At 38.6% G+C, this 69,099-nt stretch overlaps 1 protein-coding gene across 1 annotated transcript; it reads right to left on the minus strand.

The window, feature by feature from the left end:
- Positions 1–7,482: 7,482 nt before the first annotated feature.
- SIPA1 (signal-induced proliferation-associated 1) lies at positions 7,483–26,009 on the minus strand. Its single transcript, XM_053448754.1, has 15 exons — positions 25,814–26,009; positions 22,264–23,517; positions 21,992–22,116; positions 21,628–21,816; positions 19,902–20,076; positions 18,229–18,332; positions 17,151–17,948; positions 15,018–15,292; positions 14,768–14,938; positions 12,434–12,503; positions 11,413–11,536; positions 11,020–11,112; positions 9,090–9,150; positions 8,936–9,002; positions 7,483–8,413 (listed from the first exon to the last, which is right to left on the minus strand). Exons 2-15 carry the CDS (start codon positions 22,997–22,999, stop codon positions 8,237–8,239), a joined length of 3,165 nt encoding a protein of 1,054 aa, XP_053304729.1. The 5' UTR covers positions 23,000–23,517; positions 25,814–26,009; the 3' UTR covers positions 7,483–8,236.
- Between the last annotated feature and the right edge of the window lie 43,090 nt (positions 26,010–69,099).

A 69,099-nucleotide genomic window follows, 5' to 3' on the forward strand; every position in this document is an offset into this window, starting at 1 on the left:
ATTGGTAGGCAGGAAACCCAATTCTTCCCGGTTTCTGCCATGGTCTTTTTTAATTTATTCTTTATTGTTCCATTGTTTCTTTCTACCAACCCTGCTGACTGAGGATGATAGGCGCAATGATTCTTTAATTGTATACCAAATACTTGTGCAAATCTGGAGATTAGTTGATTGACAAAATGAGGCCCATTGTCACTATATATTCTTTCTGGTATTCCATATCTAGGAATGATTTATTTTATCATGACCTTAGCTACTGTATCTGCATCTGCGTGGGCTGTTAGGAATATTTCTATCCATTTAGTTAATACATCAACAATAACTAGACAATATTTTACATTTATTTAGTTCAATATAATCCATGCAAATATATTAAAACAGATACTCTGGGTTGGGGAACTTCCCAATAGCAAATTTGAGATTTCCCTGTGGATTATATCGAGCACAGATAAGACAATTAGCACATAAAACATTTTTTTAGAGTAATTTTGGAACACCTTATCTATAATGACTACCATCCCTCCTGTTGAGACATGGCTCAGCCCATGACTCAATAAGGCTGCATAGCGAAATAATGACTTCGGCAATATTGGTTTGTTGTTAATATAAAAAAATTTGTTACGTAGAGTCGCTTATTTAGACTGCCAATATCGTTTTTCAGACATAGGGGTAGCCTGTTGCATATCATACAAAACCTGGTGATCAATTTGTATTTCATTAGTGATTATGGAATCTATGTTCAAGGCATAATAGTAACGATCATGCCGTCCTTGATAGTTATTTCTTCTTTCCACTGTAACATCAAACTTGTCTCCCACGGGTGCAATGTGCACTCCTAACTTTTTAATTAGATCTCTTCCCATGAGATTTACGGGACATACCTCAGATAATATTACACTGGCGGTAATTATGTTTCCAGACTCTGGATGTTGTATTTGAAAGGGAACAGATAAGCTTTCGGTATGTGTCCTCCCTTTTACTCCCTTTATATAAATTTAACCAGTCCCTTTCTGTATGCCAGTGCAGGTGGGATAATTCAATAGGGTTCGCGAAGCCCCTGAATCTACCAAAAACATTACACATTTGTTATTTACAATTAAATCAATTCCAGGCAAATTTGACAATAACAACACATCATGAACACTACAGAAATCTAATGTTTCTTTTTCTTGTATTAGTCATTGCTCTGGGGAGTTCTGCTTTCTCTTGTCTGGTTCGGGACACTCTTTTACTTAATAACCTTCCTTTCCACAATTTTAACATCCATGTGACCATCTATCATCTCTACCTCTTCTACCTCGGTACGACCGTCTGCTCTTGCCATAACTTCAAAATTTCTCACTTTTTCTTCACCATTTAATTGATAACTGTTACAGAGCCCTCATATATCCTCCCCAAACTGTCAAAAATCCTCTTTTGGACTTTTTACATATTCAGTAGTTTTTTAATATCTTTCTCTGTTTATATTCTATGCACCTACATGGTTAACGGATATATTTGACCTTGACTACTCCTTAAGGAGGCGCGTTACTTATATTGTTACTTTAAACATATTAATTTGAATATAAAATAAAACAAGAAGATATATATCGTAAAAATTACAGACAGGTATACAGGATATCTTATTATTTTAAAAATAAAATGTGTTAATTATAAATTCTAGCATTTAAAATATTAACCCTTATTTAAATTAATTCTGAAAGAAGCATCTGAATAAAAGCATTAGAATAAAAAGATAAAAAAGCTCTTCTAATGTCGACTCTACATATAATTTATGATCGATCACAGATAACAGACAAGACATACATTTCACAGATTCTAGAACCAGCTGGAAACATGGTATAGAATTTGGAATGTTATAATTTAGTCACTACGTAGTTTCTTTTAAATCCACACGTTCACTGGGATGGTCCAACCATCCGAAACCTGAGGGATCCGCCCTCTATTTTAAATGCACTATACCTGAACAATGTGAATTTATGCCTAAACATTTTCTAGATTGAGTTTATACATAAACTGTTTGTCTCCTTTCAGTGGTTTCTTCTTTATCCACAAGAAAACACTCTCATCCTTTTGTTTCTTTCCCTTACTGTGGGATTTCCCCATGATACAATCTCACCGCAAAACAGAAAACAAGGAAAATCTTTTGGTATTTATAAGATACCACGTCTGGACAGGGTTAACAGATAGTTCTTGGTATTTATAAGATACCGCTTCTCGACAGAGTGAAATAAAGAGCCCTTGGTATTTATAAGATACCGTTCCTAGACAGTAAAGGCAGGAAAATCACTCTCGCAGCGAAGTTGTTCACTTGCAATCCCAGCACTTGATCACAGAGAGCTTCTCACAAATGCCGGGGGGCGTATTAACAACAACCTTATTAACTGTTCGTTCGCCGTAAAGGACTCCTGAACAGTCATTCACACAGATAGATTCATTCGGACAAGATTTGTGACATGGGTTGGTATAGCTGTCCCTGGACCATAAGAGCTTTTCTCTTTAAGGTCTTGTGATACTCATTCACAATAATACAAGCCGCAACCAACATCAACAGTATTATCACAATTACAAACAACAATTCGTTATCACAAAAATAATGACTAACTACCTGTGCACATTTCTTCTGATCAGCCTCAGTACTCCAAGTACTATTCTCATTATCGAATGCATACGCAGTTATTTATTTCAGTAGTCCCTGACAGACTTTGACCTCCTTTAATATTTCCCAGAAATATTTTTCTTACTCACATTTCTGAAGAGAAGACCGTACTAAATCTTCGGGAGGACGCTGCCGGTTTCAGGGACGATGTCGCGAAGTGCCTCTAATTAACAGCAATCTTAGCTGGAGGACTTTTATTACCTCAGATGCAGATTCTTGAGGTGCGGTTCCTCAGGACCGTCGTCCCCGTCTCCGGTCAGGACCTCCTCACACGGGGCACCAAAATGTTGGTTGAATTAATGGTCGAATTCTCCTCAGAAAAAGTTATTTCCTTTAATAGATTATGCGCATAATCGAGACAAGGCACACAACACACAAAAGTCGAAGCGTTGTCTAATTACATATTTGGATTACATGGTTTATATAACTTCTTATACTTCTTATCTGCTTCTAATAGCATGCATCATTCTGATTGGTTACTTTTCAAGCAGGTTACGCCTCTTAGTAGATATGTTGGCGCAACTCGTGATATATCATAGACTAGACATTTTCTACTGTCTTTGTCAGCAATAATATTTATGATAACATAAGCATTTTTCTAACAAACAGCCTCACAGTTTTCAAGGAACACATCCATCTTGCTGCCTAGATGGGAGAACACTGGGATTACCTGGGCCAGGCTGGCAGTGTTTGAGCTTAAATTTTCAGTGGCATCCCTGAATGGTTTAAGGACTGCCACTAGCTGGGTGATCACTGTCCAATCCTCCCTATTCAGTGGAGATGTAATCCCAATATTATGCTCTGAGGCAATCTCTAAAGTGGAGTTCCACCGCGTACTGACATCCTGTCATAGGCAGTGTACGGGAAGACCTGGGGAAAGTGCCCAGCGATCTTTCTGCAGCAGGTGCGGGCTGGCGGAAGGAGCGGCGGCGGCAACTCTGGACGCGCGCCGGGCCCTTCCCGTGGATCGCCCCAACTGCGGTGCGCGCCTCTCTCCCGGCCCCCTGCCCCCGCCTGCTACATTAGTTCCTTCTGACATTGCTGCCTTCACTACAAGATGGATGATGTGGGCACAGCGCACACCAACAATATGACCATCTCGCAGCGCTTTCACCATATTGGCATGCAGAATATTTTGGGAAGTGTGCTTTTCATCCATCACTTCTGCATGGAAAAGGAATGATCGGTAGCCTGCTCCAGCAGCTTCCTTAGGCACAGCGGGCAGCCACCAGTGTATTGTCAAAGAAAGAGAGGCATGCTGCCCACTAAGTGCACTCCACAAATCTGTTGTGAAATGAACAGACTGACCAGCAGCCTTGGAAAGCTCCTCTTTCACTGCTGAAACACAGGACCGATACAATGAGGGGACAATGTTCCTACTGAAAGTTGAACGTGACGGAACTGTATATTGTGGAGCCACAGCCGCCATCAATTGTTTGAAAGGCTCCCCTTCAATCATGGAGAAGGATGCCCCTCCAACAGCAATGAACTGACCAATAAGTCACGTTACTTTATTGGCCTGCTGTTTGGACATTGACCTCTTGGAGTGGAATGCCACAAATTATTCCAGGGTGGGATGGACATGCAGTGCTCCAACCTGCCTTGGTCTTTGGCTGCCAGCACTAGCTGCTGCTGTTATTGGCTCAGAAGCAGCTGTTGGGGTTTTTCCACTCTCTCTGGAGATGGTACTAGTTGTTGTTGTAGTACCACGGCCACCAGCTATGCTGCCTGCACTACGTTTTACTTCTGCATCTTTCCCCAATAGCACAGCGTTGTATGGAGTACTGAGGTGATGCTACATGCTAGCACTGGTAAAATGGCCAGACACTTTCCCTCTGCTTATTAGCTTCCCACTTTCTATACTGCCCTTCTTCAACATTTTCAAAGTGCTCCCAAATTGGGGCACGCAAAGCCTTGGAGTGTGCCTTGGATGAACAGCGGCAAAACTAGTGGTGGTGGCACTGGTGGTACTACCAGTACTGGCCATAGTGGGACTGCTAATTGTTTTAACTCTACCAGATTTGGTAGGTTTTGCTGCTGGTGGTGGTGATGATCGTAGCGGAGAAGGTGGAGGCTCAGGGGAAAATTGTGCACTAGTCATTTGTACACTGCTCCCTGAGGAATCTGATTCCTGACCACTCATCTCCTCTACTTACTCTGGCTCATAATCAAGTTCTTCATTAGCCAGATCAAATGGAATTCCTGCTAGGCTGGAGCTAAGACTGATATCGTGACTAGTAGTAGTGCGAGCAGGAAGAACAGCCTCTGCACTTGGCCTCTCAGTCTCAGGCTCCTCTGGTACCTCGCTAGGTGGAGTTCCACTATGTGTAGCCCTCTCTCTGTCTATTGTAAGGACTTGGTGGCTTGCTAGAGGTACTAGGAGGACATGGCGTGGCGGTACCGGTGGGAACAGTAGGCGGAGCACTAGTGGTGGTAGAGGTGGTGGTTTTCCCTATGAAGGAATGAGATTGCTTTGGTCTGGGAAAACCTTCTGAGTTTTGCTGCTAATTTGGCTCTGCTTGGTACCTTGCATGCTGCTTGTGGATGGGGAAGATGCTGCTTCGGGCAAAAGGCACTTCTTTTTACTCACTGGGCTAGTAGAAGTACTAGTTGTGCTACCTTTTAACTTTGAACGTGCTTCTTGTGCTTTAGGCTTTCCATAAAAAAACAGAGCAGGGGTCCTCAAACTGCGGCCCTCCAGCTGCTGCAGGACTACATCTCCCATAATGCTCCTTCAACTAAGGGGCTGGCTGAGGAGTATGGGAGATGTAGTCCTGCAGCAGCTGGAGGGCCGCAGTTTGAGGACCCCTGCCATAGAGCTTGTGGGCCTAGCAGCACTACTACTGCCTGCTTTTGGTGCCTTTCCTTTACTTGATGATCCTTCAAGCAATGCTTCCCCAAATGATAAGCTTGGCCGACTAGACTGACGCAAAGGCTGTATCTAGCTAAAATGAATTATATAATTATATAATATTATATTACTGATTTTAGATTAGACACTAGTAGATTCTTCGTGGTTGTGAGTCTTCGCCTTCGCCTACGTTTTGCCGGCACTGTATTCTGTTCTACGTTCCTTTGGAACGAACAAAAAAACAGACTCTTCGTGCTCGTTTTCATGTTCGCCCGAAGACGAATGCACAAGTCTAAAATCTGGTCATTCTGCCTCCATCTCCTCTTTGGAACATCTTTGAAGCTGGTTAACTCCCCATCAAACCATATATTTATGGTATGGAAGAACCTGACTGGCCCACACAGAGCCCTGACCTCAACCCCATCGAATACCTGATGAATTGAAACGGAGATTGGTCAGACAGGTCAGACCTTCTCGTCCAACATCAGTGTCTGACCTCACAAATTCTCTACTGGATGAAGGGGAAAAAAATAACCACAGAAACATTCCAGAATCTTGTGGAAACCTTCCCAGAAGAGTGGAAGCTGTTATAGCTGCAAAGGGGTGACCAACTACGTATAAATATCTATGTACTTACAATGCAACGTCATAAAAATCCCTGTTGGTGTAAAGGTCAGGCGTCTCAATACTTTAGTCAATATAGTGTATTTTAGTAGGATTTCCTTAAATACAACGTTCACATCTTTTGGTTTATATACTTGGATACTCAGGAAAATCCTCCTTTACACATTAAATCTGAAACAATGTATTCCGAGTCTTCTGAGTTCTTTAAATTCTCGTAGCCATGACTTCATAACTTTGTCCATCTCTGGTTCTTGTTCAGACAATTCTTTAATATACATTATGCAGTCTGTGGCTCACAAGCGTCTGGCATGGTTTGTTCACACAATTTGCAAACTAAGTATATATGATTAGCAAACTTCTTTTGATAGGATCTGTCTTACTGGTTAGACATTCTGATGAATATATTATTTTAATCGATCAGCATAAACACCTGGATAGGCAGATAAACATAATTCATCTAAAGCCTACCTAAATATTGCATACAGAGTGCAACCAGTCTGCTGTTCCTTTAAGAATCGTTAAGAAACTAACACCTTTGACTTAAAATGCCTAATGGAAATAAAGCTTCACTTATTGTTTTTCTGTGATTGGAAGAAGAAGGAATAGGCGTTTTGTCCTCATGGATGACTTAGAACTGAAACCCTCACAGAGGAAATATCAGTCAGTCCTCATAGAGGAGTTAATATTATAAAGCCCTCATGGAGGCTGCAGCATACAGGGTTTATCCAGAAAACACCCTCATGGAGGGTACAGCATGAAGATGTCTTTAGGATTGCATAATTAAAGGGAAACATTTACAGTTTATTTTAGTGGGTCTTCTTGTTCTCAAATACCAGCAAAAAGAAAAGAGGATAACAAGCAAAATTAATTAAGCTATACCTGTGGAGGAAGGGATTTTACCATATCAATGACTGCTGCAATTTGATGCACAGGAAGACTAGATTATAGCAGGGCATGATCAGAAAAATGGAACTTGGTGACAGGAAGTGGGCTTTACACAAGGCAGATATGGCATGAGGGGGGTAGACAAGCTCTCTTTCTCTAACCTCACACAGCACCCGTAAAATAGAACTCTAGACAGATGCCTAGTTTGCATTTTGACAAATCCTGCTGCTCTGTTTATCTCCAGTTCATTGCTATAAAACAGGTACTTTGCAGAAAACAGCTTTTGCAGATACAAAAGGCAAAAAAAAACAAAAACATAAAATGTGTTCTTCATGGAACCCCTTCTTGGTGCTTTGACCAAGTATATCCAAATAACCAGTAAAGTATACCTCCTTATCCTCCACACACAGCCTTTCTGTTAACCACATGTTTTTACCCTTTATATAACTTGATGTATACATTGTGATTTTGTGTTAAATGAAGATTTTTTTATTTGCACTTCCACAAATATAAAAATGGTAGATACCCCTTTACTACCCCAAATATACCCCTTTACTACCCCAAGTATACATTCACAATGGCAGACATTTTAAAATGATCACCGGAAGACATTCATATGTACATACAGTTTCACCCCTTGGCATAGTTTCTTTAAACAACCCCCCACAGAGCAATACCCCATTAATCTATCCCTTGCAGTGCAAAATTACTTAATTACACAGTGTCACCCCTTTCACAGTTTTTATTTTAACCTCTCCTTAACTTATTTATGGGCACTGGATTGCTGTCTCCATTCAAACACTAATTGTTTTGTCTTTGAATACTGTTTGAATCAAGTGCATCTCTTGTCATCATCATGGACTACTCACTCTCAGTGCTTAACGACAATCCTTATTCTAGCTTAACTTTGGCATTTCCACCACAAACATACTTGATCCTTTCCTTGCTTCATGCACATGTTATTTCAGCTTTCTAACCCTTATCCATTCCTCAGGTTATCCTAGATAAGTATGGTTTCTCATCACAGAGTATTCTTACATTTATTAATCCAGTTTTAATAAAATCTTGTCCCCTCCTATTTGAGTTTACCATCTCATTTTGCCCAGGTAGCTATCTCTATACTTTTAATACTTATAGTAGACCTGTCTACTTTCATTGGTTTTTGAGATGAGTGATTGTTTTCCTTAATGATTATATTCCACCCTTATTACTTTTCCCCTTCAATCTTTGATTCCTTCTTTGCCGTCACTGGCTAATCCACCACAGCTGTTGTCTCCAGCTTTAAGTATCTTGGCTCCAGCCCCACTACCACGGGGCATTGATCCCGTGAATGCCTCTTCTTGGGTCCTCTTCAAGCTCAGCACCTCTGCTTGAAGTTGTGCCCTGCCTTCCTGCTCCTATCCAAGGGAAAATGAGCACACAGAAATTATCCAATTGCAAGTTTATCTGTAAAAATAACAAAGGCTGCCCTTTTCTCCTTATGTTTTATTATGTAGTCATATTATTCTCTCGTCAAGACTTTCTAGATACAGTACATAAATAGTGATGGAGGGAAAAGATTCAATTGGTCCATGTAGTCTGCTTTTTTAAATCACATTTTCGGAATCAATTCTTTAGGATAGTTTTATTCACACCCAAGCTGTCTTGAATTAATTTACTATATTTTCCTGTAATAATTCCAGAATTTTCTCACACTGTCTGCCGACAACTTAAGTAATGCCCCTTATGTCTGGCACACCTTGTTTTATTACGCATTGGACTCTTGAAATAGTTGCATACTTCCTCTTGTAAATTTAAGGTTTCGAACATTCTATTTTAACTTTATTTCAACCAAATTGCAACCATAAGGGCCTACTCATTTTGCATCCCACCTTCACCATTTCTCCCTTCCTTAATTTTTATTGGCTCATACATCTCACCTTCTTCAAATCCTCTTGAAGTTTTTTTAGCTTCAACTCAAGCTCTGTGACTTTGTCCGTAAGGTTTCTGCAAAGAGAAGTTCAAATAATTTTCATTGCAAAGACAATCACTCTAAAGTCTGATTACTTTACTTAACAGTTAGGAACCCCTTACCCTGATTGTGTTGGGAGGGAACTGTTACCCCCTAAATCAGTTCTCACCTCTGACACTTGACCTTTGGAGACAGAAATTAAAAACTGTATTAAAATATGTACAGTTGCATGATCTATGATGGACTTGATAATCAGTGTTTGTAATGCAGGTTCTAATGTACTGTACTATCCTCTATCATATTGTAATGATATTGGTCTTCTTTTGTTTGCAGTGATTTTTTTAGTAAACCGGCAATTTGGGGTTTTTATTATTAGCTAGCCCTTTAACAAGGACTGAAGATGAGGATTCAAGATTAATGGTTAACATTGCTGGATATACAGTAAATAGGTTACATCATTGGGATCCAATTCCATCAGCAGCCAATAAAATCAGAGAGGTGCATATTAAAATGGATCCCTGCTATTGGCATGCCATTCTCTTTTAATCTTGCCAAAAGCCTAAACTATCAGAAACTGTCATGAATCATCTCTGCAGAATGATAAATAGTTTTTTTTTTTCAATCAAACCACACATATCTTTTCACATTGGGAATTAGAAATACTGTACACTATATGGACAAATATATTAGGGCACCCGACCATTACACCTACAGCTTCCACTCTTCTGAGAAGGCTTTCCGCAAGATTTTGGAGTGTTTCTGTGGGCATTGTTTGCCCATTCATCCAGTCGAGCATTTGTGATGTCAGGCACTGATGTTGGACGAGAAGGCTTTGCTCGCAATTTCCATTCCACTTCATTCTAAAGGTGTTTGATGAAGTTGAGGTTAGGGCTCTGTGCGGGCCACCCCAAACTCATTCAACCTTGTCTTTATGGACCTTGCTGTGTGCATTGGGGCATAGTCATGCGGAATAGAAAAGGGCCTTCCCGACACTGCTCCCACAAAGTTGGAAGCATGGCATAGTCCAAAGTGTCTTGGTCCTCTAAAATTCCCACAGAAACACTCCAAAATTTTGTGGAAGGCCTTCCCAGAATAATGGAAGTTGATATAGCTGCAAAGGGGGGCCAGATACATATTAATATCTATAATGCAATGACATAAAAGTCCCAAGTGGTGAAATGGTCAGGTGTCCTAATACTTTTGTCCATATATGGTATGTAAATCTGGGTAGGGCAGCAGATTCTTGGGTATACTGAAAAGCTCAACTTATGGCAGAACAAAGAGGTTCAAATGAATTGCTAGACCTGTTGATCTCAAAAGAAGCAGAAAATATACCTAAAATTCAAGTAGGAGAACTTATGGGAAGTAGTTTCATTTCAGGTTGCGGTAAAGAAACAGCCTCTTAAATGGCTAACAAAGACCCTTAATTTTAAAAGGGCTAAATTTTAAAATGGTAAAAAGGTCTCTGCAATAGGCAAACTGGGATGACATCATCAGTGACAAATCCAATGAAGAAATACAGACTGCATTTAAAGAACTTTGAAATATAAATAAGTCAGAAACAATTTAAAAGGAAATATATGTGGGTCAATGTAGTTTAATACTAGTGTAAGGGGAGGGGGGTAGATAAAATAGGGGATTTACATTTTTTCAGTCAGTTTGCACAACTCAGCCATTAAGCACCAGAACTGCATGATAGACAGGTGTAGTAGCTGGTGGGACACAAGCTATTAAAAATTGTGCAAGCCTGGCAATTTACCCAAACTTAAACAGTCTACTAAGAATTGTTTTGTTATTTTTAAAATGCTTGAATGCAAATCGGAGTGCATTTTATTGCATGTATATCACTTCAGGCATTATTTAGTTACCGCAGTTACAAAATAGTTTGTTCTCATTTAACTGATGTGCAGTCTAATGGGAGGTATCTACCACCATCTCGGTGAAGTAGAAGATTAGATGAGAACATTTTTAAGAAGAGATTAAGTTACTGCCTATTTGTTTCACATCGGCAGCAAGGCTGTTTACTGGTTCCCACAGGTCTATCCTGGTCACCTTCTTTAGACATGGCTTCCAGTATGCTGTTACATGCTAGAGTGAGGTCCGAAATACTCTGCCATTCATCTTCAATAGATGTCTGTGTCAGCACTGAAAAGGAGATAAGTAACGATGAGAGACAGCAGAACTATCAAAAACACCGGAAACAGGATACGTATTACCTCAAACAAGAAAGTCTATGTACATCTACAATCAGTCTTGAAAATGAAAAATATAAAAATATCTTATAGATATGTAATTTCAAAGAGGCAATATGTATACACCTGAGTCAAATAACCCTTACTTGAGGGAGAGCCTATACATAAGCCGCAGATGATAAATTCTTTCATATAAAGAAAGTGACAAAGAAAGCACAAAATTGAGATACTGTGAAATGATGTACGAAATTACTTGTATTTGCAATGCTCTTAGTGGATTCCTGAGAAGAGGCCATAGGTGAAGGAGTTTCCTCCTGATTGAGGTCAGCTGTTTCAAACACGTTTCCCTGAGGCTGGCAAACAGGGCCGTCTACAATCTAAATGATAAAAAAAAGGTCTAAGAGCAATGTTCTTGAAAGGCAGAACTTAATACAGTATTCTACAGTACTGTGACAGTAGATTAGGAACCCCATCCTTCATCCATGCACTAACTATTTTTCTTATCAACATTGCATCAACGATGGTCAGATAATGGAACTCCCTTGAGCAGTGGTTAATAAGACACACATCTGCAGGCTACAAGCTTAAAGAAGAAATACTAATTCATTCCTTTATCTCGTAGCTGAAGGGACTTATATATGCATTGCATTATAAGAACTTAATAACTGTGTAGCAGATGTATAGTGTATTGTTTTACTACATGGTGTAAACTCAGAAAGGCTTGAAGTTGAAGTTACAGTTTTGAAAATGTGTGTACACAGCTGATAACATAGTAACAAATATATATAACATTGATTATTATTAGTAACTTCTTTCACATATGTTAAAAAGGCCCATCTGAGTGCCAGGAATTGCAACTGGACGCTAAAAAACATCCAGCTTTGCATGTCACTTGGAATCTTCGGGTCACTCTTGATTACTTCAGTAAAGCATTTTATTATCCATCAAAGTAGTTTTTGTACTGTATAAATGTGTTTTGTGTCTTCTTAGCTGTAGGTGATATGATTACAACTGGTCATACGATTCCCATGAACAGTAACAGTGGATCAACACATATGCATCTTATACCAAAAAGACAAGCTTATAAAGTGACCCACACTGGATATTCTAGTGGCGGTTGAGGGGATGTTGATTAATCCTTTGTGATTTTTTTCAAGGTATATATTTATCGAATAACATTTTACAGGACTAAGTTGCACTAAAGTTGAGTTAAATGGCCAATGCTCTGCAAAGGCTCTATCCAGGAGAAACATATGACAATCTGTGATTCATACCAGTTCATCCCATGCAGGGTCTGGCTGAGGAATGATATCAGGGGGTGCCAAATCAGCATTATTATTATACCTGACAAAATAAGAAATCATGTTTATAGGGTTGGATAAATCATGTATTTAACTTAAGTTACAATATGAGTAAGACAGTAACAAGTGGGATGGTAGAAGATCTGAAATAAGAATGAAATACAGTATATTGGTAGGAAGAAGTGAGTGAGACGAGAAAGCAAGCCATTTGTAAGACCATATGTGAATTGGGTTACAGTGGTGAAAATGGAAGAAATATAGAAAGATACTGGTGAAAGCGAAAATAAATGCCATTTAAAAAAACAGTTGCTGGAAGATCAATCAATGTTCAGGTGACAAATAAAGGTTATTTATATATATATATATATATATATATATATATATATATATATGACACTAAGGTGTTTTCACCAAACTGGGGGTATGTAGAACATTGTACCTGCCTCACTTCGCTATGCAGGGTAAACACTGCTGTTAACTAAGTTAGCTCTGCATAATACACAGTTAATGTTAGGATATATATATATATATATATATATATATATATACTCATTGGTCACTTTATTAGGTGCACCTGATGTCAGAGGTCAGAGGAGAATGGGCAGACTGGTTCGAGATGTCAGAAAGTCAACAGTAACCTCATAGCCAAGGTATGCAGAATACAATCTCTGAATGCACAACACTTCGAACCTTGAATCAGATGGGCTACAGCAGCAGAAGACCACACCGGGTGCCACTCCAGTCACCGGGTGCCACAATTGAGGCTACAATTCGCCCAGGCTCACCAAAATTGGACAATGGAAGACTGGAAGAATGTTGCCTGGTCTGATGAGTCTCGATTCCATCTGCGACATTCAGATGGCAGGGTCAGACTTTGGCATAAACAACATGAAGGCATAGATCCCTTCTGCCTTGTATCAACAGTTCAGGCTGGTGGTGAAATGGTGTGGGGGAGATTTTCTTGGCACACTTTGGACCCCTTAGTATCAATTGAGCATCGTTTAAACACAACAGCCTACCTGAGTATCGTTGCTGACCATGTCCATTCCTTTATGACCACAGTGTACCCATCTTCTGATGGCTACTTCCAGGAGGATAATGCACCATGTCATAAAGCTCACATAATCAATCTGGTTTCTAGAACATGACAATGAGTTCACTGAACTCCAAAGGCCTCCGCAGTCATATTATCTCAATCCAATAGAGCGCCTTTGGGACGTGGTGGAACGGGAGATTCACATCATGGATGTGCAGCCGACAAATCTGCAGCAACTGTGTGATGCCATCATGTCCATATGGACCAAAAATCTCTGAGGAATGTTTTCAGCACCTTGTAGTATGCAACGAAGAATTAAGGCAGTTCTGAAGGCAAAATGGGGGTCCAACCCCGTACTAGCAAGGTGTACCTAATAAAGTGGCCAGTGAGTATATATATATATATATATATATATATATATATATATATCCAAAACATAAACATTTTTAAATATATGTCCCCTGCTAGGTTTAAAACAGAAGATTTAGAGACAGTTACAGGATAGGACAGTATTATCTCAAAAGATAAAACTAGCCTATGAATCACTTTCCTGTTCTAAACTTACAGTTACTTTCTTAACGTGAATGGGGAGGAAAATAATTCAGCTCATTTGACAAGGAGTTAAGATGGCTGCTCAATTTTGGCACTCAAAGTGGTTATATACTGTGTATATAACAGTCATGTGTCACTAAACCTTAAGAATAACTTATAATAATAATAATAAATAACATGTTACAAGCCCCTTTCTCTGGGAAACTTGCACTGTTTGTTTGCAAGACAAGGGTCCAGTCACTTACATACATTCAACGCGCCTACAGTGAGTGACTCCGTTTAAACTATGAATTGTGAAAGTATTTACTAATTTCCTTTTATAGCACATTTCATCATCCTTCATGCTGGAGTTACATTCCTCTTTTCAAGTATTGGGGACTGTACCACCATAGGGTACTCGCATGTTAACAATTATTAGCACCACAAAGTAATAGGTAAGGGTAGTTAGAAGAAGTTGGTCACCTTACAGTTATTGCATGGATTGGACTTTTAGCTCAGAAGATTTCTACCAACTTAGGGCTAAAACAAACACTTGTCACTAAAGGATCATTGATGATCATTGCTATCAAGCTGATCAGCTTACTCTTGTAGACGAATGAACTGTTGGATATGCTAGCCGATATAACTTTGAGAAGAGTAACATTATATGATGTCTGACTTCACAGTAACCATTTTGAATTAGAATACTTTTGTAAATTAACTGTATAACATTGCATTACCTGAACTCTGTTCTCTCTTCCTGCACAGACAAAGTGCGCAGAAGGGTTTGAGCTTGAGATGGAGCTTCAGCTTTCCTCGTTATTCTCTCCTCTTTATCTTCTTCCTCTCCTCCTGAAGCTGTCACAATTCTCTTCTCCTGCAGTGACCTCACATACAACTCAGAATAGCTCCTGGGGGTTCAAAAATAGTAAAACACTGACGCTTAGTGCTTTCTAAATCTAGCATTTAAATTCATATTCGTATTCCCACCTGCGGGGCTTTCCAGATTCGTCTGGAGGCAGGGTGGTCACTGTCACTTTTTTGGCACGCAGAAAGAGTGAACGGACATTGTCAGGGGTAAGGGAGCAGAAAGGTTGGCCGCAAATTGCTACCAGCCTGGCTCCGGGACAAAGGCCCACGGTCTCTGCCATACTGAATCTTTCGACTTCGGTCACAAAGCCCCCTGAGTCCGCACTGAAACCAAGCTGTCCAAGTCCATTCCTTAGTAATGGTATCTCCCTCGTTTCACAGCCACCTGATACGACCTAGGAAGGGAATAAAATAGTGAGGTACATGGCGATCCAATTACAGACTTTACATACCTAAAATGTGAATGTTACTAGTGCTTAAATCCTATTATTTACATTTTCTACAGGAATCTCGCATGGCTCATGTGTATTTTTTTCAGTTTATATATCAAATGTTTACAAGAATTGTACCAATCTGCACATTGAATGTGCCCCACAGGAAATCACTTTGAGGAAAGAGGAGAAGCAGCTGTCTAATGTTCCTTGAACTCATTTGTTTTACCAATATTCAGTTTAGATATTTCCCATAATGCAGGAAAACACTTTACAAATGGAAGTGTAAACCAAATATGTATGTAGCTTTTAGTCAGGAAGCCAATCAAGGCATAAATATAGATACTGAGTTACCTAAGCCGAAGGTCTCCAACCTGCGGCCCTCCAGCTGCTGCAGGACTACATATCCCATGCTCCTCTGCCAGCCCCTTAGCTGAAAGAGCATTATGGGGGACGTAGTCCTGCAGCAGCTGGAGGGCTGCAGGTTGGACAACCCTGACTAAGCTTTAATGACAAGCTTTACAAATACTTTTAAACACTATTTCCCTGCTCTAAAATAACCAAGCTTATTTTGTGAAATATTCCAGTGTAATTGTATCTAACTTAATTAACCCCTTTGTTTTACTGAAAGAAATGAATGCTGGTAAAGCAGCAAAACACAGCACAAACACTGTATCTATGCAGTGATCAATCATACAGTGTAGAGGGGATTGTAGGATTTAGGTGTATGTTGTGGGCTAAAATAAAAAAAACAACTTGTTCCCACATGTTTTTTCCCCTCTGCGAAGGCATATGCCATTTTCACATTTGAACCAGTCGTCGTTAAGTGTGTCTGAACTTTAACCAGAATCTAGTGATGGCTCTTCTGCCTGATGAGCCACCTTAAAAAAAGGGACCATCAGAACCTCCTTGTAGTTCCTGAAATATTGCCTCTACCAGGGATGATTCTGAGGGAACCTCCATCTGAATACACTCCACAGATACCTGCTTTTTACAGTTAGCCCGGGAATCAAGATTTCTCTTTTCTGCATTTTAAGCAGCATTTTGTGGGAGATGACCTGCTGGAAGACATTGCCTCCTATACAACTGTATATGTTCCATATTTAATGCAACTAAATTATACTTTCAAGATTTGGAATAGAGCTTTATAAGCTCTGTGAAGGTGAAAAGGTTGGGTATGCCACCAAAATGAAAAAAGCAATGAGACACTATCTATCATCGTCCTGTCTGTTCCCCTACGCCTGGTCTATCCATAGGGACCTTCAAAAACATGACACAAACTCACTGAAAAGAATGTTAAATGCTTTTTACCACCAAGATGTTTGTGTGAAAGCAGCTGGACAAAACATGCCTACAAGCCCCTACATAAATAATTTGAGATCACAATACTAACTGTACTGAGACATGGTCCCAATAAACTGATCTGTGAAAATTCCAAGTTTGTAAACTGAAATGTGCATGTTACAATTTAGACCCCGTAGTGCTTGATAAGCATGACAAACCTAAGCATTCGGAATATTGCCGGGGTTGTTGCAAAAAGCAAATTGCAGTAGCGGTGATCTGCGGAAGATCTTGGTGTGCAAACAGCTACCTAAAACATGCTGCTAGATAAATTTCCTAGGTTGTATAGTTTCCAAAAATATATGGTTTTACTGGATTAAGTTCAAGGATGTACACATTATATCTGAAGAATGGAATTTTGATGACTTACGGGACTCTACATCTTAAACTATGAATACATGTCTAACACAAAGTATCACAAATACCTAGATTCCCATACTACCAATTCTCCATTGTCCTCTTCCTTTATTTCTTATCTTACCTGCAACCTTTTGACAATGTGATTCACCTCTTCTTCCACTTCTGCATCACTGCCTGCAATTGGACGAAGCTCCAATCTCCCTGCCCGTCCATAGTACAAGTCCAGACCCCCTCCAGAGGAGTATGTCCACCCCAATACATCACGACACGAACAATGGAAGCACACTGCTCCCTCCTGCTCTTTTCTTCTATCTACCAACACCAGCATTTCAGATGATACTCCAAGCAAATAGAGGCCATCAGGAATGAAAGAGCTCAGGGCTCTCACAGTCCACACAAGGGCACCAGGGCTGTGGAATTCTGGAGGTATGGTGTATGCCCACCGAGGGCCTTTTCCCCCCTTTTCCCCAGGGCCAGTACTGCCGACACGATCCCATTTCTTAGAAAGGCTTAAAAGGGCCAGCTTTGAGGAGCAAGAGTCCAACGTAGCTGTCGTAACATGATCACGAGCTAGATCCTTCAGATATTCTTCTCTGGTCCGTGTTGCCATAGCTAGAAACTTGCCACCACGTTCAGCTGCATTCTCACCATTGATAGCTTTAGAGAGCAAGAAGTCTCTTAGCTCTGGGGAACGACGAAATTGGCTGGGAGGCAGAGGAGGGCCAAAAGGTGGGGTATCAGCTGTACGGCTAACAGCTACACTGTATGAGGTATAAAGAGTGCATGGATTGTAGACCTGCACAACCAAGAAGACATGTTGAAAGTGAGAGCGAATGGTCCGTGGTGTAAAAGGAAGGGCCCCAGGTTCTTGGAAAACAATAGTAACAATGTCATTTCCAATGTGCCTTTTTCGGAGAAGCTGAAGAAAAAAAGAAAACAATTCTACGAATTGGTAAAATAGAGCAAAAGCTTAAAATATGGCATATTTGTTGAATTAACAAAATCATATATAGAAAAACAAAGAACATGTTCTAACTTTTAACATGTATATAGCACAAAAATCAGTATAATGATAGTACATTTAGTGACATTATAATATATGTTCTAATATATGCAACTCGTAGGTATTAGTTTTCCACAGAATGCAATAATTGTACAAGTCTGTATATAAATGCTGAAAAGTAGATGAAGTCCATTACCTGCTGGCTGTTGCTGGCTGTATACGGAAGCATTGTGGAAACATGGAACATAATCTCATAATCTTGGTAACGAGTGTAGAGGGAGTGTGTGCCTGTACTGTCCGCTGTAGAAAGAAATGGTTAATATTACTCTGGAAGTGTATATAAATTGGTGGACTGATATAATAAAGTAAAGGTGAGGTGAGAAATAAACAGCATGTATACAGCCAGAGTCAGTATGTCTACAGTATCGTAGTACAGGATTCAGTGTGTATGTGTCCATACTTTTAGCGTGTGTATAGTGTTAGCTCGTGTGTGCATGTGAATAAGAGTGTGGTGCTAGTGTGTATGGGGTTGTTTATGTTACAGTATTGCATTAGCACAAGTGAATTTGTCACCATTAATGTATTAGTGTATTTTGTTAGCATGTGTGTGTGTTACTGTAGTGTGCTTGTGAGCATAAATATATGTTAGTGCATGACAAAGCCAGGTTGGGTAATATATGAAAATAAAATCATGATTGAGGAAGAAAAAAAAATGCTGGCTCCTAACTTTTTCGACTTTTCCTAAATGCAAAGCAAATTTGTTGACCCCTGGTTTAAAGGATAATACGTCATAGTCCAAACATATTTGTTAAAAATAGGGGTTGCCAATTTGAATTGTAAAATATGGGACACAATGGGAACTACTGAAAAAAACCATTACCATTTTTTTTATACAAACTTTTTGTGTATATGTGGATATTTCCACTTTGGATGAATTAGATAATTTTCCTGATTTCTGGTTTGCTTTTGGAATGCTGGCTATTGGAGAGCAGTGCAACACAACAAGATCTTTGGGATCTACAGCAACCTGTCTTGCAGCTAGTGGAAAACTAAACCTATCTAATGAATTCTACAAATAATTTATTATATTTATTTAATTTCCTGAAGGAGAAATTTTGTTTTCCCCTCCAGTCACATTAATCTGATGAAGACAAATGATTAAGAAGTAGGGCTCTGCAAGTTTCCTTTCCTAACGTCATCAGTGTCAGATGGACCACCAAAGACCCTAGTGGGGTCTATACAGACCCTGCATGGTCTCTGTTATACAGAGAGTTCCCTTTTGCATATGTAATCAATGCAATGTAAAAGAAACCCCTATTCTGGGTTTTATATCCCTTCCAATCCACCAGCACTAACTGAGAGCACTATTACATTTAGCTGCTGACAGAAGGGAGACCAAGCTGTCATACAGACGGCCTTTCTGAAAGCACACAGATGCACACTGTAAGATAGGCAAATAAAAAAAATAAGTTAGAGCCTTCTTAGCCTATTACTGACCGGAAATGTTCTGTTCCATTTTCATAATAAATAGCTTTTTCTACAAAGAACTAGTATTTCACTAATCTATTTTTCTTAGCACATATAGAGATAAAAAGGCAGTGTATTATGCATTTGTTTTTATTTTTCAAAAATATTGTGATTTACTAATGATTTTGAAAAAGTAATTAAATCATTACATGCCACTGAACGGGAACAACGGGAAATACTGTATTTAAATGCAAGAGAGAACTGGAAATTGGGCACCCAAAATTTTTTTATGTAAATATAATTTAAACCTAAACAAAATGAAAGAAGAACAAATCAATCATGAGAAACAGATAAAAACAAATAGTATACTGGTACAAGTGACTACTGAAAAACCATCCTTACTCTTGTTGTCCAACTGAGCTCGATATTTGTCAAATCCTTTGAGTTGGACTTCATCCCCAAGCAGACTTAAGAACTCCTGGAAAGCTGGTCCAGCTGTCTCGTTGTTATACATTTCTTCTTCTGAGCCCTGTCCAGCTCGGCAATACAGGATGCCAATCTTTCTCTGGAAATTGAGCTGTTGCCAAAATGAAACATTATTGATGATGTTATGATGTTTGTTACTCTCAGGTTTATGTAAGATTTCCCTAACTATCTTTTAGATGTTAAGAGTATCAACTATACCGTATTGGCTCAATTATAGGCCGCACCCCAAAAGTTTGGTGCTATTTAAAAGAAAAATGTATTTTTAAAGAAAAAAAAAACACATTAGTGGAATGGTAAAACAGTATTTTATCTAATGGACAGGAATACATGTATTTTAACATTTTTGGTATAGATTTTGCAGATTTTTGGAAAACCAATAGCTATTTTAAGGTTCCCCCCTTAATTCATAATGCACTTTACTTATAGATATTCCCCTCTGCTCCCCTGATATGCCACTCTGCCCTGCCAGATATGCTTTATGCCTCCTAGAAATGCCCCTCTGCCCCCTAGAAAAGCCACTCTGCCCCCTAGAAAAGCCACTCTGCCCCCCCTGACGTTCACCAGCCGGTGAACGTCTGCGTGATGCACATAGACAACCTCCGCCGCTGGCACTTCCACTGTGGCTTCGCACAGACGTCCACTGGCTGCCAGAGAGGAGGATCCAGGCCCCCTGCAGCGCTGCGGGGGATCTGGATACTAACCCTGCTGCTTACCCGCAGCAGGGCTAAATGAAAAAGAAAAAAAGAAACACTGCATGTCCCAGGCGTCGGGCGATACGAATTGCGCATCCCTGCACTAAAACCCGATTATAAGCCATACCCCCACTTTAAAGACTTAAAGTGGAGGGAAAAAATGTGGCCAACATTCGGGCAAATACGGTGTATATATATATATAGATCCATAATAAGCACGCCCTCACGGGACTTGTAATCCAAAATAATCAGATAATTTATTACTATAGTCAGAAGCACATTGACTCCTTATCATATCTTGTGTTAAATAAAAGAACAGCTCAGAATCACTCAGACACTAAGACATGACTCTTAGTGTGCTGTTTGAGCAGGAAGAGTCACCCAAATCATCATATGACTACCTGCAAATGGCTTTTAAGTCTGCAGATAAGCTTTGTTTTTTTCGAAGGGGCTTCCCTTTTAAGATCCAGCTCTGTCTTTATAGACCTATAAGCAGAGTATCTTTTTGCCATGTTGGCCCTTGTTTACTGCGTTATCTAACTTAAATACTTATTTAAAGCTTTTTTGGTTCATTCTACTTGAATTAATTATCATTCTATTTGCTAAAACAATATATCTGGAACACGATCTACATCTTTCATTCTATATGTAACTAAACCAAACATCACTGCAAATAAAATGAACACACATCAGTAATGGCAGACGGCAGGACTAAACACAGCAGAATGAGACAATTCTTTTTATACTGAAAGTGCACAATTATCTCAAACACTATAAAAACAACAATTTAGCAGATGTCAAACCTATATATCCTGTTGGAAATTATGACCATTAGCCATAATTCATGTATGCTAAAGTATATCAGGGTAATATGCTGCACATACTGAGTTTTTAAGCACCCATATTTTCAATATATAATGTATATAAAGTACCCATTTTTGTTTGCTTACCCCCTGTTCATCCAATTTAAGCAAAGTGTCTGGCACTTTGGGAGAGTTGGATGCCAAACGCAGACATTGAAGGTTAACCTCTGGAACAACATGTTCCAGGAGCTTTTTGGGTGATATGGCTCGAGAGGAATTTGTACGGATGGATGACGGGAATGCTTCTTCTAGGATAGATCCACGAAGGGTTTTCAGCTTGAAATACAGAACAGGGAGATTAACATGAACAATACGAGAAATTAATAGCAAAACAGATTATTCACTTGACAAAGTAAGGTTGGTGATGGTCATTAAGACAGCTCTTACAAAAGAAACTGTAAGTAGAATGAAAAATCATGATATTTGTCACAATCACGTAGTTACAATTTACCTCAGTAGTACGAAAAATAATTCTGTAGTTGTAATGGATATTTTGAGCCCCCTCTCTGTCATCTCTGCGTAAGCTTATAGCTATGGGTCCCAATCGTTCATCAACCCCAAAAAAGTTCTGATGTTCTGAGAAAAAAAGGAGAAGAAAAGCAAATATTGGACATATAAACACTAAGTATAAAATAGAAATAGCAGCATGTGAGATGTGATAAAGAGAAAAAAAGGGATCAGCGGTCTTCAAAAGAGAGAAAAACTAGAAACAGTCTATAATACCTTTGCCATAAAAATATTTCCGATAATACAATGCTCCAAGATCCTGATACTCCACAAAGTAGCTGCTATCCCTCATTCTCTCCCTCGCTTCTTCCAATACAGATACTGCTGCATTGGGTCCCCTCACAGGACTGTTATGTGAGCTGTGAAGAGGCAAAGTAACACAGAAGTCCCAGCCTGGGTCTTTCAAGCTGTCAGTATTCTCTCCCCCAACCTCATTCCGAAAATAGGGACAACTGAGGAGAAGCTCATTATCCTTCCCATCTCCGGGGTCTGATGGTTCCTCTGGTGAAGACAGTGATCTTCTCGGTGATGAAGTACATGCTCTGATCTGAGAGGCTGCAGATGCCCCACTCCTAATATTCCTTCGGTTTTCTGAGTCTCCTTTCCGGAAAGGATCAAACAGTATACTTTGGACATCATAGTGAGCAAAACTCTTTGGCCGAGGTGCTACTGGGCCTATATCTAGGGGCTTTTCCTTGGCCTCCTGGGCCGGTGGCCCCTGGCTCACACCAGCCAGCCCCAACAGTAGGAATGGATCCTTAAAGCGTGGCGCAGATGGGCTGCTGGTCCCCTTTTCCCTGGGATCTGGATCTGATTCCGAAAGAGAGCGCGTCCCTCCGTTTTGTCTGCTGCTCCCTTTGCCTATTAAGAATTTGGAGTCATTTGGATTTTTGTTAGAGGATCGGGTAGGAGGGTGGTGCAATTTACGCACAAAGAGATCATCGGACTGCATCTCATGAGAAGGGACTCATTGATGATGTTTCAAAGCTGTGGTCTTTATTGTACTTTTTTCCAAAGTCTCCTGTTGTGTCCAGTAGGCAATATTTGCTCTATACAATATAATATTCCTTCTTTTTTTCTATTATATTACACTATTTTTTTTTTGAACTTTTACCTACTTAACTTGCCCTGAGTGTGTCCATGTCAATTAACTGCCTACTATTGACTGACTGTCCTTCACTGCCTGCTTGTCAGTGTAATCGTTTACTGCTAAACTATAGATTAATTAGCTCATTTCTTCTTTCATTGACTATATGGCTATGATTTCTGTAGACAGCAATTTTGCTTTTGTTTTTCGACAATTGTCTCACATAAACACCTTTCTTCATTACATCCTCTATTATATTTCTCGGTGTAATAGATCCATTTCAGGCTGGTATTACGCCACATGATCCATGGGACAAAAAAAACATCTACCCCATGAAAGTAAAAAGTGCAGTTTTTGAATCCCAGATTCTTCCAAAAAAAAGTCTTCTACTCTGTAAGAAATGGAGACAGGATGAGACGCGTTAACAAGTAGTTATGAAGCATGACTCTGTCACTATAAACTTTTGTGTACAAGGTGGTTGCTTTAAAGTGGGTTGAGCAATGCCATGGCACTAAAATTGTTCATAATCATTTATCTGCAAAACAAAAAAGAGTTAAGGCAATTGTGTTTAGAAGGAAACTTAAAAAACAGAGATACCAGAACTATTCTCAAAACATCTTCACCAGTGGGGGGTTTTGTAGAGAAAGAAATATGGACATCCTCAAGCAATCTCATGGGAGTAGCTAACTGATGATCAATAGATGGGCTCCGAAAGGTAAGGACTTTATTTCCGCCCCTCTTTCAGTACTAAGAGGGCAGTTGTTTTTAGTATCCACTCTTGTGAAACCTAAAGGGTGGTTAAATGGGCCTCAACCCCTGTACTCATACGAAGAGGAATTTAGGCTTTTAAACCCCCTCAACCAAGTGGGCAGGATGTGAGGAGTATTTTAATCCCCCTATCCCATTGGAAACATTAAGAGAGTTAGGGGTAGGCACTGCTTGGAGTCCGTGCCTCCAATAGGGTTTTTTTTATTATTATTATTTTCAACTCCTTCATCCTTGAGATAAGGGGATCAAACAAGGGTTGTATATACAGCAATAGACTCACCACCAGTTGGATTTTATTACCAACCGACCGCATACAAGGTGTGTGTGTGTGGGGGGGGTTCAATAGCCCCCAGCTTGATAAAGGTCCCTTCCTTACATGTATTTACAATTCTATGAAACATGGAAAGCTTGGTGAAAAAAAGCGACGGAAATTAACATTATGCCAGAGACTGTTGACCAAATGGTGCATGAAAGGTGTCCAAAATCTCCTAGTGAAATACCTTGGGTTGCCTTATCTCCAAAAAGGTATTTTGAGCTGGTGGGCTGCTTAACAGTCCCAAATCCGACATATGCGTCCCAAAATAAAATTTGAAAATGTCAAGTTTGGAAAAGGGAACAGGCATGTTCCACTTTATGCCCCGTAACTTCCAAAAAAACCATACAAAATCCTTGCATGTTGTTTTCTTTCAAATTCAAGACGCATATTTTAATATATTTTGTTGTATTTTGGTCAACTCAACTGGTTTGGGTTTGGGGACCATTTTCATAGTAAAATATTATTTTTAATGTATTATTCATACTAAATGTTGGACAATACATCTAGGAATTGCATAAAAAAAGCTTTATCTGTCCTTGAAGAAACAATTTATAATTTGTGTGGATACATAGAAAATTGAAAAGGAGAATCATGGTTAAGAAAATAGGGCACAAAACTCAGTGAAGAATGGGTTAAAAGTGGCTAACTACTGGATGAATTATAGGTCCTCTTTTTTCACAATCTAATCTGAAAATGGATACTACAGTGCTAGAAGATTTTTTAGATACGGTTACAGTAGATGTTTCTATTTTTCCAAATTGCACCAATTTATATGGGGTTGTATGATAAATTTAGGTATGAATTCTTTGCAAAACTGATTTCATTTGATTGGGAGAATGGTCAGAAAAATAAGATGCGATTTACCATTGATAAAATTAAAAAAAATGCATTTGTACAGCAAAACATGCATCTTGAAGATTAACCAAACACTGATGACTAGATACTGGTACATCAGCACATAATGACAAGTATTTAGATTATTATTATTATTTGAAAGCAATAATGGGCCAAAACTACAATGCCTTCCAATTTTTAATGACTGGGCTTCAACCTAGTAACATCATAATAGTACTGTAGGTTAATAAAAGATACTGCTGTTGATCCAAAAGGCACAAAAACAGTAATTTTCAATTGAGCCTTAAAAAAGGGTAAAAATTCCTTCTTGGCTCACTGGAACAAGCAATAATCATATGTTTTTAGCTTATGTTCCTGTACATTCCTCTTTATTAAAAAATAAAATAAAAATCATCCAAGCTATATTCAATACAATGTCACAGCCACTGTGGGTAGTGAATTTCACATCTTTATTTTTCTAACCGTAAATAACCCTTTTTGCTGTGTTAATGAACAGGTCATCGAACAGTGGTTTTTATTATCCCTTATGTACTTGAATAATATCCTAAGACATCTTTTTTTTCTAGTTTAAACAAATGTAACTTCCTAGTTCTTTATTACTGTATTCTTTTCCCCTTTTTAATTTTGTAACTGTACCTAATGTCTTTTTTAGGAAGGGGTGCCTAGCCTGCAATTTTTATTGAAGATGGCCACCATTGGTGACGAGCTAGGTAAACATCAGTTCTAATTCTTCTCTTTACTAAGGGAACTTTCCATGACAGCAAACCATTAGAATTGACAACCCAGATGTTCCACTTCTCTCTGCTTGCATATGTTATTGTCTTTACAACCCATTGTACCGTGAAGCAATATTTGCCTTTATGAAAATAAAATATTATGATAATAAACTATTGGTATAGTATTCTATAGCCCACATTTTTAGGTAGTATTAATGCTCATGTTTAGCTTGGTGCAGCTTAAAAGAAATTTTACTATAAAATAATTCCTTTTGTGCATCATAAAACATCTTAGCTTTTTATTGCGTGAAAAGCTACAGCATTATGTTACCGTATTTGCTCAATTATAAGACGACCCCCCAAAATCTGAATATTAATTTAGGAAAAAAAGAAAAAGCCTGAATATAAGACGACCCTATAGGAAAAACAGTTTTACCAGTAAATGTTAATTCGTGTAAACTATGTGAACAATTGTTTGTTAATAAAAGCTATGATTGAGAAGAATATTTTGTTTTTATTTCCTTTTTTTACAACCTGCCCCCCCAGTTATGCACATCTGCCCCAGAAATGCCTTATACCCCCTATATGCCACTGTGCCCCATGATATGCCTTTTAACCCTCTAAATGCCACTGTGCCCCATGATACGCCTTTTAACCCTCTATATGCCACTGTGCCCCATGATATGCCTTTTGACCCCATATGTGCCACTCTGCCTCCAAAATTGCCTTATACCACTATATGCCACTCTGGCATTTAGGGGGTTAAAAGGCATATTATGGGCAGTGGCATATAGGGAGGTATAAGGCATTTCAGGAGGCAGAGTGGCATTAAGGGGGTTAAAGGCATTTCACACAGCACTCTGCCTCCAGAAATGCCTTATGCCCCCCGTTTAACACTCCCTCCCCCTCCCTCCTCCAAACTTACCGGTGCTTCTGAGTCCCCGATGCTTACACGCTGCCCGGACTCAGAAGCAGCGGTAAGTTGGGGGGGCATAACACAGGAGGATCCAGGTCCTCTGCATAAGAGTCCCCGGTGCTTAGTCCGGGCAGCGTGTAGAGCTTTACGCGATTCACGTAGACAACTTCCGCTGCAGCAGAAGTTGTCTACGCGAATTGCGTAGAGCTCTAGACGCTGCCCAGACTAAGCACCGGGGACTCAGATGCACCGGTAAGTTGGGGGGGCATAACACAGGAGGATCCAGGTCCCCTGCATCGCTGTGGGGGATCTGGATCTTAGTCTCATAGTCAGACCTATTTGAGGTCTGATTATAAGATGACCCCGATTATAAGACGAGGGGTATTTTTCAGAGCATTTGCTCTGGGAAAAAAACCTTGTCTTACAATCGAGCAGATACGGTATTTACAGCGTCAATATCAATATTCAATTCATTATTTCCTACAGGGTGGATTTGATTTAAATCAAGTCTATTTAAATCCCAACTTAAATCACTAGTCATTAAGACCCGATTTAAATCATGCTTTTTAAATGTAAACATTCATTCTTGCTGGCAGTTATAATCTTTAATATTTGCAACCAGATGAAGATTTTATATTAACAAAAGCATTTACAGAACAATAATAACCTGTCCGATTACTAAAACGGCTATATCAGAACTGACTTCGGTTTAATGGGTTAATCACTCATATTTAGGGAACCACTTAAATTGTTTTATTTAACTAAAAGAATAACACTATATAGAATACATATTCTTGTTTATTCTTTGTTTATTAAAAGAAGTCTTAAACAAAATATCTTTAAAAAAAAAAAAAAGCTGGGTCCAAATGAAAAGCTCTATTACAAGGTAAATAATAATGTATCTTAAATAGAAAACTACGTTTAGATATATTTTTCCTACAAAAGCATTTCATTAAAATAAATTCGATCAAAATAAAAAACCTGACGTTTGATATGTTTTTATCATGCATCAGCTCTGCATTGAATATACCACATATATTTTTATGTAAATGTGGTAATGAATGATGGAGGAGGAAGAAGAAGGAACTAAGAATAGTGGGTTGTTAGCAAGAAACAGACAGCCACAGAGCTACTGCATAATGAGGCATCTTGCCGAAGGGGACTTCATCAGCTCCGATTGTGAGAAACAGAAGAAAACCCAAAGAGGTTGTGGTTCGTGAGACGACGTGGAATTGAAACTTTAAACAGAAAGAGGAAGCAACCAAAATAACGAGACACGCATACCAAGAACAGACATTACAAAAGATTTTTTTGTTTAAAGTGTTTTGCAGAGAAATGAAAGTTAGTTGACAAAAGGCTTGGAGTTTGCCTAACGGTTATGTTCTATACTATGAAAAAAAAGGATAGGAAAATCCAATTTCTTAGTTTTATAAAACATGTTGGCAACCCACCTTGTACATTCTATTCCTATGTGCTATAAAAGACTACATGCTATCTTTTAAATGTAATACATGCCTCCCACTTGTGCTTTTATTCAACATAATAGTCCAAATGTAACTACAAGCAAATTAAACTGAATGTTCACCTATGGTCTTTACCATTTACACGCTTTCAACAAAACTTATTCTATTAAATAGCACACTGCTGGTCTCTTTTATACATTCATGGATCAGTGCCCACTCCATATCCTAATTTGGCTTCAAACTGGCATAAATCCATTGCACAGCAACAAAATTCAGTTTTGTATTGTGTAAAAATGTAAAGCATGTTCGTCAATGGATTGTATATAGTTTGTTCCAACGTAAAAAAATATATATATATCAATATATATACTATGTTCAAGGATGTCTACAAATCGTTGAAGCAACGTTTTTGTAAAACCAAATTCTTTATCCATTGTACTGTGCTAGGAAATATAAATTAATAAATAATAATATATTAAATATTATCACACTTAAGCGCAAAGATGTTTTTAGGGCTAAAATGGGAAACAATATGCAAACACAGAAACAAACTATCTGAAATTGGTGGCGTCTATTGTTACCACAATGGTTATAATTAAATATGACATTTGTTTGAAGATTTTCCCAGGGATTAAGTTATATTGACATTTAAAAATATGTTCATTTATATGACCGTTTGTAAAGTTATTACATTTACCACTGGATGTACAACTGAATGTGGTGCCCTGGTGGTGCTTAATATCCCTTCTGCGAAATAATTTTGGAGTACCTATCATGTAAGAATAGGAGGACGACAGGAGTTAACTGTAAAGGCAGGCAAGTGTTTAAAAACAGGACAGGATATTTATTTATGTCTAATGTTTATTATTTATGTATGCTGTTGTTTTTTTTTTTTTTTTTGTTTTTTTTTTCTTTCTTTTGATTAATGTTTTTTTCTGTTTTCCCTTGCTGTTACGCCACAATTCGCCTGGTTAGCCACAGGCGAAGTCTGTTTTCATTTTCTTTTTTTCGTGTATAAATTTTGAAAAAACCAAATAAATAAAAAAATAAAAAACAGGACAGGACTGTTTTTTATTTTTTGTACCCTTTGTGACAATGGTCTTAACATTTTTACTGCGCTCATGATTAGCTGTAATTTTTCTCTCATTCAGTGTTACACAAGTTACATATTGGGGTTTTTTTCCAGACAAGAAGGGCTTTCTTTAGATAACATTATTTTGATCATCTCTATCTATATATATATAATGAAAAAAACTGCTAAGTAGATTGTAATATTTGTCCTGAATTTAGGAATACCCAATGTTTTTATCTTGTTTTGTTATTTTGTAAAAACGAGTCATTCTGCCCCATGTCCTATTTGGGCATCTTTGAAGTCGGCCAATTCAATTTACCCCATCAAACCAATATGTTTTAAAACTAGTATTTTGAATGCTAGTATTTTAACTTTTAATTCTACCACTAGCCTTTGTTAAACTCTGTGTTTTATGTTTCTTCACACACATTGTATTTCAGGTATGAATTTATAGCCCCTGGTATATGCCACTGTTGTTTGGGGTTAAAAGGCCCCAATTATGGTAGTATTTTTGTGTGTGCATGTATTTTCAGGTATGAATATACAGCCCTGGTATATGCCACAAACACCAAACCCCCCCAATATGTATTCAGAACAGTGATGCGACCCATGCATACATTTGGGAGGTGCGCTTTTTTTTTTTTTTTTTTTTTAATGACATCTGGTCAATCTGTGTCCTATTTGGGACATCTTTGAACCCAGCCAGTTCAATTTACCCCATCAAATCATACATTTCTTGAAAACTAGACACCCCTTAGATATGTCAGTATTTTAACTCTTTCCATGCCAGGATTTTGTGAAGGTACAACTCACATTTTAGGACTTGCTCATAAAAACCTTTATATATATATATCTTTTTTTTTCCTTCATTTTGTTGGTACTGCAAGGGTCTCCTGATATCACTGGAGAATTGTTTTTGCATCTTACCTGATTTTAATTAATTTTATTAAACTATTTTTTCTTAGTTTTTTGCGACAGCGGTCACAGTGCGTTCTGGGGTGGGTTTTCAGAGTCGCGAGAATGTTGCAGGCAGGGGTCTAGACCCTTGTGCACATGTGGGGGAAAGCTCTCCCATCAATTTCAGTGGAGCACTGTCCGACCACTCACTGGCTCTTTCAAGAAATCAGTCGGTGGCAAGAATTATCAAAACATGGAGGGGAAGGCAGTTCCTCTGATTCAAAATCTTACTTTTAAAAGTAGATTAATATTCTGTATCACATCACCACGCTACCAATTATTTAGAAGCTCCCTGGTGCCTAGTATGCTTAAAAAACGTTAAGACCATAACAGAAGTCATACAGCATGTATTAAAATAAAAGATCTACCTTGAGTGATTAGAAGTGTGAAATCTTAACCACAGCATGACTGCAAATGTGTACAACACTGGTTAGATAATATCAGATACGCTTAAGGGCATTTTCATTTTTTATATTTTCTCAAGTCTTGTTTATGGTCTGGTAACAGGATAAATATATTTTAAGTTCAGTTTGACTTATTAGCTATAGCAGATTAGTCATATTAGAGGAATGTCTGAAAGTAGACCATGCCACAACTCAGAAAGGTACCTTATTACAACAATTTATTAATTTATATAGCACTAACACAATCTGCAGTGTTGCACAATAGGTAAACAGGACATACTAAGTAATGCATCACTTAACAAAAGGGGGTTACGGAAGCCAGTGTCCAAGTGAGCCCACCTTAACAATCAATGCATATGAAAGTATTATGTATTAAGTACTTTCATATGCATTGTTTAGAGTTGGAAAAAAATTACTTACTTTAGGGAGAAGCTGCGTGCCACATAAATTTAAATGGGCATCTCAGGTATCATACGCATTAAAGTGTATATTATGGCTGAGTGTGACTTCTTTGTGTTCTGCAAGTTAAATACTAAGTTACTTGTCCCATTGCAAGCATGGACACTAGTACCCCCTTGATCAATATTAAACCATTACTGTTGTGCAGTTAGCATAGTAGACTATAGTTCCAGCAAGTATTTTTATATGAAGGGGTAAGGAATTTCAATATTTTATTAAAATACATTTGACCATTTATTTATAGTTAGGTCCATAAATATTTGGGTGGCACTGGTGACATAAATGTAACTCTGTACACTACCACAATGGATTTGAAATGAAGCAATCAAGATTGTCTTTTGAGTTTGCTTACATCCAAATTGGGTGAATGGTTTTAGGAATTACAGCAATCTTTATACCTAGTCACCCCATTTCCCTAATCGTAAAGAAAATTATTATTCTTAATACCTGGTTGAGCATAATTTGAACTGAATGACTGCCTGAAATGTAGAACCCACGGCATCACCAAACTCTGGGTCTCCTCCCTAGTGATGCTTTGCAGGCAGTAGCCTGGGAATAACCAGAAAGCAAAGCTGAATTTGCAGGCTTCTAAAAAATATGTTTTCAATGGTGACTAGTTATAGTGCCACGCCACATCTTCTTTATTTTGATTTCCTAGCAAAGCTCACCTAAGCAAACAAATATATGCGATAACTGTGTCATGCTGTGTTTGCCATAATAAGCCCTGTAGCCTCTGAAATAGGGTTAAAAATGACAGGGGGAAAGAATGATTGAGAAAAAAGAGGAGGAGAAAGACAGCAAGTGAGACACTTAACAATGGTTAGTATTGAGTAGTGAACAGAGGCCCTACTGTACAAGGAATTTCCCTCCTACCCATAACAGACTACCTACATTTCTACATCACCCCTGACCAGAATACAGAGAAAACAGAGAAGCTTACCACAAGAATTAGAGACAGAGACCCCTGAATGCGTTTTAAGTTCAAAAAAATATATTCATTCTGCACTAAGAGACATACATGACAAAAAGACCTAAAACTGCAACTGAGAAATGTGTTAAAAACGCAAAAAGGCTAAATCTGGTATTTATGGAGAGCGTTTCATTTTAGAGGACATGGGAGATCGGGACTACAGAGACCAGAATCCACTGTAGTTACAGAACCACAGGGACCACAATGCTTTGCGACAAGTCAGAAGGCGCAATACTACAATGGGACAGCATTGGTGATGTCATATGATACTCAAGTAACATCTGTCTCTCTCCATTTGTCTTTATCATGCTCTCCTCTCCCTCCACCATCCCCTCTCTCTCTCTCGTGCACCTCTCTTCCCCTCCTCTCTCTCGCACATCCTTTCCCCCGTTTAGATCTGTCACTTCCTCTGTCTGTTTCTGCTCTGCATGCTCCTTTTCCTCTGTCATGCAAGCGGAAATCACAAAGACAGCGAAAAGAGCAAATATAAAAAGAGGTCAATAAAAAAAACGAGGGAAACGTCACAGAAAGAAGCACACACATACATATCAGATGAATAAAAAAAAAACGTTCAGACGGTTTACATTGCTGGGAATTAAAATGAGTCGCTCTGTAACACGTGTATGACACATCGTGCATGCATATGCAAATGCAATGTCTCCGAAAACAGTCGGGTCCTTTGCTCATCCCTGAGCCCTTAGGCTATTAGCGTCCGTCTACAATGCATGTGGCGTCAAACACCGCACGGCATGCAAAATATATACATTGATAGGCGCAGCTTATGGGTGTCTGGCTATCGTTCACAGTCCCCCATAGACGATACATACATTTACAGTGTTATGAATTCTCAATACTTCCAGCGCAAATAGACATTACCTTATATAGATAATACGTTATATTCGCAGGGTACACTATATAACCCTCATCCACACACAGAGTTAGACAGCTGAAGTGCAGGCAACTGTCACTCACCTCTAATCCTCACGCTTTCTTGGTCTTTCCCTTGTCTTTCTCCTTCAGCCTCCCCCTCTCTCACAGCTGCAGCTTTTTGCTCCTCTCTGTGTGTCAGTGTCCTCCCATCAGCATCTCCTCCTCTGACCTCTCTCTTCCTCCACCCCCCTTCCATTTCCTTGCTCCTTTCCTCCCACCCTCCCCCTGCAGGGTGACACCACCGTGACATAGACAAAAGGGGGTCTGTGACCCTCCCCGCACAGGGTGACAGTGCCACAGGCACATGTTTCACAGGGAGGTTTGTATTTATCCCCCCCCCACCAGCTGAAAAGTAAAGTAGTGACCACAGGTAAAAGCCAGCTTTGTGCCAAGCCATACTGCTCTCACCACCCAGTGTCATTAAGAAGGAACAATTCATATATATCCATCCCTTGGTGTTCTGAAGAAAGAGAACCTATTAACCCTTGCATATCTAATATCCAACGCCATACAACATCTTGGTATAATTTGCTGTTACCCTGTGAAACAACAGCCTGTGTTACTTTACACTTCAGTTTCCAAAGTACGCTCACAATATAGGTGACATGAGGTTACCCTCCCCTACCTTGCTACATATGACATCAGTACCACTGCTAACTAAACATTCCTGTCACTTTAAAATACCCTAAATTTAGATCATTTCTGTTCAACACATGCAGACAAAGAGCGATGACCTCATTGCACTGCTAGTACTTTGAAACAGACAGAAGTCAGCCAGTCTTTCATTTTAACCAAATGGCTAATACAATGGAGCTAATACAGAGAGTGCTCTCCCCCCTCCTACACACATTTATACAATGGTCCGACAGAATGGAGAAATTAATCTCCCCTTTTCCACCCTCAATTATTCATTGTACAAAGTCTATTATAGGAAAGAAATGAGTCTGCTTCTACTCATACATGGTAGCATAGAGATGTATCAGCTGGATGTCTTAATTTCGGCACACAGCAATCCAGAAAATATACTTATTTCAATTACTTTAGTTCCAGGATGAAAACGCAAACACACATCAATTTTTTTTAGTTAAGTATTTTATGAACCTAACTTTAATGTGTATTCATTTCACAAAAAGGGTTGCTAAATTATTTACTATGGTCATAGGCGTGAGCCCTGTGCAGCTTTTGGGTCAGGAAATCATTTTTCTGTAACTACAATGCAAAATTGGCTGTGTCTTCATTACAGTTTTTATTTGCCCCTTGTCGATCAACAAAAACGGGAAACAGGAAGTTCTAAATTCTATGCTCTCATGACTTTTTACTGTCAACAACTGTACAACCTCTTGACAAAATTGTGCAAAATAGATTTTCTATCTTAACGCAACATGACGGAATAATAAAAAACAATATTTTTCCCATCGCCCACGACAGTCCAAAAACTTGAGACTGTCTCTCCAACTAGAGGGTTAAAGAGAATAAGAGCTTTGACTAGTCCTTTTATTGATTGTGGCATAACAGACAACATAATTTGAGTTATGGATGTGTACTTCATCCTGTAGCGTTACATAGGGATACAAGATGTGAGCCAACCTTTGCTAGCATAGTAATAGAAGCAGGTCCTTTGGCCTTCCTGTGGCACTGAATCACATTTAAAGTAATAAAACGCATACAGAAGAGACCTGTCTTTTCTGCATAGTGGTTTAACTGAAGAAAACTAGGCATTTTGTTCCTTTACCTGCAGAAAGACCAATGCATTGCAGTACACATTGATCTTTGACTCTGTTCTACCTATTACAGTGTAACATTCTCACGCAGAAAAAAAAAACACTTTTTTTAACCAAGCTCATTTGCTAAGGTAACATGCGTTACTGCTATGATCATTTACCTAACAAAGATGGTCATGGTCTAGTTATTCTTACCTCCTTGTGTGATTCTCACATATGTCCTTGTACAATGCGAGTGACCACAATTTCCTCTGTTTCTCACCGGCAGCCCACCCCATAAGCCTGTCACTGTCACATCCTGAGAGTGTCAGGAAGCCTGAGACAATGAGGCAGAAACAGAGAGAAAGAAATAACAGGGAGGGGGTGGCAGAAAAAGAGTTTGATCACTAAAAACACTATGCTTTATGGGGTCGGGTGCTCTCTGTATCCAGACATTCTGCTTACCGCCATACCACTTTATGATAACCCAAAATTTGTGCTGTGCATAGTTTGAGGTTCTGACCAAACCTGGGGGTTGAGCAGCACCTCTGCCACACAAGTGCCTCATTAATGGTGTCCAGAGAATGCTTTATATTGCTTGAGTGCCCTCAAGATTGTAAGCTTGCGAGCAGGGCTCTCTCCACCTAATGTATCAATTCTTGTCTTGTCATACCCCTTGAATTTATGTATTGTATTAAGCTCTGCGTAAACTGTTGGTGCTATAGAAATAAAAGATAATAATAATAATAATAATTGAGTGGCAGTGTTTTTGCTGAATTCTTGCTTTGTTTCATGAATTTATTGGTATTTATTATTCTGGCAGCAACCCGAGAATCTGAATTGAATTCATTTAATGCCTCTTAGGTTGTGCCCTCCCCTTTTGTGGATTTTTTGTGCTTGGTGAAAACCTGTCTACTTCAGAAAAACTGCAAAATTTAGAAGTTTACTCTCTCCAGAAAATCCCCTGAGATCTACACATTTCCCACCAAAAGTAACCGCCTAAAAATGTGTGACTCATATATGACCTCTCCATTTGTTAAGGAAGATGCATATATTGTGGGTAAGGTAGTACAGAAAGGAGGAGAACATTGTTCAAGTTAGGGTGTTATCATAGTGTAAAACCTTGCCATTGCCAGTCTGAACACAATAATACAGTGCATCACATCATAGCCACCACACCATAACAGTACTGTATGAGTAAAGGAGCATGGCTCAAAAATATGTCTGGCTGCATATCACTATTCATTCTGGCTGTACGTAGACATTGAGGGTGGATCAGATAAAATATAGTGTGAGCTGAACCCAAATTCAGTATTTTCCTGTGTCTAATGTGGGTCAGCAAGTTCAAAGTTCCATAACAGAAATTCTTCATAAATTCTGCCCATAAATGAAAGATGGAAAAACTGCTGATGTGATTAATAAAATATTTGCATGGAAATAAAAATACAATACTTAACAAAGCACAGTGAAGTCACAGAGGAAATTCTGGAAGCCCACATAATTACCATTCTTAAACTGACTGTGCATTGCCCACATTTCAGACCTACTTATGTCTATATGTCAGATACCAACATTTATGAAAGATCAACTCTATATAACACAATGAGATGTGTTAGCTTATGTTCATCACAAAAGCAGTGTTTTTCAATATGGTTTACCAAATCAGGTATCAGGTCATACAAGCAGTACGGTTAATGCTGATCACTAATGGCAAGGGTACCCCTGTCATCACTAACATTGCTATTTTTTTGGAAAAAGAAAGTACACCCACTTTGAATTCTATGGCTTTACACATCAGGACATAATAACAATCATCTGTTCCTTAGTGGGTTTAAAAATTGGGTAAATACAACCTCAGATGAACAACAACACATGCCATATTACACTGTGTCATGATTTATTCAACAGAAATAAAGCCAACATGGAGAAGCTATGTGTGAAAAACTAAGTATACCCTTACTATTTCCATGGGAACTAAGATGCTAAATAGTAGACCTAGTAGTAGTAGGTTTTGTTAGTAGGTTTTATTAATCAATTGCCCTTGATTATTTGATAATCAGCAATTGTGACCACCTCTATAAAAGCTGGGGTTTTAGCAGTTTGCTGGACTGGAGCATTAAGGTGTGTGTTAACACAATTGTGGAGATATTTGGCCATAATGCACAGTGCCACGTTTTTGTAAAAAACAAACACAGCTTATCAGTACAAACACCTTATACCAGCTGTGAAGTACAGTGGTGGAGGGGTGATGATTTGGGCTTGTTTAACAGCCACAGGACATGGAAACCTTGCAGTCATTGAGTTGACCCTGAAGTCCTCTGTATACCAAATTTGTAGAGTCAAGTGTGAGGCCATCTGTCCAACAGCTAAAGCTCAGTCGACATAGGATCATGCAACAGGACAATGATCCCAAGCTGAAAATAATAGAATTAAGGAGTTTCAAGGCCAGACCTCAACTTGATTGAAATGCTGTGGTGGGACCTTAAAAGAGCTATGCATAAACAAATGCCCACAAACCTAAATGATATGAAGCAACATTGTAAAGAAGAATGGGCCAATATTCCTCCACAATGGTGTGAGAGACTGATAAAGTCGTACAGAAAATCATTACTTCCAAGTTATTGCTGCTAAAGGTGGTTTTACAAGATATATAATCATAAGGTGTACTTTCATACCTGGCTTCTCCATTTTGGCATTATTTTTGTTGAATACATCATGACACGGTGTAATATGTCATGTATTGTAGTTCATCTTAGGTTGTTTTTACCTAATTTTTAGACCTGCTGATGAACAGATGATTGTTGTTATGTCCTGATAACCATAGAATTCACACAACTGTATGTCTTAGGGCCTATAACAGTCACTAACCTCCAGGTGGCCACGGGACTTAACTGCTTCAATCAAGCAGTCTTAGGAATAGACAAAGTAAAAAACTGGAGTGTGCTTCAACAAAGAAGCACACCCAAAAGTCACCAACAAGGGCAACAAAGAAAGACATGCACAGAATAGAATTGTGAAAAGAGAAGTTATAAGAAAATTCAGCTGGCAGGACTAATTATGCTCTTTATCGATAAGAAACATTACTTATTGTTCAAGGCTTTGGATGGCACTTTCAGGTTGACTGTCATACTTTGAATACTATGCATCAAAGGAGACATCAAACTATGACAGAGCTTCCAGAATTTAAATATAAACTGAGAACCTTCTTCAGTCTACTCTGGAACTCCATAGAGACAACTAAACATGTTTATGAAGATCAAGGTCAAGATGCTGAGGGTAATTTAGAAAAGGAGTGAAAAGTTCCCGTTCAAGAAATCTGTCTGCCACAACAACAATTACAATGAATTAGAAGAAGGGAGTAAATAGATAATCAAGTCCATGAAAAGGTGAGTGCATGGTCCATGAACATGTGAGGGCATGAGCTATTTAGTACTGGCATGGGGTACAAAAGCCCTTATGGCAAGCGCAAATGGAACAGAAAAAGGTAAAAGCTTAGACATCTTTTATGAGAGTGGGGTACCAAAACAGGTTTGAAATTTAAAGATATGTTTTCTAACTGTGTTTGTAACTAGCAAACAGAGAGGAATGTCCCCAATGAAGAATGGCAGGACACAGGTTAGAATGGACATGCTAAACATCTAGAAAGTAAAAAACCTTACTTTGGGCCATTTTCATTTCTTGATGGAACTCTTGAACACAATGTGTTGTGGCAGAATGATGGATTGTAGGAGAGAAACATGTGATGCTCAGGATTCACAATGTCTTGAAATTAAGGTCCACCTGGCCTGATGAGATTTTAACCATTTACCTCCTTCCAGGTATTGGAGTTTGAAGCCTCCCTCCCGTCTAACAGACGTCTTCATTCTTCCAAGGCCAATTTAATTGCTAGAAGTTCACAGTGACCAATGTCAATAAAACTGCTTTGAAAAATAGCACCAACCATGGATTTGTTTTACCATTCCTTTGAGAGATTATGACTCCAACAACAAGCTTAGAAGAATTTATTGTGAGGAGAGTTATAGATGAGGGTACATCAATAGTGGAAAAGAGGAAAACCTTTTTCAACAATTTAGAAGCAGCAATCACTTCAGAGGATCAGTTGTAAGGTTTGGCTCCTTTGCGTATAAGGGCTGTGATACAACTACATATTAACATATTACATAAGATTGAAAAAAGACTTAAGTCCATCTAGTTCAACCCTTCTACCTAACCTTCCTGCTCTTGATCCAAAAGAAGGCAAAAAAAACCCCTAATTAAGCTACTTCGAATTCTGCAATCAGGGGGAAAAATCCCTTCTTGTCTCCAAAAGGCAATCCGATTTCTCCTTGGACATTAATATTAATTATGTCATGCCTTTCTAAAAAAAATATCCAAACCCCTCTTGAAGGCATCTAATGTATTTGATAACACCACCTCCCTTAGCAGTTAATTGCATATTTTGTCATCTATGAAATCTCCGCTCTTCCAGTCTGAGAGGGTGACCTCTTGTTCTTTGTACGTTTCTGTTACTGAACAGGTCAATAAAGAGCTCTTTATATTGGCCCTGCATATATTTATATGTTATCATATCCCATCTAAGACGCCGTTTTTACAGTGTATATAATTTTAACTTTTTCAGTCTCCCTTCACAACTAGTATCTTCTAGTCCCCTTATTAATTTTGAAGCCCTCCTTTGCATTTTTTCTAGTTTCACAATGTCCTTTTTAAGGACCAGTGCCCAGAATTGTACCGCATATTCAAGGTGAGGTCTTACCATTGACCTGTAAAGAGGCAAGATGATATCCTCCTCCCGTGAATCAATACCTTGTTTTATGTATGCCAAAACCTTATTGGCCCTTGCAGCTGCTTGCTGGCATTGTGCACTGTTGCCAAGTCTGTTGACTACCATTATTCCTAAATCCTTCTCATTGGTAGTTTTCCCCAAGGATATTCCATTCATACAGTTTGCATTGTTATTATGTTTACCATAATGCATAACTTTGCATTTATCTATGTTGAACCTCATGTGCCACTTGCACGCCCAGTCCCCAACTCTGTCTAAGGACCTTACTTTTTTGTATCCTTTGGGACCAAGACTGTTTTAACACTTTTGCGGTGCTCATGTTTAGATGTAATTTTCTCCTCACCCATTTAGTGAACCCACACAAGTTATATATTGTTTGTTTTTTTCAGGACAAGAAGGGCTTTCTTCAGATACCATTTTTATCATATCTAATTTCTTATAAAAAAAATATGATGAAAAATATATTTGAAAAATCTTTTACTCATCCACAAATGCTAATGAAAAAACCTGCTAAATAGATTCTACTATTTGTCCTGAGTTTAGAAAGACCCAATGTTTTTATGTTTTTTGCTTTTTTTGGGCAATAAGTACAATTAGCATTTTGCTATTTCAAAACCATTTTTTTCCCAAATCTGGTCATTCTGTCCCATGTACTATTTCGGGTATCATTGAAGTCGACCAATGCAATTTACTCCATCAAACCATAAATTTCTGAAAACAAGACACCTCAAGGTATTTCAACCCTTTCCATGCACTAATTCTACTACCACCCTTTGTCAAACTTTGTGGTTGTAATTTATTTTGTGTTTTTTTATCACAAAAAATGTGCTTCAGGTATGGATTTACAGCTCCTGGTATACGTCACTTTCAAACAAGACCACAATACGTGTTCAGCAATATCTCCTGAGTACAGTGATACATGGGTTCGTCGGGTTGTTTGGGAGGTAAAATGCCACATTTTGGAAGTGTGCATTTTTTAACTTGGAACTTTTACATCTGGTCCTACTGCCCCCATGTTTGGGCCATCTTTGAAGCCGGCTAATTGTATTTACCCAGTCAAACCATATATTTTTGAAAACTAGATATCCCAAGGTATTTAAAATGCTCGTATTTTAACCCTTTCCATGCATGAGATTCTCCCACCAGCCTTTGCCAAATTTTGTGGTAGTGTTTTTTTGTATTTTTTTCACACAAATTGTACTTCAGGTATAAATGTATAGCTCCAGGTATACGTCACTATTAAACAACACCCCAATATGTGTTCAGCAACATCTCCCGAGTACAGTGATACCATCCATGCATGGGTTTGTCTGGTGTTTGGGGGCTAAAAGGCCACATTTGGGAAGTGCACTTTTTCCCCCCAATTTGGTCAGTCTGGCCACTCCAATTTACCCCAACAAACCATTCATTTAAAAAAAAAAATTAGACACCCCTTCGGTGTTTGAAATGCTTTTACTTTAACTCTTTCCATGTCAAGTTTTTTGGGAAAATATAGCTCGTCCCAAAAATAACCATTGCAGCTGCCCTTCATTGGTTGATGGCAGAGGAGAACCCTGTTGGCGACCAATAGAGTTGGTACTACAGACCTTTAAAATAATGGTGCCAAAGCTGCTGCGTACAGTTACAGCGTTAACCCCGTATTAACCCCTTTTAAAAAAAACGGCAAAAAGGAACACAAAGAATGTACACGAATATTCAGCGGAACTGAACAGAGGTGCGGGTGAATATTCATGGAATACAAAGATTTTTTTCACTCTGAAGATGAAGACGAACACGAAGAGTTGGCTGGCTCTCGAGTCTGGTTCGTGGGCGTTGTCTACCTTAAAAGTATTTAATTGCTTGAGCACTTTTTCTTGTGTCGGCCAACCCCATGTTTGCTGTAATGGTTCCTTAAAATTAGCAGGGGCTCCGTCATTGGTTTTTCCTTGAAATAAACAGAAGAAAAAAAAGTATTTAAGATGTCAGCTTTCTCTCTGCCCTCACTAACTGCTCTCCTTGGCAATTAGTTTCTCATTTTCCAATTTAGCCACTTTAATCGCCTTTTTACAGGCTTAGTTGGCATATTTGTATATTATTGAAGGTAGTCATCCATTCATGAGTATTAGATTGTAAGCTCCCCAAATGTCTAATTTTGTAAAGACTGTACATTTGTTATTAATAGTTTAAACAATGGTAGTCGATACAAGGTCTAAAGGAGCCACCTTTTAAGCACAAACCCTGTATTCGGGTAAGAAGTGTGAATAAATCCCTTAACCAAGGCTTCCGTAATTTATTTTTCGAAGGTCTGGTTCTTGTGTACAGGCAGCATATAATTAAGCCACTTGGCCCAAAGGCTTGGGGTTGATTATTAAAATGTAACGTACATTGATTCAGAAAGAAATAGAACATCAGCTTGTGTCCCTACCCATGAGAAATTCCATATTGTATAGGATGCAGTAGCTTCAGGAGCAATAATAATTACAGCATGTCAAAGTGGAAGGCACTGGATGGATGCTCTTTAACCCTTTCGTACCGGTGACGTACCTGGTACTTCCTGGTTGGGTGTCACCCACAGACCGGGACGTACCAGGTACGTCATCGATGATGCACGCTCCAGCATCGCTATGGATGCTGGGATCATGAGGGGCGGCTGCTACTGACCGCTGGGTATCCCCAGCCTCAGTAACTATCAGTAACTATCTATCATGAATTGCGTGTTAGATGGCCTCCCACCACCTGAAGCTTAATATCTCCAAGATTGACCATCTGTTTATTCTGCCATCTACTCTATCTACAATTCCTGACATCTCCATTACTGTTGAAATTTCCACAGTCTACACAACAGACCAAGTTTGCTACCTTGGAGTTAGACTTGACTCCTCTTTTTCTCCTACACACCTCATTAAACATCGCTCATCAAATTCTATCTTCAATAGGAACTTTGTCTCAAATCTCTTAACTCCTAATAAATTCACTTTTGGCGTAACACCTGCAACTGTCTAACAACTAGCTTTCCCCTCATCCACCTTTCATTGTTCCAATACATTATTAACACTCCTGCCAGACTAATTTTCTTCTCCCATAACTCTTTATTTACTGTCCCACTGTGTCAGCCCCCCATAGCCTCCAGAAAAAATATAAACCACTGACCCCTACCTATTAAGCCCTTAAAATAACACTGCAACCCCTATATCTTTCTTCTTATTTGCTATGCCGCTCTTTCAGAACCTTGACTACTTATAACGTCAATCACACTGGGGAAGTCTCTGCTAAAAGCTTTGTTTAGGCCTGCCCAATATTTTAATGTGGGTCTTCTAGTGTGTTACAATGAAATCAGTAATCAAGTCTAGTAATAATCCCTATGGAATGAAGTTATAAAAGGAAAAGGGGAGAACATTATGTATAGTGGGAAACTGCAAAAAAATTGCTTTCAAGACCTACATTATTTTTTTCTACAGGAAAGGAACTAAGGAAGGAACTAAGCAGAGAATGCACTGTAAATAACATTGTCAATATTATCCCTGACATTTTTTTTTTCAAAAAAATATTTCACAGTGAATAAAAATACTCTCTTGTGCATAACGACATTTAGTTTGCCTTTTATTGTTCACAGTTCATGATATAACTTAGTGGCTATTGGATGTCAGCAGAGAACTAATGGAAAATCTCACTGGGTAGATCTATAACCTGTGTTGGAGAGCAATATTACATACAATCTTAAATATATTTAAAAGAACATGCTGAATAAGCTGCAGTATTTTACAACAGGACATTAAGGGTGAACCAAGGGTTAGTATATTTTTGCCACCCCCAAGCACCCCAGAATAAGGAAGTGATAGAGCGGCAGTAGCACTAGGGCACTGGGAAGACACTAGCAACAGACCAATCCAACCACAGAGTATAGAGCTAAATTAGTAACAAGGTTATAGAGCTGCTGTAGGCAACGGACAAGCCCTGGCAGAAAGACACATCCAGCCCTCTTCTTATTCACTTTCTTCTGGACCAAAAATACCGTATTTGCTCGATTATAAGACGGCTCTGATTATAAGATGACCCCCAAAATTTTAATATTAATTTGGGGGGGGGCCTGCCCATTAGGAATTTTTTTTTACTAGTAAATATTAATTCACATGTAAACTATTTTTTTTCATATTTAATAAAAACTATGATTGAGAAAAATGTTATGCACATCTGCCCACAGTTATACACATCTGCCCCAGGCTTGCCACTGCCCCCCAGATATGCCCTATACTCCCACTCTGTTTCCCTAATATGCCACTCTACCTCCCAGATATACCTTATACCCCCTATCTGCCACTCTGCCCCTATATGCCACTCTGCACCCCGATATGCCTTATACCCCCTTTATGCAACTCTGCTCCCCAGAAATGCTGTATACCCCCTATATGCCACTCTGCCCCCCCAGACTTATCAATGCATCCCGACACTTGTCCCCCGTGCTTCAAACTCCTGGGTGTCTAGTGTGGGCTGCCGTCGATCGTCTGCACGAGTGGACGGCAGCAAAAAGTGGAGCACATCATAGAAGCCCCGACAGAAGTGCCAGCAGCAGCGGAGGTTGCCAGAGAGGAGGATCCAGGTTCCCTGCAGCGCTGTCTGAGAATGAGTATTTGCTCTGGAAAAAAAAAACTTGTCTTATATTCAAGCAAATATGGTTGATCTTACACTACTTGCCCATTTTTGGGATAGATGGAAGTTGTTAGAATCATTACAGGACTAGCAGTGCTTGCAGTAGTGGTGGCACTGGTGGTAGTGTTATACTGTGCTTCACCATAGAATAGCTTACACACAATTTTGGCACAACCAAGGCACACTCACATGATCCCTCCTTAAAGCCTTCGTAGTAACTAAAATTCTATCTTACTTTGCTGCAGGAGATTTTACGACTACTAAGGCCATAATGTACACTAGTACTGCTACTCCATGGAGCTGGTAGTATTTCTCACTAGGAGCAAGAAGACTTCGGCCTACTTGGGACTGGTGTACCAAATTTAATCTGCTTTGTTTTTGGCCTAAAGGATCTAGAATGATTCACTCTAACACTGGTTTAACCCCTTAAAGGACGTTTTTGAATTTATCTATTTTTTTTCTACCCATCAAGACATTTCTGCGGAGCTCATGTATAGCTGTAACTTTCTTCTCTCTTATTTAGTCTACCCACACAGCAAAAAGAAAATCATCCAAGTAATGTACCATGGATTGTAAACTGGTGATGTCCATAATTACCCATATCTAAAAAGGAGCTAAAAGCCTCAAACCGTCAACAGGAGATACAGCAGCCCATAGGAGGACACTTACTCACATGAAAAGAGCATGAGAGTCTCAGTGGGTTAAAAGGCAGCGCAGTCCCACTGATTTAGCTCCTTGGTAAGCAATATAGTCATGTAAAGTTAGATAAGTTCTTTTAAATAGAATTTGCTTGGTGTGTCCTGGAAAACATGGGTCACCCTATTTCAGCAGTACCTCGAAATTTGAATGTTTATGCATTTTATGGTGTGCTCCCCATTCTTTATATTTGTAGTACCTGCCACAAAGGTGCCTCATTAATGGTGTCCAGGGAAAGCTTTAAATTACATTACAATCTCAGTGGGTTAATAAGCAAGATAGCTATTTAAAATTAGATAGGACTCATTGAAATGGTGGTACTTTGACATAGCGATGAGCTAAGCAGCATATGGCCATATAGTGTGACCAAATCCCCAGTATTTATCAGATCGGTAGCGTACCTAAGGGGGTGCGGTCCGCCCAGGTAAACACTCACTTAGGAGGTCCATGGTGGATCGACCATGCAAATATGCGGCTCAACACAGGTTCCTACTTCCCCTTGGTGGGAAAAGAGCGTTACCTCACAGAGTGTGCGTGTGCCACAGCGGTAAGCTACGGGCAGAATTCTTTCTGTGTACATGTTGTTAATTTCAGCAGCATACCGGAATCTGAATCTGAATGTGAATGTGTTTTATGCTGTGTTCCCCATTCTGTATATCTTTGGAGCCACCCAAGCGACACCCTAATACCCATAAACTGTCCAGATGGACTTGGAAAAGTCTAAATGTTGCTTCTATGTCAATTTTTGCCACCAGAGCCCACCGACCACTCTTCACCACCCAGTGGATCACACTGAATCACACAAGTCTGGGAAAATCCCATCATTCAAAAACTTCCCTTCCTTCTTTCGGACCATGCCCAGGGTGAGACCCTCAAAGTGTCCCAAGGAGGTGAAGGAAAAGGCCCAGCCATCATCCCCAGCAAAACCTCCTTTTCCAGTTTTTCCCTAACCACATCAGGGTGCATCTGGCTGCCAATTATCAGATAAAAAAACTAATCTTTTCACCACTAAACAGAATACAAAAATATGTGAAAAAATCTTTCAAGAGCTTTTCTGCACCTACATCCTTTGAACATCCATACCGTTGAAGCCATGGACACATCTCTTCCAGCATGGTGTTGCCCCCATTACCTGTGGCATTTTTACCATTTTCTGTGTTTTATGTACCCACACAAATTACACATCCTTTTTTCATCCTTTCCAATATGTGTTAATGTCAATTTTGTCACAATGACAATGACATCACTTAGCTCACTTTGTTTAATTTTTATTTTATTATTTTTAGCAATTTTCTTTAAATAAATGACCCCACTGCACTGATCACACTGTGATCACCAAGCAAGTCTCCATAGAGTGTGTGATGGACAAGTCCTGTCCTCTATTATCTGCAGGTTGATATCAGCAGTGACGTCTCCCGCCTGATCAAGTTATTGGACATTCCTTACATAACGGCTTACAGGCGCTGGTGCCATTAGCTGTTACAAGTAGTCGGTCAGTTGTACCATGTGAAAAGACAGCCTGATCTCCCGTGCAGCAGTACGCATACTAACTGGATAATTTCTGGTCTTAAATAATGTTTACCCAAAGTGCAAGGTTTAAACAGCAACATACATGGTGTACAGCATATGGAATAACCTCCTATACCCATTACATTAAAAAATGGATACAATTGATGGATTCATATTGATGATTTATCTGATTACACAATTATCATTAATAAATATGTTGTTTAAGTCCCATTTATCAAGCAGAGTGCCAGCTCAGACCATAGGTTAATTATTTGAATGGCGCACAAAGGCCTTTCCAAGGGTGCTCAAGCCCAAATGGAACACACGCTCCAACTAAGAAACAAGACAGTCAATAAGACGCTGGCACTCCAGAAAAACAAAATAATCAAGCGACATTGTAGTCCAGTATTAAAAATATGTAGTATCAAAATATGAAGCATTACAAATAATAACAAAAACATACCAGCCGCGTCACGTGTTTCCATAAGTCCCGCTTACGGTTAATACCTTTTGATTGTCTGGTAGCCAATTTAAAAAATCCAGAATAATTCCCTATTATTTTACATATTGTTTATTACCTCCTCTTTTAGAACTTACTATCTTTTCTACGGCTTGAAATTCAAAATATTTTTATGACCTTTACAGCAACTCTGAAAATGTTTGACTGTTGAGGTTATGCTGTTGTTCGTGATATCTTTTTAAGATATTTTTACATGTATGGGATCAAGTTTGAGCACTGTAAAATTATTTTAATTATACTAGTTATTTGAGTATATTGTGACCTATAATCTGTACTCAAATTAAATATCTTTGTTTTCTGCTTCTTAGACTCTTGTTTCTCATTTGGTATAGTTTCTCTCATACAATCTTTGTTTTAGATTTTTTTTAAATCATTCCACTAAAATAATAAAAGATGAATAGTACATTTGTAAATGCATTTTGTAAATAGTACAAAAAATGTTTTATCAATAATTCTCTGTTAATATAGTTGTATTAGTTATATTCCCTGTCAACTTTAAATCCAAAAAGCAGATCTCTAGTGGATGATAGCCAGCTGTAAAATTCAAGTTTCGATTATTTATATAAGAATAATCCACAAATAGTTTGGGCTGCTGTTCTGTGCCCTTCCATATAAGCAATATAATCAATGTATCTACTATACAAAATGGAAAGAAGACCTAAATGGATTTTCATCTCCAAAGGCGCCATTTACAATAATTTATAAATAAATTTGCCTACGATGGTGCAAAGCCAGTACCCATAGCTGCACCACGTCTAAAATGTATTCTCAAATACAAAATATTTATGAAACCAAAACAATTATATAGTCTCTGTTATAAATTCCGAGGAATAATCTGAAAATAAAAAAATGGCTTTTATTCCTTCTTTATCTGGAATTCCAAAATATGGAGTAGACTGAAACATTAAAATAGAGTCAATTCATAATTTGGCATATGCTTTGGTGTAATTTAATTGTCTTCAAGCTTCATTTGTATACATTAGCAGATCCATAAACATGATCTTGCCTCCCTTATATAATTGTTTAATAATTATGTCATGATTATCTGATACATATTTATATAGCCAACTGTTCACCTTTTGTGAATTATATTATATATTATATATTTACTTTTTTAAAACTAATTCTTCTAGATTTCTTTCCACATACTGTTGGAACATGTTTTCACATTTACCGCTTATATGAACTGGATTAAATGTGGAAATTTTATACAATGATATACGTGTAACATGTTGGTTTTGCTTCATTACAGGTCCTTGTTCAAGTAATAAACATTCTAAATCATGTAATTACACATTTGTGTAAAGGTGTTAGTCTCTACATTGTATATCCTGGTCAGCTTTGTCTTCAATCACCCCTTGATCCACAGTTCCTTCTTCTGCCTGATTAGCTGCCTAATAAACTTATTAACATCAAAGTATTAAAGTAATCAAAGTTGTTGATTGTCGGAGAAAAAGATTGTCCTCTTGATAACAATGTTAGTACATATTTTGTTAAATTAATTGAGGACAGTTTTAAGACTTTAAGACATTACATCTTTCTGTGTGTTTTCATCCTTGCGCCTACCATTGTGGTATCTTGCTGATAAGTCCTTCGGCTTTTTGACTCATCCCTGTTGTCTTTTTCTTCTTCGAATGTATGACTTCTTTGTGATGTTTTTTTATATTTTCCCCATAGGGGACAATAATGTTTGTGAAGGTGTTAGAGATTTAGATGGACTGCTTTATATTCTGCTTTGAACTATTGAGGGGGAAGACATTGATTTCCTTTGTTGTAGTCTCCTTTTTGTAAAAGGATATCATCATAATCCCTTTTGTCTTGTAGGAACTTTCATTGTATTCTCTCAAAGGTTTCATCCTCCAATTTATGGTTATTACCGGATAACTTTATCTCTAATTCATGAAATTTCACTTGATTGGTATACATACTTAGATGTTATCATGGATGATGTTGTTTAGCTCTTGTAATTTCGCATTGTTGTAATCAACTAGGATATTCATCAATTTCATAGAGCAGTCTCCCAATTCCACCATTTAGTTATTGGTTTGTTTTTGGCCCATTCATTTTGGGGCAACAAATTTTGTCCATTGCCCATTCGGTTCGGCCAAAATTAATTGCCCGGTGCCCATATTCACCCTCATTCACATGCTTGCTCACTCTTTCACACACTCATTCTTGTTCACTCTCTCACAATCTCTAAATGTTTAAATGTCTCTGCCAATTACTTCTGCCGACCACTTCTGTTTCTGCCGACCACTTCTGTATCTTCTATCTTCTCTTATCTATCTTCAGTCTTCAATCTGCCCCAGGGGCTTTCGGTGATGTCCTCTTCCTCAGTTGAAAAATCGGGGAGGACGTCAGGGTTATGTATGTTGAGATGCTGGGTAAGAAAGAAGATACCAGATCGAAGATAGAATGGAGAAGAAAAGGGAGAAGATAGAACATAGAAGTTAAAGATGTGGAAGCAGAAGCAATCAGCAGATGCAGAAGTGGTCGGCAGAGAAGGTAAGGAAACATTTAGAGAGTGTGAGAGAGTGAACGAGAATAGGGGTGTGAGAGAGTATGAATGAATGTGAACTCACAAATTTGCTACATAAGAGTCATTTGCAATTTGTATGAAACTTAATGCACAAGTCTAATTTGTAATTGGTTATAATTCCAAAGAAAAGAAACATGCTCCTCTTCTGGATTAGTATCATCATCACCAAGGCTGCCATTTGTATGACATTTCATATTTTCCTTGTTTTATATAAGGACAAAAACATGTATTTTTTTGTGTGATAAATTATTTGTGATGGATATTTGCCCCAAAGGTTTTGTATATTGTTTTCATTAATTGTAAGTGCGTACACTGTTACTGCTCTTATAGGTATAATCTTTTTCTGGTTATCAATATAACACAAATAATGCCGTTCACTTTATTATACAATCACTTTACCTTTCAATACTGCAGTTCATTCTGTAGTCTGTGCCTTTTAAAAATACACGTCTTTTTTTAGATCAATCTTGGAAATGCAATGAATTCATAACGTTTTTGGATAATCACTTCATGAACTCTAAGTTAAGCAGTCTTTGATCTTATATAGCTTTATGCCTGCCCCATGCATAATTTAAATTCCCTTACCGTTTTAGCCTCTACCACTTCTAATGGACGGATGTTCCAGTTATCTACCACTCTCTCCATAAAGTAAAACGTCCTTAAATTACAACTAAACCTCCGGCCCCCCAGTTTTAGACTATGATTTTTTTGTTCTGTCATTTCTCCCTCCTGCCAGTGTTGGTGGGCAAAGAGAGTTTACTCCATATATGGTGGTCATGCCAGCGATTAATCAGATTTGGACAAAAATACTCAAATTATCATCAATCAAAATACTCATATATTATCTACTCAAGGCACAGAGACATTTAGTAATTCATTTATTTCTAGCTGTTAAACTAGCTATTGCTCGGAGAAGGAAGGGTCTCCCCCGCCCTTCTCTGTAAAAGATTTTCTTAATTTCTGATAATCACAAAAATATGGGTAAGAGATGATGGGTAATCCGGCGAGTGTCTTGTAGATATGGAGTTTATGGCTTCTAAGTGAGGAATACAAAGGATGGCACTCTAGACTAAATGCACAAACAATGTTCCCTTTTTTTAGAAATCTTATGTTGTGCAAATGTTTTTCCTGTTGCAAAAGTATGTGTGCGATGAATGCTTGTGCAAATGTAAACCTAAAATTATTTCAAGATAATTTTGCCATGTTTTAATAAAATGCACATAAAAATGCAATATTTGAAGTTATATATTTTGTTTCGATTTTTTCAGTTTGTTGGTCAATTAAATAAAACATCAAGGAATGTTCCCTCAATGTCCATTAACTTGTTTATATATTTATGTGTAAGGTGTTTAATTCTGTGTGTGTATGTGCAAATGTTGGAGAGGTGTGTGTGGAAATGTTGTGTTGTTGTAGTGTTGGAGTGGCTGTGTATGTATGTATGCATGCATGTGTAAGTGTATGTTGTAAGAGTGTGTGTGTGCATGTAGGTGTAAGGTGGTAGAATGGGTGTGTGCATGTTCATATGTATGGGTGTTAGAGTGGCTGTTTGTGTATCTATGTGTAAGATGTTAGAGTGAACACGTGTTTATGCATCTATGTGTGTATGTTTAGAGCTGCCCCTGACTGTCATCATACCACCACATCATAATTAATTCACAGCTCCCACCACTATCATTACCCTACAACCACCAACATTGCCATCCCCTACCTTCATTACCCCATATCACAATCATTCCCCTCCATCTTAATGCCTCCTAACATAACTTTTCATCATTTCCATACCTACCCACCATTATTTGCCCGTCGTCTTTATACCCTTCCCTTAGCATACCCCTTTCATATTCATACAAAAATATTTATCCCTATATTGAGTCTGGCAGTCAGCAGTGTGGTCTTCCTCTCTGCGTCTGACAGTCAGCGCCACACCAGATATGACATCACAAATGGTGCGGCACTGACTGCCAGACGCACAGAGGAAGGTCGCTTTGCAGACTGCCAGACTCAGAGGCAAATAGGAGAGAATATTTTAGTAGCCTTTTGTGTGGTGGGTGCAAAATGTGAAAAAAGACTTAGATTTAGAAAATCCTCCTGTTTGGGTGCCAATAGTATTCTACCACATGATGGGATACTTAGTGTGATTTCCTCTACAGAAGAAAAGTAAACCTGAGAAAAATGTAAGGATTCAAGATTACACTACAGCAGATGCTGCTTGTTAACTAGCAGTGGTTTTCTGTCACAGTTACACCAGGATTCAAAGTGGTGACCTGTATAGCCACCAGAAGGCTTTCAACCTACCAATCAGGTTGTGATTTATATATTGCTGATCAGACCAGATAAAGTGCTGCCCTACAATATGGATGATGTATAACTGACTAATTGGTTCCCTTCCATGAGTCTTTACATCCCACATACTGTAGGGCAGCACTTTACCTGTGCTGGTTATCAATATGAAAAACATATGCAAGTCCTGGAAAACATGGCCGATGTGGTCAGTCTGAGACAGTCATTGATGGTGGTAAATTGATAGGAGTTATGCTGTACCACTAGTTTGTAAGCTCGCAAAAGCAGGGCAATTTTTAATGACTGACTGGTTGTAAGAGCGCAACAGAATCTGTTGGCGCTATATACATTCATATAATATAATGTCTGGCTTAGTATATACTACATACTGAGCCAGGCACTGATGGTAGTACAACATACCCCCACCACTGTACACTGAACAAGACACTGACAATGCACAGCATCAGTTGCCAGTGCGCATCGCAATTATTAACAGACCTCCGTCTCCCTTGAGTGATAGCCATTATAGGGAGCTCTTTGATCTCGCCAACCGAGCCTGCTCCTCTAGTGGTGGACATTATAGTCCGTCTTTGGAGGGGTGTGCACCCGATGCCGTTAGGCATTATGTGAGAGGTAACTGACCTACTACTTTATGCAGAAGGATGGGGAAAAGCAAATAAAAGCTCTAAATATTATAAAACATGAACAGGCAATATGTAGAGAAGCAGGTACTACTTAGGATACCACTAAGAAATGTAGTATACAGTACCAAGTTGAATTGCAACAATAGAACAATCTTCTGAAGACATCATCCAGGAATGAAAAGTATCCAGCAGGAATAATAGAATAGAATAAAAATAAACAAATATACAATTTTTATTCTATTCTATTATTCCTGCTGGATACTTTTCATTCCTGGATGATATCTTCAGAAGATTGTTCTATTGTTGCAATTCAACTGACAAAAAGAAGACCCCAAGGATCCTTCAGGATCTTTAGTGGAAGGAAGAAGCCAGCAACTTCTACAAAACCAGTGAATTCTAAATAGCACTGCTCAATTTGAAGAAAACTAGTATGAATACCAAAATGGCAGAACTGCCATGGTGAACTCGGTACTTCCTAGGGATACCACATTTTTACTTAGTCATTTCCTGGGTAATGTTAGAATGGTTGCTCTCGGGGGCGTAAACAGGGATGTGCGTTTATAATTACGAAAAAAAAAACATTTTCATATTTTGTTGATCAAAGAAAAAGGATACAGAAAATAAACAAATAAAAGTGAGGAGAGAGTAAAATAATAGAAAACAGAGGAACAAGAGAACAAGGTACATTGAGCAGTCATAGTTTAATCATTTTACTGCAAATTTCCAGCTCCAACTTATAGGTCATTTATTGTACAATAACTTTATAAACATCTAATGCCATACAGGGATGATGCAAACTCTTCCAGTTCCATGAAATAAGTGCCCACGAATGGACATAAAAGTGCATTTCATGTGAGAGTGGTCTCAAATCAGACCAAGGAAAGGGCAAGTTTAGTGATGTATTAAAATCAAGGTCTGCTGCAGTCTGCTACCAAATAACCTTAAAGTGTTTAGCAATTCATGACTTTTCATGAATTGCTAAAATTGCTAAATTCATCATTTTCCGAAACAGTTTCTTCCCAAACTAATTAAGCCTTCTGTCCATATTCATGTGTCCATCCTAAACACTGCTGCCAGACTAATTTTCTTTTCCCAAACCTTTTAAATTTGCTGCCCCACTGTGCTAATCAAGTCATTGGTCCTAAAACCCTCTAGAATTAAATTCATATGCATAGGGTACAAAGCCCTATAGTCAATAATCAGATTTGAAGATGAAAAAAACCCATCGCCCTAAACAAAATTAGGCTACCAGTTAATTGAAAGTGCTTACTAAAATCCTTAGATTATGATATGGCTTGACACGAGCCTCCATCCTTAACAACGCTGCATACCTCTAATGTTATACCAAGGCAATGTATATATACTGTATCTGCATGGATCTATTAGTAATATAAATGATTACTTGGGATATAAGTCTAAAACTCTAGTACTCAATATAATTATGTGCATACAGTACAAAGTCCTAAAGTGAAAAATCGGATTTGAAGATGAAAAAACCCATCAACCTAAAAAACTAGGCTACCAGTTAATTGAAAGTGCTTACTAAGATGCTTAGATTAAGATATGGCTTGACTCAACCCTTCAACTTTACTAACAAACACCTACAACCTGTTTGTGCTTACTCATTAATCATCTAATCTTGCAATGATCCTGTTTTTTGAAGATTGGAATGATTAGCAGAGATAAAAAAAAAGAGTGGAAATATACATAAAGTCAGGAGGCAAAGTATAGTGTGACATACAACAACAACATAGACCTATTGAAGAGACGAGAAGAACAGGAAAGTGTGCAGTGTGCAAAACAATTGGAGATTATGGAGAGGGACAGCATGAAGATATTCAACTCAAGAATCTATCCTGAGATACCCACTGAAGCTCAAACACTGAATGAGGGCAAAGATACGGGTGAGTGGCAGTTTTATACAGAACATTTCTAGAAAATAGTACACAAAAATAATACTTTAGTTACAATTAGCAGTATTTTACAGCAGAATGACTAAGTGATCCTTAAATCAAATAAATGCCTTATGACCAAAATCTGGTCTTATCTATGGAACATGTGTAATATCTGGTTCATGAATGAGCTTCATTTGAAAGGCTATTCTATGTTTAGTGTTTACTTGGGACTTAATAAACTGTACATTTAATCAGCACTGTGGATTTTTTTTAGTTCTGTTGAATTTTGTTGGTATCAAGTTGGATGTAGTCAAATTACCCTACTGCACAAAATAAAATTGGCGTATATTGTACTTTCCTTGTAAGACATTGTTTTGTTTAATGCACTCTAAATTCAGATGTATTTGTGAATTTGTATTTGTTTTTTTCTCATTGTATTAATAGTTATTTTAAGTATATGAATAGTATTGCATTTCATCTGTGCTACTGAGAAACCTAAAATATGGAATTTGAAAAGCCACTAGGTTGTTCACACATATCTAGTGATAGTATGTACAAACTTATTATTGGCAAAATCTTACAGAATTTAAGAGAAAAGCTTTGGCATTGTTGGCATGGTGCAAAACGTAGGCTACAATTGGCACAAGGGTAATGTATAGTAGCTTGACTGATAAAAGGGTGGAACATGACAGTTATTTGTCAAATCTATTCTTTTTTCAGCCTGATGTACAGAACAATGTTCTAAAAGCTTGAAACATGAATCTTTGAGAATCCATACATACAATACTCGCACACATAAATGTAAAGAGAATATTTCAGTAAAAAGTCCAGTTACATTGTGTGTATTTTACCAGCTCCAAAATGAAATTCCTCTAAAAAACTTTAGTTTTTGTTTTCCAAATTTTTCCTGCAGATATCTTGTACACAATGGCGCCTTTTCATTTCATGTGAATAAAAAAAAACCTCTAAAAGGATTATAATCCTGAAGGCTAATTCTGACGTGTGATTTTGAACGTGTTACCGTGATGCTTAGGACTTTTGCTTACCTTATGATGCTTACCTTTTTCTGTGCTTTTCTCATTACATTAATAAAACTATAAAACAATGTATTTCCTTGTATACCGTATTTACTCAAGGTTATATAGTTCTAAAATTCATGGTATCCCATTTAAAAATAAAATCAGGCAAATGTTTCAGTTGATCAAGTGGTAACTGATATCATCATCAATAGGTGCACATTGTATATCGGCAAAAATATGACTAATAATTTCTTCTGATTTTTTGTTCACTTTGTCTCTGTAGAGCGTACAAGCACAAGTCTATGGTGTGGAACAATGCATCTCATAATGGCGGCACTTATCTCTGCTGCTCTGTGGGGTGGAGGCACACATACAGCATTGGTGACAGTGCACAGTGGAGTAAATCCTCTATTGTTGGCCTGGCTTTGTGAAACTGTAGCTGGTCTGTGTTTTCTCCTCTGCAGAATAGTATTGTGGGCACTTGGAAAGAATCCTATCAGGTAATCCTTATTATGCATTTTTAATACACTATGTTAATCAGCATGGAACAAGTTATTGGTTCATCAAATGGTATGCATATATAAGGAATACATTTCATATTTTGCTATCCGTTAAATAATGTACACTGAAACTGGCAGGCATGAGTATAGCCGCATGGTTATCCTCCATGTGTTAATGGGAATAATGAACAGGTAGGATGCTTGACAATTTACCCTTCCCCTGTGTGGTGGGATGGAGTTGTTTAGCTTTCATCCCCATGCGGTCGGGTTTAGTTTCATGAAAAGTCCCCTTAACTCCCCTTCCCTTGCTCACAGGTTTGAGGGAAGAGAATAGAAACTTTCAGCTACCTTGTTAGAGCCACTTCTTTATGTGGGATATTTTGTACCCAAAAACCCTTTTACTTTTAATCTTTAACCATGATTTATGTGTACCCACACAAATTATAGATTGTTTTTTCAAGGGAAGTTCAAGCTTTCTTTTGATACCATTTCCACATGTATAGTCCAATATTTAATATGGATAATACATTAAAATAATATAAATATTTGGAAAAAAATAGCTGGACTGCAACTTAATAGTAACTCAACATTTAGTAAACAAAACTTAGTGTATTTTCTCACATTAACGTCCCTCATTTTAGTAGGCAAGTTATTTAACTTATTTACCAACATCTAGATTGTAAGCTTGCGAGCAGGGCTCTCTCCACCAAATGTATCGGTTTGTCTAAGTCTGTCAATTCTTGTCTTGTCATATCCCTTGAATTTATGTATTGTATTAAGCGCTGCGTAAACTGTTGGCGCTATATAAATAAAAGATAATAATAATAATATCAGGACCTTACCAGGAGGAGGAACTGTGGGTTGGAATGGCCACAAACAACAGTCATCCATAAAAAGAGACCTAGATTAGACTACCAGTACAGGTCAACAAGGGCAGAATGTGGAACCCAGGAGGTGAAGGGCAACCATAAATTGGCATGAAGCGTAAATTAGCAGAGGTTACAGGGCAGACTGCAGCATCAGAGCCAGATAATAATTCAGGAACAAATTCAAACAGGCTAGAGATCAGGAGAGCCAGGTAACAGGAGCACAAGGGTATCCCAAAAGCAAATTCAAGTTAGGCCAGGAGATCGTCAACGGCTGTCAGAGAGCAAAGGGGTTCACCAATGAGAAAAAGTCCAATAAACAGGCTGAGATCACAGGCAAATGGTAACTGGGGCAGGTCAAAGAGCAAAGGGGCTCGCCAATGAGAAAAAGTCCAATAAACAGGCTGAGATCACAGGCAGGCAAACGGTAACTGGGGCAGGTAGCATGAACAGGTAACTGGTAGGTAGGGACGCAGGGCAGAAAAATCATGACTAGATCCCACTGAGTATTTTTTCTATTGCATCTGACCCTGTAATTTTAGAGCATTGTTTACAGTTATGCTAGAGTAATGTAGCTTTGGTTGAAGCATATTTAATATATTTAGGTTTGCAATTACAAAGTTCATGTGATAGTATCTACTCCAATGAAAGCACAGAGCTATGTACCTATACTTATATATAAGTGAATGTGAATAAATGTCTGTAAACTCTAAATCTGTGTATTATAATGACACACTTGGATTAATCTTGCAAATACCCGAAGTTTGAAATTACAATTAGGTTTTATTTTCACAGGATTTTAAAATCTCATAGGATTATCTCATATTAGTAGATACACTTCATTAGATGGTGTTATATATATATATTCTTAATGTCATGACGTAACAATCTAATTATACTCCCTCTCTCTGCTCTTTTTACCTTCCTCATCGCCTGCTCTCTGCTTCAGCTGGAAAACCCTTGGTCTTCACTCTCTCACTCCTCTGTCAATCATAAAAAGAATATTTCCTCTGTGCAGTTTCTCATTGCTAACCTTCTTTCTCTATGTTATGGCCCTGCATAAGCTTTGTGCCCCAGTGGTAGCAACACTGTACTCCTGTAGCAAAGCTTTGTGCTATCTCCTCTCCTGGACTGTTCTAAGGGAACAATTTATGGGGACCAGAGTAGGTAACACAATCAATGTTCTCTGCTTAATCTTTCCTCTGCTCTGTATTACCATGTCAACTTTAGCCCTAGGATACAAAGTATCAGTAAGTGTTTAGTGCAGGCAAAGTATCAAGAGGTACCATGAAAAGACTTGTGTGAGTTGACTTACATTACAGCATTTAGTGATGCTTATATATATATATGTAAGTAAATGGCGTGTATACATGCTATATATATATATATATATATATATATATATATATATACGTGTAAGTAAATAGTGTAAGAGTGAGCATGGGTGAACGTATGGTATTATTGTGTGTGTGTGTGAATGTATGGTGCGCATGTGTGTTAGCATGTGGCGTTAGGGTGTCAGGGGTGAGTTTATGGTTAGTGACACTTGTTAGTGGGGAAAATAGTGGATGAGAGGAGAGTATGTATATATATATATATATACATATATATATATATATTATATGTGTGTGTGGTGTAAGAGAGTGTGTTAATGTGTGTTAGTTATGGGGAGGATGCACGAAAGAAATACTGCACCTGGGCATCTTTAACCCTAGGCTCACCACTGAATACACATACCAGGGAGCAAAAAAAATATGTATACAGTATTTTCATCAGGGAAAAGAATAGCTTTAATTCAGGCCATGAAAGAATTATTATTATACAATTATGGTGGATGTATTAAATTACGTTATTGCATGTGTTGGAGGGATAAAAAGCCTCGGTGGTGAAGCTATATAGTGGAGGGATATTTTCAGAACTCTCTTTTGTTCCCTGCAGGCTTTTGTGATTCTATGGACTAAAATGCTCCTAGATTATAAAATAAAGTCTGGTGCCTAAATTTGAATTGCAATGAATTTTGCATCAGAGAGTGCAATAAGATAGATTTTCCTGACAGTTGTACAGGTTAAGGCTGAATTAATTTGCTGGTTCCTCATTGACAATGTTATTAAGGATTTTAGTGCCTATATATAACATACACCTATTTTATTTTGCTGCTTCCTCCCACCCTTTTGCTATTCCTTGGTTTGCATCACACCTTCTGCAGGTTGTTGGCGTTATTTGCTGCATAGCAGGTGTGGTGATAATGTCATATCATTTGAGAGAAAAATCTTTGAAAGAAGCAGCTCTGGTTGGTTGGACTTTTGCACTTTCTGCTGCGGCCATAAATGCAGTAAAAGAGGTAAGACAGGCTGGCGTTGGGGAAATGGCACATGAAATTGCTATTATCGTGACATGCGTTAATGAATAAATTCTTACCAAATGTGTCAATTTAAAGGCATCACAGGAAGTGGTAGCTGCACTTTTTATTGCTCTGAGTTTTTTTAAAAAAAAGGAAATACATTTTTTGGTAATACTACAGGTATGTTGTGATTTTTTTTCTTACAAAGGCTAAATAACAACGTACAACATTTTCCTTGCTTACCTTGGAAATTTCAGTTCCTGTAGTCCATAGGCAGCACAGTATAGGTTAAGTTCCGTTCCCAGGGACAAGGCAGAAGAGTCCAATTAGCATAATTAATGAGCAATCTATTTAAGGCCCCAAGAACAGACATACACTGAGTTCGTATGCAGCAAAGAAAAATTTATTGGGTGGGATCCTTGTGCTGCCTACGGACTACAGGAACTGAAATTTCCGAGGTAAGCAAGGAAAATTTCGTACGTTCCTGGTCGTCCTACGGCAGCACAGTATGGGATCTAAGTAGCAGAACTTAAAGGGAGGGTCATTAGTAATCTCTCGCCTTTTCGAGCACTTTTTTGCCTAAGGCTGAGCTCTGAGACAAATCCAAACAGTAGTGTTTAGCAAAAGTAGATGGAGATTTCCATGTTGCAGCTCTACAGATCTCCTGCAAAGGCACTTGGCATGCTTCGGCCCATGAAGCGGATGTAGCTCTCGTGGAGTGTGCTTTCAAACCCTGCGGAGGATCCATGCCTTCCTGTGAAAATGAGAAGATTATAGCATTTTTAATCCAATTGGATATGGTCGCTTTTGCGGCCTTTTGACCCATGTTTCTTCCAACAAATTGAAGGAAGAGATTCTCAGATTTTCTAAAAGCTTGAGACCTGTCTAGATAACATAAGACTGCTCTGCTAACGTCCAACGGGAATTATCTGATAACGGAAGAGATGGAAGAATGATTTCTTGGTTGAGATTATCTGGTTTGTTTATTTTGGGAATGAAATCAGGTAGGGTTCTCAAGCATAGAGCGGTTCCCACATCCCTCAGATATGGTTCTTTACAGGAGAGAGATTGTATCTCACTGATCCGTCTGGTGGAGGCAATGGCGACCAAAAAGGCAGTTTTCCATGATAAGAATTTTATGTCAATATCCTGGATTGGTTCTAACGGAGGCAGGGAAATATGTTTGAGGACTGTAGGTAAATCCTATGATGGTATGGGTCTAGATACTGCAGGTGTAATATTCTTCACACCTTTGAGAAATTTCTTTATTTACGGGTGACCTGTGAATTTCCCCATCAGAAAATGGTTAATTGCAGCAAACTGAACACATAAAGCAGAAGCTTTAAGGCCGGCTTGCAGGAAACGAAGAATCATCTGAAGATTGACTTCTTTATCCGGATATGATGCTCAAAACATATCCCAGATTCTGTTATAGGATTTTTTTGTATTCCATTATCCAGAGTGAGTAGCACATTATCTGGAAGACCTTCTTGTCTAAGCGATTCTAAGACACTTTCCATGCCGCTAAGTTTAAGGCCTGAAGATTTTGATGCAGCATTCCTCTTTGTTTGAGGAGGTCTGGAATTTTGGGAAGAATCCAGACATTGTTGTTGGCTAGCTGTGTTGCCAAAGTGAGACATGCCCGTGTTGGCCAATAAGGGAGAATTTAGATGACTTTCGGTTTCTCCCTTTTCACCTTCTCCAAGGTCTTTTGGATCAGTGCTGGTGGAGGAAATGCGTAAACAAATTTCTTCTCCCAACTTATGGCCAGACCATTGAGGTGAAATGGACAATGATCCTTGTTGAGGGAACAGAATAGGTTCAGCTTCCTGTTGTCTCTGGAAGCAAAACGTCTATTTCTGGGTGACTGAACTTCATTATTATCTGTTGAAAAATCTTGGTGTTCAGTGACCACTCTGCTGGGTGTATGACATGACGGCTGAGGGTGTCTGTTTTTATGTTTAAGGTGCCTTTGATATGAACGGCCGAGAGACTCTGGAGATTGGCTTCCGCCCAGTTGAAAATCAACTTGCATTCTTTCATCAACAGTGGAGACTTCCCTTCTTGCTTGTTGAGATAAAATACCGTAGGGAGGTTGTCTGACCTCACTAACACTTCTTTCCCCATCAGACAAGATTTCAATTGGAAAAGAGCTAGTCTGACAGCTCTTAATTCTCTTACGTTTGACGATAACCATCTTTCTGTTGAGGACCAGGAACCTTGTAGCCATTTTTGATAGACGTGGGCACCCCAACCTGTTTGTGAAGCATCGGTTGTTACTACCACTTTTTTTACGTGTAGTAGCGATCTTCCTGTTGCTAGACGTCCTGGTTCTAGCCACCACTTTAGATCTTGACAGACTTGTGTCGGTATATGGAGGAAATGATCCAATGACTGAGGATCTCTGTTCCACTTGTTCAGAATGCAATTTTGAAGAGGTCTCAAATGGGCTTTCGCCCAGGGCACGGCGTCTATAGTTGAGGACAGGCAACCCAGGGTTATCATGGCTTGACGAAAGGACACCTTTGGAGATTGAATTAGGTTGTTGACCTCTTTTCTTGAGTTTCGTGATTCTGTCCGAGGAGAGAGAAATATTCATCTTTCGGGAATTTATCATGAACCCGAGGAATCGACTGTGTAGGGGTGAGTTGTGATTTTTTGAAGTTTATGAGAAAACCGTGTCTTTGAAGGAATTGGATGGTTGTCTGTACATGCTGTGTTAACAGAGCTTCTGATTCCGCTTTGATCCACCAATCGTCTAAATAGGGAACAATGTATATCCCCTGCAATTGGAGTGCTGCTGACAGTACAATAATGATTTTCGTGAACACTCTGGGTGCCGTTGAAATCCCAAATGGATGACACGTGAACTGGAGAAACCAGATTCGTTGATCGACCTGAATGGCTACTCTCAAATATTTCCTGTCGGATCTGTAAGATCTAACGTAGCCATCCAATCTCCTAGACTGAGAATAGGAAACACAGACCTTATATTCTCCATCTTGAAGTGCTTCATATCTATGCATTTGTTCAGATATGTTAGATCGATCACCAATCTCCATCATTGATTTGGTTTTGGGACTGTAAATATTCTTGAGAAAACCCCCGTGTGTGTTTGATCCTGGGGGACCCACTCCAAGGCACCCTTGTGAAGGAATTCCTGTACTAATGGAAGTAATTGGGGATCGTTCATATAGTTCAGGACGAACTTGTCTTTTGGCATTTCTTTCAACTCGATGGAATAGCCGTTCCGAATAATTGAGCGAACCCATCTGTCTTGAGTGGTTCTGTGCCATTCCTGAAAAAAAGTTTAATCGAGGGTTACTTCTGATTTTAGGAGAACCTCTGAACCTTTGTTTGAATTTGTAGTTATCCTTCCTAGGAGGACGAGGAAAATGTGCCCCCTTATCTTCGTTCAGCTCTTTCAAAATTTCTTTAAGCTTTGGCCTGAAAAGCGTTTCAGGAGAAAATGGCAATGAACAGAAATTATTTTTTGAAGAAATATCTCCCGTCCAATTTTTTATCCATAAGGTTCTTCTTATGGAGTTGATGACGGCCATGTTCTTAGAAGAAAAGCGTAACATATCTAGAGGGGCATCACACATCAATTCAGCTGCAGTCTTCATGATTTGAATCTGGATTGGAATTTTTTGAAGAATTTCCTCTCTGGGTACATTATCTTGCAAATCCTTAGACAGCTGGCTTAACCAGATTCTCAATGATCTTGCCACAGGTAATGTTGCCATTGCAGTTTTAGCTACTGCAGTAGCTGCTGAGTATGATTTTTTCGCCAGAGCATCTGCTTTTTTGTCCATGGGATTGGACAGCATAGAAGATTCTTCTAAAGGAAAAACTGACTTTTTAGCCAGTTTAGCCACAGATAGGTCAATCTTTGGAGGAGCGTACCAGGCTTCTGTCGTCTCCGGATCTAGTTTATACAAAGATTTAAACCTATTGCCCACATAGAGCCTTTTATCTGGCTTGTCCCAGTCAGCTTTAAACCACTTATCGACCAACGGATGAGAAGGAAAAAACGTATTATCTGAGACTGGAAAATAGTACTAGCCTTCCTTGGCGATTTACCCTTAATCAAACGATCAGTTTCAAGGACATGTTTTACTGCTTTTATAAGTTTGTTTGTGTTTTCTTTGTGGAACAGAAAATAATCTTCAGGAATATCTGAATCAGACCCATCTGAAGAATCCGAACTGGCGGCTATGTCAGAGGAAGAAGGGAGATTATTTGTAATTCTTTTCTTCTTAGCGGGTGGTAGCATATCACCTATAACTTGAGACATTTTCTCTTGAAACCAGGAAAAAAAATTTGTGGCTTCTGATTGAAAGCCATCTCCTCATAATCCTCTGGTAGAGGTTGATTACAAGACAAACAAAGTCTTCCTAGTTGCCTTCCTTCGTGATGAAGATGAGAGAGACATCTATCAAGAAGGAAATACACCATCAGTAACGATCAAATATCATATATTATTGCCCATAAATCTGCAAAGAAAGGTAAGATATCCATAAACATGCATATGTAAGGAAAACAAATGCTGGGCAAACTGCAGAGACAGCTATGCTACCAGACTCAAACTGTTAATCTCCTGCTAGTGAGTTGATATGAAGAAAAAGGGATGATATCAAGTGGAGGGCAGAATTGCATTGGTGTAGTAGGTTAATTGCATGATTCTACTACATATTTAGTAATAGTCTTTTTCTTTTAGGTACTTTTTCGTCTTCTGATTGGTTGTTTAAGCTTGCAAGACACAGTGATGTTTTGGGGTTTAAGTGGAAGCTGCAATATCCTGTTACTGTGGTGGATTCCCCTTGCTGTGTACCTTCAAGATAAAGTTCAGGAGGCAGAGTACCTAGTTAGTCCTTCCTTGGAATATCTTTGTGGAACATCTGTCCTTTTTTTCTGTAAGTACTTAAGTGTAGTTGAATTTATATATGGTAAATCAAAGAAAAAGGGAGAAAAATCAAAAGAAAATTGTCACTTATACATCCTTTCCGTGTCTCCTTCTGTAAAAGGGTATCCCCTTTGGCAGGGCCGGCCTTAGGGGTGTGCGACCTGGGTTTTTTTTTTTTTTTTTAAACTTTATTTAACATTATTCATGTTAAATAAAGTAAAAAAAAAAAACAAAAACGGACTATTCCGGCGCTCAACATGAAATGCCGGCACCGCGGCAGAGCGAGAAGATGGATGCCTCCCGCTCTCACCGCAGGACTCCGGCAACAAGGTAAGTGAGGGGGGTGTAGTTTGAAGGGGCAGAGGGGGGGGTGTAGTTTGAAGGGACAGAGGGGGGGTGTAGTTTGAAGGAGCAGAGGGGGGGTGTAGTTTGAAGGAGCAGAGGGGGGGTGTAGTTTGAAGGGGCAGAGGGGGGGTGTAGTTTGAAGGGGCAGGGGGGTGTAGTTTGAAGGGGCAGAGGGGGGGTGTAGTTTGAAGGGGCAGGGGGTGTAGTTTAAAGGGGCAGAGGGGGGTGTAGTTTGAAGGGGCAGAGGGGGGGTGTAGTTTGAATGGGCAGAGGGGAGGGGTAGTTTGAGGGGGATAGTTTGAAGGGGCAGAGGGGGGTAGTTTGAAGGAGCAGAGGCGAGGTGTAGTTTGAGGGGGGTAGTTTGAAGGGGCAGAGGGGGGTAGTTTGAAGGGGCAGAGGGGGGGTAGTGAAGGGGGGGTGCCAGAGGAGTAGTCCGCACAGGGCACCACAACGCCTAAGGCCGGCTCTGCCCTTTGGGTCCCAAACCTATTTTTTCCTCTTCTCCCAGGGTGTTGTTTTTCAGGAGCTCAGTATGTTTTCTGTGTATCAGTCCCCTATGATGGGTTATTTAGTCTTTTCTCTTCATCGGGATCACATGTTCTCAATGAAAATATATGGTAAATACCATTTAAAATTAGCCCTACCCAAACTTTGTCTTATAAGAAATTGACTACACTTCAGTGTACCCTTCTAACCTATCCCTCTTTCCACCTACATATGCTAAAGATGTGTACTCTAAATCTAAGAATGATTATATCCAACCTCTAAAGAAATACACCTGGGGATGGAATTTGGTATTTTTAATTAAAAAAAAAATGAAAAATACAAAGAATAAATATAAACCACTTCACTAATATTAAGTTGTTTATTTTTAATATTAAAGTTTGTTTTCACACTATTTCTTAATACCTCTTGTATTTTAAGAGCTTCACAATATACAAAAAAATAACATCCAAAACCACAAAAGCAACCTAGAGAGATAGGGTTGGACGATGCCAAGGTTTGGCTGGCCAGCACAAGGGGACCTGAGTACTGTGTGGTTGGGGAGATTCCCGGGAAGGAAAGGTGGGGAACTGACACTCTCTAGGGGTGGATAAGACACAGTATACCTAGAGTCAAAAGGGACGAAGCTAAGGTTTGTGCCCAAGGGGCCCACATGCAGCCCACATGCAGCCATCCTGTTCTAAAATGAAAATGACAGAATATCTTTCTGGAGACCCTATCTCCAGAAGGATATTCACACATTGTAGAGCGTTCAGAATATGGCTAGGAAATGAAATGCCAGGATTACAAATGCAGGATACAAATTATCAGGAAAGACTAAGGGATCATAATATGTATCGCTTAGAGCAAAGAGAAAAGAGAAAATGTAATAGAAACATTTTAAAACTTGAAGGGATTTTCCAAAATACAGGACACAGGCTTATTTGAAATGAAGACCAATATTAGAACAAAAGTTCATAGTCTAAAACTAGGGTCAGAGGCTTAGATGTAATGTAATAAAGTTTTACTTTACTGAGAGAGAAATAGATAACCCAGTAGACTTAGGAAATTTAAACATGCATGGGATATAATGCTATTTTCCCTATGGGACCAGAACAAGGACTGAAAAATGGGCAGATTATCTGCCATCAAATTCTGTGTTTCTATGTTACTTTTACAGTTAACATTCATTCTTTTTATTATTAGAGAATTAAAATGATTTTGTGGAATATATATATATTCCTTCCTTGCTATAGTAATAATGCTGTTAGAATCATGGGCAAACCCTTCCTGATCTATAAGGTCATTGTCAGTCATAGTGTAAAAGTTGATAACTAGCCAGATTAATATGTATGAATTTAAGGTTTGCATATAAATCAAATTGCAAGGGCACAGGCATGCTCTAACAATAACACTCACAAGCTCTTACACAAAGATTCTCAAGACGTCAGAGCCCCCTACACCACTGTTCAATTGGCAGGTTACAAGTAAGATCTATGATTTCACCAACCATCATATTTAAACCCGTGACTGTCCCACCATACTGTAAAATTAATAGATGTCCATGCTATTGTAGCAGAGACCTCAATCACAGCTCCCATATGTTGAGCCTGCATGATTGCCAGATAGGTAAGGTAGGTAGGTGGTCCTGTCTGGCCCCACCTAGAATGATCACTCACCACTATCTAATAAAGATTTTCTGATTTGATAATCTAAAATACTGGGGAGTATGATATAACTCTTGCATAAAGCATGACATTGGTCATGTGGTTTGCTGGTATATGCTGTCATATAATTAATCTGTGCATGGTTCCATAGAAATGAATTCACCAATATTCTGTATAACTCCATCCAAATTCCATCAGTGTTTCAGCTCCTGGAGAAAACTGGAGGTCACTTCTTTCCTGGGCCTGGAGTCTCATTGGGTGTTTTCTTCAGTGTAGCTGTAGCTATGGGTGAGTTTTGCCATCTTCCATAAATGCATTGTTGTGATGTGCCACTTATGTTGGCACATTTTTACATGTGTGTAAGGTGGATATATTTTTATTGCATAATCATAGCTGTTTTAACTTGTCATAGTTAAAGCGGGAGTAAAGTCTGTGGTTCCTCTTCAGAAACACTACACAGAGCACACAAAACGTGCAACCATATACTCCCTCACACACACTTACACATTCATGCTAAAACGCACACTTACACATATGCTCTCACTATAACATACTTAAATAATCCCTCCCTCCTTTACCCACTCACCCTCTTATCTCACTTATTTCTTATTTCACGCTTTATTTCTGGCTTTTTTTTTTTACGTGAAGGTCACAATTGTGTTACATGACCCCGGTACATTCTTGCCTCCACGACTGACCAGGCTGGGACTGGCCCTTTGCGAAGAATTTTTAATTGGCCCGGGGACAATTGTGGCTCTGCTCTCCGGACCAGCCTGTTCCTGGAAGTAGGAGGGCTGTGTGAAGGCAGGGTGTGGCAGAACTCTGCTCCCCTGCCTGCAGAAAGAAGACAGAGACCTGGGGAAGCAGCACTTTTAAGTATAGGAATACCACACAAGCAAAATTACAATGTTAATAGCACTCAATAGATAATAGTGCCTCCCTAAAGCACAATAACAATTATAATTCTAACATAAACAGTAATGTCAAACGTTTAAGGCAAGCATGAAAAATGCTGTAAAGAAAGAATGCTTTCAAAAATATTTTTTTCATTTAACAAAATGCAAAGTGAGTGAACAGAAGAAAAAAATCTAAATCAAATTGATATTTGGTGTGACCACTCTTTGCCTTCAGTGCACTTGTGTATAAAAATATAACAAGGGCTTAATATTTATTCCCCGTTTTTTGTCCTCAGAATGCTTCCTTTTGTCTTTAGTGGTTCTATTGCTTTGATGAAACACAGGTGCGATGCCATTTTTTCTGATGTATCATAATTTAATGATTCTATTGTCATAAATAATATGTAAGTTTTTACATAGTTACTGTTAACACGTTGAGTGGTAGCACTCCTTTTACAAAGTAACTAACCAAAATTGTAATCAACAAATTTCACACTGCGGTTTTTTTAATTTAATATTCTTTTTTTGCACAGTTTCCTGTTGCACAATATCTTCTTTATGATCTTGTTTCCCAATGGTATGGAGAAAATTGTATTTCCATTCATATTTTATCTCTGGTATTAGCTGTTAATATAATCAATGCAAATGTTTATAATATAAATCATGTCAGTAACTATCTTTCTCATCACAGCTCTGGATACGTCTTGGAATCTCCCTTCTGTAGAAAATCTCTTAGGAACCTCTGCTGTTGGTGTTGGGATTATCTTGCTCATTATACCTGAAGATTGGCAGGAGCGCTTGGGTTTAGTCCCAAGAGACCAAGGCTACATGGAAGATCTCAACATTGATATATGTAGCAAGGGCAGTATTCCTAATGTAGTTTCAAAATTAAGCATAGATGAAAGAAGTGTATGAACATATCCAGAGATCTTTTAAATATATTTTCATTTAAATTTTTGTAGTTACCCAAATTCTGATTTTTTTGTACAGGTCATCTCTATTTATACCTATAGTGATGCAATCATTTTTTCAGTTCACTTAGAGGATAGCCTTTTGCTTTCTAGTTATCATACGAATTGTGTACACAAAAAAGAGCCTATATCACTATACCTGTAATGGGACTTGACTGTGCAATGTAAAAATGTAATTAACCTACCTATAATAAATACACAGAGGCTTTCTGGTTTATAATCGGCATGGTGTTCATTAAAAGATTGCAACAATTTCATTGTATATTTAACAAATATAACCATATTAACTTATCACCAAATTGGTAGCCTAAACCGGCGAACTGAATGTATTCCCTAAAATGATCAATGTAGAGTCCTGCACTCAGCTACTGCGCTAGTGCCACACAAGTTTCTTGTTCCTCGGACAGCAAACTCCTGCACTGAGGTCAGACCTCAAGGAACCACGCCACAGCCATTTAGATCAACCCGAAAGAGAGGAAAACACATAAAAGGGGGAGGGACAAAGTTGCTGATGTTGGTGTTGCTGAATGCCTCAACGTTTAAGCAAAGAAAGCGGATGTAGATCCTTTTCTAAGCTTGTTTAATGCCATGACGTACCAGGCACATCATTGGTTGTTAACTGTTATTGCGTGATGTGCTTGGCACCTCAATGGTCGTTAAGGGGTTAAATGGGATTGTGTTGGCGAAATCATTAAATGAGAAGGGCTTGAGAATAATTGTAAACAATAAACTTAGCAACGATGTCAACAATGTCAGACACTGTAAAAAGTTGCTTTAAAGACCAACTAGGGGTATTCTCTGAGCTCAAAATAAATTGCATAATGCAATTGCTAACATGACAAAAACTGAAGTTTTGTGTGACGTGCCTGGCACGTCATTGGTCATTAGGGGGTTGATTATGTAGCCCACCTCTGCACTTTTTCAAACTCTATACTTTTTAAGAACAGGTGCCA

Source organism: Spea bombifrons, chromosome 10 (assembly GCF_027358695.1).
Source record: "Spea bombifrons isolate aSpeBom1 chromosome 10, aSpeBom1.2.pri, whole genome shotgun sequence".
Lineage (NCBI taxonomy): Eukaryota > Metazoa > Chordata > Amphibia > Anura > Pelobatidae > Spea > Spea bombifrons.

Excerpts from the sequence above, each read along its gene's own strand:
- SIPA1 (XM_053448754.1), bottom strand. The coding sequence starts at position 22,999 with ATGCAGTCCGATGATCTCTTTGTGCGTAAATTGCACCACCCTCCTACC. Across the intron at positions 21,817-21,991 it reads TTATTTTTCGTACTACTGAG|CTGAAAACCCTTCGTGGATC; the intron begins GTAAATTGTAAC and ends CTGTATTTCAAG. Across the intron at positions 14,939-15,017 it reads GAATCTGGAAAGCCCCGCAG|GAGCTATTCTGAGTTGTATG; the intron begins GTGGGAATACGA and ends TTGAACCCCCAG.